Here is a 62,751-nt window from a genome sequence, read left to right on the forward strand (position 1 = left end):
TAGCTGTTTTCTGCTAGGGTTGCCGCAAAAGCCATAATCCGTGTATGATGGAAATTTTCCTCAATCTCTTTTCGACTTATGCCATGAATTGATGCGTGACACTTGGTGGTTAAGACTTGAGTGGTTAGAGGTGATGAAGTGTGCACAGACATTCGAATTAAACGAGTTATGGGACAAAAAAGTAACTTATGGTGCTCCAAATAAGACTTTAGGCCCTGCAGGGCTGCGGCCGTATGGGAAGCCAATTGATCATCTTGGTTTGCCTCATGAATTACCCCTACCCCATTATAGACGATGATGGCAAGGCCTGGTTGTTCATCATACTGCGGTGATATACATCCGACTCAGATCATCTGATCTGCCTGTTCCATGCTGCCTGCAATTTGTAAACACCATCCTCGATGTCGATCGAAATCGACAGAAGCTGTGCCCGTCAAGGCCGGTTATCCGCCAAAATATGTCGATGGCCTAGTCGCAGTCTCGACCTTTAATATTGGCTCTCTGCTCGGGGCCGCAATAATTTAACTTTTGACTATGGGTCTTATGACGATAGCATGATTTGATATGATCCTGGTGCTCTCTCCAACCCACCCAATTAAAATAATGTTATGGCTCTCTTATTAACAAGACCGCGAGGCTCATTTCTACACAATTCCCGACCGTAATTACCGCTCTGAATATTTTCCCTCTATTGGCGCAAAATAAGGTTTTTAATTTGTGTTTGGGATTTTGGGTCGGAAGATAACTGAAGTAATTCGGAGAAAAGGAAAACTAACTTCTCAGCTCATCTCGTACAACAACAAATTGAGATATGCATATTCGGAAGAGATTGAGGGCCCTCTATCAACAAGCCCCTCTTTCAACCAAACATGCGCCGCTACTTCACCTCATCTCAAATTCCGCGCACCAAACAAAACACTTCACCTTCATTGCAGACTACAATGTTATTGGTACCATGATTTCGCCGCGTTATTCCATTACCCCCCGTTACATTCCAGAAGGCCCAGGGAGTTATCTCAGGCGTTATTGCCGTCCTGACACGGACTAATTATACCTGTACCCAGCTGCTGGATGATGACTGATTAGATATCAAGCCGTCCACAGATTTGAGTGCTTCACTTGCAACGTATCGTTGAATGAGAGCACATTCACAATCGCCATGCCCCAAGAGTTGGGATTTTAGTTGGAAAACCTTCTCTTTTAGGTCGTTGCAGCAAGAAGACAGTTGTTGGTGCCGGTCTTGCAGTTCTTCCACCTGGGCGGTCAAGGAATCTTGTTCATCCTGCTTGCGAGCACGACATTTGGCAGCAGCCTGCCGGTTTCGCTCCAAGGCCTTCATGTAGCGGTCGTTCTTAGCCCGGCTCGGCTCGGTTCTCCTCCCTTGCGCATCCTTGGTTTCACAAAGCAGCCGCCTGCTTCTCGTCTTTTTACCTGGCTTAATCCCCTTGGAAGACTCCAATGTTAAGTTAGACAGGCTCGAGTCTAGAAAAATGGCGTCGGTTGGGCTTCTCTGGCTGTTATGATGGTTTTCTGAACCGTCAGGTGTCGTGTCCCAGGTTGAGGGAGCTTGTGCTGTTGAACGATTGTATCCATTATATTGCTGGATAGTAGAGGATATGGACAATGCAGAGGATGGATTTGAAGCGTTCTCTAGACTCGCCTCTGCCAACCCACTACCAATGATATCATCTTTGATGTGGTACCCCGAGGATGGAGTCGAGAGATATAACGCTTCGGAATTGGACGAGTTCATCGTGGAAGAAGCAGTTGATGAAACAATCCAATGCCATGGAATCAGATATTCCGGCATATCTCCCCGAGCGCAATGAAAATAAGACTGGTCTTGAGCGGACCCATCCCAGTCAACAAGGGAAGCCATGTCAAAGTCGGAATATCGAGACTTTTCTGAAGATGTAAAAATAAAGCCTGCCGCGATCTTTTTCACAGATACTTAAGACTTCAGACCAAATCTGAAATCTTAGATGACCAAACCTGTGTCAAAGGCAGTTTCAGAGCGGCGTGGGTTAATTCGCGAGAACGAAGGGTACAAAAAGGTGCAAGTTGACTCAGCCACCAGGAAACGAGAGCAACTTGAAGCAGCTGAGTGCTCACTCCGGGGATAAAACCATCGACCGCTGCATGAAGCCATAGATCCTTTACTCTTTTTATTCTAGGACTGGCAAAGGCCAGGGTCCCCGCTTCGATTTCAGGGGTCGCCTTAACCCCAACGCAACCTTGAGTGAAGGTCTGACCATGCTTTTTATGGTACGTGCGGCGACATGCGATAACTCTCAGCTCTCATATCTTATGAGCTGTTATCTCTATATGCCCAAAGATAATCGCCAAGATACAAGGTGGAGCATCACACATATGGCACCTCTAAATCGTGAAATTCAGTCGTGATCTGCGTCACATCAGATCACCGCAATCCTGAGTTCTTGATGAACTAAAGGACTCATGACAGTGATATGACATCGCATGGTTACCTTAAAAATCTGCAGACTACTGTATGCAGGCTACGATCTATAGGCTTTGATGAAGCCATAAAAACGAGTTATCAGGTAATGATCTGATGCCGGCCGTTAGCCGCCCCCCACACGTGGAAATTATTGCTTCACTTAAATTCTTTGTGACTAAGCTAAAAATAAGGGATAACTAATCAGCTTTTCTTCTAAAGTCCACAGCGAAGTTAATCTCTGAATTGTTGTCCCAGTACTCCTGACCATTCACAGCATATCGCACGCAAAAGAACAGAGGATTCAGGACGAACTCATCCAGATCAGACATGGCAATCCCGAAAACGAATTTGTCATACTCTTGCCCCTCTCTAGTCCTCGCCGCACGGTAATAATACGCCGGCGTCTCTGAGATGGTCTTCCAATAATCCCGCGTAAAACGGCAAACAATGGATTTCTCAAAGGCCAAGTTGGCTACTGCGACGAAGCCAAAGAGAGCCAGATGGCGCCCTGAAAAGTAGAGCCTTTCTACTCTCACAGGCATCGACTTTCGGGTGCTGTCATTTTCGGGAAAGTTGAGTGCGACAGCCTCCCATCGAGGCTGTTTGATAATTTGACTGCTGGCTAGATGTTTATGCACGGTTGAGATTTCGTACGCAGATGATCCAGTCTTCCAAATGTTGGCAGGCTTGTCGGACTTGAAAAAGTAACAGACTTGTTCCAGCTGCGAGTGGAAATCAACAGTCTTGGGTAAAGCTGGCTTTCCCTCGCCACCGCGATGACCACGGTCACTGCACATGCGTAGAGCTGGATGAGACTGCCACCAAGTCTCTTTATTTTTCTTAGGGGTCATTCTTTCATTCATGTGTGATAGCTTCGCTATAGCTGGGACGCTCATACTGTGAGTCTTGCCTCCATAGGTGGAAATGTGGCTCAGTGAAGAATATTAACTCCAACAGAAGGACAATGGTGAAATGCATGAGCTTACGGACAAACTGTTGAGCTGCCCTGTCTGAGAGGAATTTGACTAAGGGTCATGTGCTGAGGATTATATAAAAGTCCGGAGACTGCTTTTTTGCTGGTCCTGTAATATATGACAAACTCCGAAATCCACGAGCAGTTCCTTGGAGGTTGGTAACTCGGCAGACCTTCTGATCGGGAAGCCGGGCTTCGGTGACATAATGAAGCATGGGTAGTGGTCTCATATCGATCTGACAACTTTATTTACTAACTTTGGACGTCTCGCGCTTTCGGGCTATGTGCACTGATTCAATATTAATGTAACCACACAGATTCCCCTCACGATCATCACCGTCAGCGCTAGGATCATCAGATCATGCTGACCAGCCAATCACTACTTTACGTCCTGATCACAGTACTCACACGCAAGATTCCAGTCCGTGCTAGCATTTTGCCGACCCACCACAATCCCTGGACCCTGGAGCATTCACTAAACCCCGCCATTGTATGCACCCAGTGCATCTCAGCCGCAAATTTTTGCGATTGCAACATGCTCTGATCGGCGAGTTGGAAGAGAGAGAATATGATTCTCGACTCTGAGGGTAGGTGAATCTTAGAGGCTGCAATCTCCTGATTTTATATCAACAGAGCATCATGATATGACCGGGTCATCGATACTCAAACGATGAGGCTCGTGATTAAGGTTCTGTATGGATATGGCCTCACTTCATAATGGCACCAGCAGCCACTGGATCATGGGACTCCAGGCTCGATTCTAGCCGGCCGTATTCCTCCAAGTATCTGGCAAATGAGCATAAATTTCATTCATCTCGACTGGAGATTTGTTCAACTCGACTTTTTTCAGTCAACATACCAGATTTCACTACAGTTTAGGTCTGAAATTATTCTCCTACGTTGGGCATTGACTAGCCCCTCCTGAACCCTCTACTGTTACAAACTCTATCAGAACTTAACTGTACTGTGTGGTCAAGGGATTGCTGGTCGCCGGCTGCATTGCGGATCGGTTTGAGTGTCTAGCCTATCCTCCTGCAAAAGCTGCGAACTATCCCATACGCATTTAAGATTTGTCCTGGCCGTTGATCTGACCAATAATCGATGTCCGCACTGAACTATATAACAAGCTTAACCCAATAACGGGCCTGGAGAGGCCTCCCTATGGCGTTGTCTAGGAAGCGGGGGTAGGCGAACCGCATCTCGGGAGTGTCACAATCTCTACAGCCCACCGCCGACACGTTAATGTTCATCGATGAAGAATGTGGGCGGCCCTGTGTGCCAAAATGACTACCTGTTCAGAGGGACACTAAGAAAAAAGGACATGCATTTTCTCCAAAACACGACTCTTATTATAAAACAAGCCAATATCCTCGTTGCTTCCAGGATAACCAAGAAAATAATGCTTTGCATATCTCACGCATCGAAACACAACCCATACAGACCTCACGAATGTAAGAATTCTAGGTCGTTACAGCTAGGATCTTCGTGTCTGGGCGTCATGAAGGAAACCTGGCAGGAGTGACGGCATTACCTACATATACATAAGCGGCGATCAAAAAGTCTCTTTACCAGTGACTAAAACATACTAGCCAGGCACCAGCTCTTATGAGAAGGGGTGAAAAAAAAATAAAAAATAAAAAATAAAAAATAAAAAATAGAATAAGAAGACTTTCGAGGATTATATTGTCACCTTATTGCTGTAAGGATCAGAAGTCGGACTAGAGTGGGGCTGAGGGGCATTTGATCGAGATTACAGAGAACGAGAAAGAAGTCGACATTGACAGACGGTGCTTGAAGCCCGTACCCACGTGAGTACAGTATAAATCATCCCCCTATATCTTCATCTAGCTTGGACTTACTGGATGGTTTCTCTTATTAAAATCTCAAAGCAATCTTGAGAGAAACGATTAAAATGAACAAGTGATTACTAACACTGTAAAAGCGGTACATAGGTGCTTATTAACACAAATCAATGTCAGATCAACAATTAGGGGAGTTGATGGTATTGCTGGAGTCTAGACCATTCTTCTCATCTTTTTCAAAGTTTATTGTACCGTATCAAATCTACGTAGTATTCGACCCCCTTCTGAAAGGGGCACCAGATGACCCTCCAAGACTGTTCACCACCACCCTACCTGAGTCCGATTTATCAGAATGGTGGGAATAGCTCAGCCAACTTGTAGGGCCCATGGCTGAAGGAAAGGGTGAATTAAACGGCGGGGCCCGACGGCCGCAGGGGTGATGGATTTCGCATAAGAAATATGACAAGCAAACCATCAACATCGTCCGTCGAACAGCAATACTACATTGCTCAAGTTCCTTTTTAATTTTATCGTCCGTCTTACGCATATCGCTTGCGTAAACTATTTACAACCAGTTCCTTTATGGCCACCTACGATTATGCGACTGATCTTGGTGGGCTTTACTGGAATAAGGAAGACAGCCTAGTCGAGGTGCGTAGAGGCTGCTACCAACCCGGTTCCACCTCTAGGTGACATTCAATTTGCTTCCATTCTGGCCCTTCTGTTATTGAGACCAAATCATTATTTTGATCTCATAGCATCTAACATTCCTCGTGTCGGTTATCGCTAACAACCCGCAGCCGTCTTTTGACTCTGTCCTCAACCAATCCAGTCAAGGTAGGAAGCCTCCCAACGTTATAATGTCTCATTTGACGCTCATACAGCTTAGACACCCTTTTAGTCGACACTCCATGTGGAACCAAGGCATACGATCTTTCGACAGCTTACACTGATCCAGTATTTGCATCATTTCAAGCCTTGACGGCTTCGCCCTTTGTTGAACCGTGCACATCCGATTTTGCCTTCTCTAATGTCGGCTCATCTGTAGGCATTGACGAAATCGTCGTTCAGTCGGGTTATACGGCAGGATTTGAGACTATGGAAGGAAATTCCACCGGTGCCACGTCTGGCACAGATGAGAAGACAATCTCGGCTCACTTACCCAAGGAAAATAGCATCAGGGACAACTGCGACGACAACTGCCAAAACAGCGAGGGGTCCCTAAACCCGCGCGCAGAGGTCAAATTGCGTGCAGCATCTCGCAAGCCAAAGATATCTCGAAAGAAGCCAGCTATTGACCCAAACACCCAGCAAGCTCGCGAGTGCCACAATAACATCGAGAAACAGTATCGGACCCGTTTGAAGTTGCGCTTCGAAAAGTTGCTCACGGTACTGCAAGCCTCACGGTGGGAAGACGAGAGCTCAAGAGAGGTAAAGTCTTTGGAAATGAACTATTGCGTTAGCAGAGGCGACGTTTTAGATGCTGCGAGCCAGCACATTTTAGATTTGGAGAAAGAAAACAAACGGCTTTCATGCAAAATCAAAGAGCTCAGTCAGGGTTTGATGGTTGGTTAGGAAAAATCAAGTCTGGATAAAAGCCTCCCCGACTTAAGGCTGCGTGGTCGGTGACTTATAGCTCGTATGTGCACTGGACTCGATAATTAGATGGATGACGGTTTAAGGACATTACTTACTGGGGCTTGTATAGGAAAATTAATTGACGCAGCTTTGTAAGCCAGCCATGCCTAAAGAATGCCCTTTATAGCTTGTGTCCCGTAGATAAGCAGTGAGTAGACCGAGGAGGTGTCAGTACCTGGTGTCAGTATCGGTTGCTTGTGACATGGGTCTGGGTCGGCTGATACACCACCAGGGATCAGCTAAAACAAGAGCTTCCGTCTGGAATAGGAGGTGCATACACCCAAGGAGAATTCTGGTCTATAACCGCAAGGGCGCAAGGGCGAACAAGTTGATCACCGGAGCCCAATAAGACCAGTGAGCAAGGCATTTACGACATTTACAGTTCTATCATGCTTCAATAAAAAGTTCGACTTGCACCACCACCAGACCCCGACACTCGACTGCCCTTGTGCTAGCGTGCCGTCTGTATGGTAGTCAAGTCTAAGTTGTCAGGGTCCAGATCTAGAACCTATGAATCAGAAGATTAAATGCGAAACCAATTAAGGCAAGGAAGGATTTACCATGGAACAAGGCGTAGTGAGAAACGACTAGGCTAGGTATGAACAAGAAGTTGCATTTGTGGGCACAAACCTTTTATCTAACGTACCAACCCTGCAACTTCACCACTTCGTGATCCTGGCACGTTCTCTTTTGGGTCCGGATTAACACTTGGCTCGTTATTTACGGTATGAGAGGAACCAGGATATTCGCACCGTCTATGCATGGATGCTGCCGTCACAATATGGACAATGAATATGTATAATACAAACCTACACATGCCCTAATGTAGAAGCATCATCTGCCCGATGATCCGATACATGCGCTTGGCTTGGCCTGTGCAGCACAGGCTTGGATGATGTAAAATTAACTGCGCATATGGGGCATGTATCATGTTTCGTAAGGTACCACGTAGCAATACAATTTGAGTGGAAAGTATGCTCACACACCAGGTGACGAACCATATCAGTATCCTGAATACCCTCTAGGCATATCGCACTAAACAGGGAGGTGAGTGATCAGTCAAGTACTTCTTACAATAAATAAGAAAAGAGGACGTACCACGTCATGTCCGAACTCAGCATCGCCCAAGAGACGTGCGCTCCGTCTATAAGCTCCCGTCTCATGTCTTTGCTTGTCTTTTGGGGAGCAATAGCATCTAGATGAGGCAAATCTCTATCTTCAATGCTGGTGGATTCTGTCGATGCAGATCTCTGGGAGGTGCTAGGCCCTTCTGCGCCTGCAATCCTGCCATATCTCACCAACCCATATAATCTATATTGGTATTAGGCGACTGAATAAGTACGAGTTTCCAATGCTTTAGAAATATATACCTCGGAATACACATGAGAAATAAAATCACCACAAGTAAAAGTGGCATTGCCATGACTGGGAGCCATCCCAGTAGTATATGTTTTGAATCTCGGTTATCAGAGTTCAGAGTGGTAACGGGAGAGGTATTGCTTATCGCAGGCATGACCTCTACGTGTAGGGCGTATCAAAGGAGTCTGTGCCTTCCAAGCAAAGGCACACAGGCAGCCGACAGAGTTTATGTGCTTGGAATAATTCCAAACATGGCAGGTCCTGTATAGCCTGGCCTTACCTTTTAGTTTGGGTCAAGAGCGTCATGTCCCTCTCGGTTGGATCCGCCCTATGATCTGATGGACATAGTCGCCACGTCATCCTCAAAAATTAGTCAAAAAGACTATCTCTTCGAGCGGCACAAGACTGTAACAGGTCACTCGACCCACTTCATCCCAGCTATTCGTATAGCAAACCCAGTTTTCTACTAGCCAAACAAGCAGAAACTGCTGGAATAGCAGCAGTGGCTCTGGGGGTAAAGACTCTATCCGAAATGACCGATCTGGTAGATGAACGGGCCTGAAGTTGTAGCCACGATCAGGAACTGGGTTATTGACTGGTCGGCATGTGATATCAGTCGGCTGATCACGGAGGTTATGATCTACTCGAATGAAGCTATTGTCATCATACACGTTGGCTGCTTGGCTAGAGAGTTGTTCGATATCCATGACAGCTCATTGAATGGATTGTATGACAATTTCAGCGGGGTCGGTTTCGCTAACGCTTGAAGTCACTACCATGTACCCCTGGTTGCGTGGGGGCCGTGTGGGGCTCAGTACGGAGGTGTTGCCTTACACCAGTCAAAGGGATACGTAGATAGGAAAGAAGTATATCTTGAGGTGCTATCCTTAGGGTTTTGCACAGGATCCAGATATTTGAAATAACGTCCGTCACCCAAAGACTGGCCACCCCCACAGACCGGCGACCTCACTTTTAACCCAGCCACCCAATTTATATGTACTTTAAACAGTCATAACTCTACCAATTTAATTCCAATTAATTTCAAACTAACGCCAATCAATTCAAAATGCCTTCTTTTACTGAAAAGGATATGAGCGCCGCTCTTCAGATGGTTGCAGAGGGTATGTCAGTGAATAAAGCAGCCGAAGCTAATGGCATCAACCGTTCAACGCTCCAAGGTCGGATCAAAGAAAGTACAACACCAAGAGAAGCCTAAAAACCTCGCCAAAAGCTCTCTGATATTCAGGAAAAACATCTGCGAGACTGGATTATTATTCAGGCTGATTTAGGATGCCCTGCATCACATCAGCAAGTCAGAGAGTTCGCCAGCAAGATTGCCGTCCGCAACGGCTTCCCAGAAGGCGTCGGAAAGAACTGGTTACAGGGCTTTTTGGGACGAAATCCTGATATCAGGACTTTAAAAGGCAAGAAAATTGACTCTGATCGATATCAGGGAGCTTCTTCTGAACTGATAAAGGCATTCTTTATGCTCCTGATGTGTAACGGTCACACCTAACCACTACGCCATAGGGCAAAAGATTGGGCTATAACTGCTATTGTAGCAATTACAGTGGTGTGTACAGCTGCTTATAGAGCCTTACAACGCTATTACGGGCACGAATCGTAACATGATGATGCCGGCGATACGCCTAGTCAAGCAGGGGAACAGATACAACGTCGACGAAGTTGGAATGATGGAAGGAATAGGAATGAACGGTCTATTCCTTGGTCATCAGTCAAAGAAGTCAGTACTTATTCGTCAGCCTGGTTCTCGTGCCTGGATTACAATTCTCGAGTGTATCTCAGCAACCGGGAAAGTCCTGAGACCTACAGTCATTTTCAAGGGGAAAACGGTCCAACAACAACATTTCCCTGAGGATTTTGACTTCCTAGATGACTGGGAATTCGCCTGTAGTGATAAGTGCTGGACGAGTAATAAATTGGCATTGGTTTGGTTGAGAAAAGTCTTTATTCCATCGACGCAGCCTGAGAATCCAAAAGAACCCCGTCTTCTTATTCTTGACGGCCACGGAAGTCATGTTACAGAAGAGTTCCTTTGGGAATGCTATGATAACAATATATATCTGTTATTTCTTCCTGCTCACGCTTCCCATGTCCTTCAGCCACTAGATGTTGCTGTTTTTGGTCCCCTGAAGAGAGCATATCGTCGACTTCTTTTAGATCTTGTTTCTGTCGCTGATGACAGTCACGTCGGCAAGATTACATTTCTATACACTTACGACAAGGCTCGGAGAGAAGCTATCACGAAGTCTAACGCGATTGCCAGCTTCAAAGCCACTGGGCTGTGGCCTGTCAATCTGGCGAAGGTCCTGATGAACCCGATGGTCACAGAGACACCTTCTCCCGCTGTCACAGCGAATTTGCCGGTTAAAGAGCAGCATTCCAGTCTCCTGAAGACTCCCCAGTCGTCTATACAGCTTCGGCGAGCTCTAGACCTAGTCCCAGCTTCTGCAACGCAAGATCCGACTATCAGGCTGCTGTTCAGGAAGATTGGTAGTCAATTGGACCGTCATAACTTCAATATTGAGCAGCAAAATAGACAAATAAGTGTTCTACAGCGGGAAAATGAAGGAAATCGACCGAAAAGGCGTAAAAAGGTTATCTATAACCCAAATGCTGAGTTCGCAAAGATTCCAGCGATCAAGAAGGCTCGTGAACAGATGTGGAGGACTTTACAGCCAGAAAGAACAGCAAATAGGGTTAAGAAATCAAAACTTGAGGATCTTTGTACTCAGTTTCATTTAAATATTCACTAACTAAATTTCTATTTAATATAAAAAATGTGGTGTTGAGATAATTAGTTAATTGATCATGATATCCGGTTCTTGGTGTTTTGGCCGGGGTGGCCGGTCTGTGGGGGTGGCCAGTCTTTGGGTGACGGACGTTACTACGCCTAGGCGCGCCTCCACTCCTGAACGCGTAGGCGGCCTCTATTTCATACGCAACAAATTCACCCTGCTTTACCTCCAGCAAAGCTGCAGAAGCTCGAAATGCTCAGTCTTTATTACAGTTTGCCGGAAGCAGCTATTATGTGTACTAAATGCGGTTTTGCTTTGAGTGCTAAATGCGAAGCCGGACTCAGGAGCATTTGAGCCGACAGAAAGGATCTACCTATGAACAGGTCTTACCTTCTATTACCCGTCCAACCATTTTTGGCCTGCCTGTAATCAGTTTTTGGTTATTGGCTGTCCGTTTTCGGAGCACCACACCGGAATTTGACTGTACATTAGCTCTCAATGGTAGCATTCCTCCCACCGCCTATGATTTTCCTTTTCAAGATGGGTGGCTTTCACGGATTCGGCATTTTCCCGCTGGTCATCGGTAAGAATCTTGCACCTTACTATATTATGACCATTTCAGTCCACTCAATTACCTCAACGCCAAAACCAACTACACACATCTTGCATGGCCTACCTCGAGCATTCATCACTTGTGCTTTTTCTGTTATTCATTGTTCATATTTAAAGTCTCAGACGAGCATATTATACTAAAGAAATCCCAGAAATCGACCACCAAGCTTTGTTACTAAATTGCGAGTCTTGTCAACAACTAGAATATCAGTATGAACAGATTCTGCGGCCGAAACTTTATCCCAATTCGAGCCCCGTTCATTTGGCGTGGTGTACACAAAGTTATCCTCCATATCGCCGCCATCTTGCTTATGAGTTGGTTGATTTTTAGGCTTCTAGGTAATATTTTATCAGACAAGCAAATCAGAGATGAGAATGGGGCAATATATCATTGGGGACAATACGAGCCAGAATATAAAAGAAATTTGAGGATTGTGGTGTTCGGCTCGCCTGATGTCTATGGCAACATTCGAGACTTTTCCTCCAAGCGCAAGCCATGGACGGAGGAGTTATGTCACAAGGTAAATCATCATCTTCCAGGTTGTTAATTGTTTCTCTAACTCAGGGATAGCTCAAATGCACCACATATCTATCGTTTGTGCCACAGGATCAGCCAAGCAGAGGTGTTGTCAGTAATGACCTCTACGACAAAGGAGTCCAGGATCTTCTCAACATTACGAAGCACACGGACGTGGAAGAGAAGCCTGCTTTAGACTTTAATTACATAGCTAAGCATTATCCAACTCCATTCGAGGTTCCCGACCTAGCCAGTCAAGTAAACCACTTTCTTACGACGCCGGCACAAAAACACATATCACACGCCACGATTTGGATTTTTGGTTTCGGTACATGGGAGATTTGGAACATGGCAGCAATGCCAAGAACTACGTCAAAGGATATCATCACATCCATGGTCAGATCTATAATTGATCAGGCTGAAATACTCTATGAAAAGTCGCTCGACCAAAAGATCATTACCGGCTCTGACTCTTGGAGAGAATCGAATGGGCCTCTGACTGAAGAATCAACAGCATCCAATACTTTGAAAGAAGTTACGAGAAGCAAGGCTGGGTGCTTTCTTCTCTTGGTACCTACGTTATTCGACATTTCCCTAACGCCCGGATGGCAAGGTAGATTAAAGCCACCGATGCCTAATAGCCTGGCCGAACAGACTCGAAATGCTGCAGAACTGACCGATTTCTGGAACCAGGAGATTGGTTCTGCAGTTGCCGAGTGGAACCAAAGGACAACAAAAAAGCCCAAAAGGATTGGTTCAAAGCACTTTCAAACACCAAATAAGGGCAAGAAGACCGACATTACCGGGTCGATTCAGCGTAGTAAAGATGCCAAAGATCCAGCTTCAAAGGAACATCAAGACGAGAGTATCTTCCAGAACCTATCCCCTAGACGTAGCGGGCTAGTGATTGAAGTTGGTAGGGCAGTTCTCGACGCCATGGCTGAGATTGAGATTCAACATGCAAAAGATCTGGACTCAACAGGGCAGGAGAAACTAGCACAGAACGGCTCAATGTTGTACTCTGAAGTCTGGACGCCATGTATTCAAGGTGACATAACTGGTCTTACTGTTGATATGGGGAAGATGAAAGCGAATTGCGATGTTGAGAACAAACATCTATTCTATGACTCTTTCACTATTAACTATCTGGCCTCAAGAAATGTAATAGATAGTATTCTACAAGACGTTGAGGGCCAGTTATTAAATTTAAGCATGAAAGGCAAATGATATACAGAAGATAGTATTCTGCACAAGGAACATCGCTTACTTGACTAATGTTTAATCTGTCTTAAGTATTAATATTAGTTAATACCTAGCATTAAAAACGTATAAAAGTATATAAATTGCTAATTGTAAGAGAATAGGCATAAGGTTATGACTAAGTATTTAATCTCTTCTGCTTATGGATTCTTTTTACTATATATTTATAGACAAAGAAATTAGGAGACAGATGTACACTGAATCATTTAGTCATAATAGTATTTTATGAAAGCTTTTAATAAAATGGCTATTAGTCCTTGCCCCTGATGTAACTGCGTCTTGCGCTATAGAAGCTCCTAAGGCTGGGCTGGTCTTAATCAGGAGAGGAGATCCAGAGGTGCCTAGCAGTCTAGGAACAAAAGAATCCATGACTTTCTAGGAGTTTCTAGAACTCCTAAATAGGCTTGTCGGTTTGTAAGTCAATAAGGCCGCCTGCTCAGACAGAAAGATATTAAATCAAGATTTTAATACACCTGGGTACTTGACGCTTACCTCGTACAGCCTCTATGAGTGTTACAAGGGTTTTACTCGGCTAAATTGTAAGGGATTGCAAATATTTAGTATTGCAGAACTATGAGGTTTTTTCCAAATATATATAATAGCTAGATTAACTCAAGCATATGTATTTGATTTCGCATTATCTCATCCTCTAGGCTTAGTTAGCCGCCAAGCAAAGTACCTAACAGACAGCTATAAGCAAATTTATAAACACCGCTATAAATCAAGGTGTATATAGAGTTATAACCCGGTATATTCTTAGTATAATTAATGTTAAGAAGCCTAGGGCCAGAGGCAAGCTTATATCTGCATAAAATGGCGGGAAATAAATATATACATCAAGATACTAGCCTCTTTCGAGTATTAAAGGAGTAAACAGAGAAGCGTACAAGTCTCAACAGGAAACAACATCATATTAGACCCAATATCCGGCCCTAAGAAAACCAGCACTGTCAAGGCAGAGGCGGGCTTATCTAATCGGAAAAACTATAGGTTCTATCGACAAATGTCAAGTAGAAACGGCCCAGGCCATCACCCAGCGATCTAAATAATCTTTCTGAACCAGGCGTAATCAGGATAACAAGAGATATTAAATGCTATTAAAAAGGAGGCTGGTTTAGCCATACTAGTCCTTGGGACCCACCGGCAAGTGGAAACAGTTTATCTGAGAATTTGAACAATAAAAAGCAACTTATATAGACTTTACGCTGCTAGAACAGTTACTGAAACAGGATGCCACTAAGGAGGAGGATATGTTGGACTTGTTGTATAGAGAGCAGAGTATACTGCAATATATTAGATAGACTCTGTGGAAGTATATAGCCATCAGCAGTAGCTTCACAATTTAACTAGGCTCTACATGAAATAGATAAGAGTTTTTTGACTTTTTTCTTTTTTTAAGGAGTCAACGCAATAAGCCCTAGACTACTTCTTGCATAAAGTTCAGGGATTATCGACAGAAAAATAATATTGGAAAAAGAAGTCAGATTTATCTAGTCGAGACATTATTATATATCTCGACTGTTTTACTTTCCCTACGTGTTCTATTTACTCGGATTTAGAACAATATTTTCTATCTCATCATATATATCTCGACAGAGACACTGCATCAAGATACATAGGATAATACAAAGATAACATGATCTGATGCTGTCATATAGCTTTTCATCAAGTAGCTTGCTAACGATAAAAACTCATATTTAAAGCCGGACTATGAGTGTTTTAGGTCATGATGAGATAAAATGATGTATTACATCGTATATCTTTTGCATGCTGCTAAACGAGACCCTTCTGTCTTGTGTCGATCATAATGTCTGGAATCCAATCGACTAAATTTGCCTTAGCTATGGAATGGAGAGTCTAGGAATGAAATATTTAGAATTTTATAAGTTTAATCGGAGGCAAAAGGCTGCAGGGAAATCTGACGTCTGCACACAGATATAACACTGGCTGTAAAGACTAACTATGTCGATTGTTTCATGGCTTAAACCCAGAACCAGGTCTGCATACTGCTAATTTCCCGAAGTCTATTATGACCATGCATTAACTCTGAAAGATATAGGTCAGCTTTGTTGCTAATTGCGTACAAGATATATAATAGGAATGCAAATAAGCCACAATATTTGGTCTGAGCATGTTAAGCTTGATGCTACGTCATACATCACCAAGCTAAGATCTTAAGGCAAAATTCATTAGAATTAGACAAGGATTTGTAGTACATAAGGGCCATTAACTCCTCAACTGACTCTTTCTCAGCTACTTTTATTACCACTCTCTTCAGCTATTATTTAGAACTACAATATTTGCCTTGTTAGCAATCAGTTATTACACCACTGGGTATTATATCTATAAAAGGCTCAGTATAACAACATGAAGGTACCTCTTCAACTTCTCACTGTATGCCTTGGAGCGCCTGCTGCCGCCTACCCCCCAAACGATAAGAAGCTCAGTAGCACAGTTAATGTCGCTGTTGCTCTACCAACCACTACAGCCCTGTCCTGGATGTCTAAATGGTTCTCTAAAGACTCCAACGCATACAAATGCTTCGAAAACCTGAATAATTGTTTGAACAACAGCTTGATTGACAACTCAACTAACAACGCGGCTTGCGCTTCAAACTACATGGCATGTACTAAGAATACTATCATTTAAGAAGAAGATAGGGTCAGTACTACCGAATGAAGCTTTGTTACAGTAAGATATAATTCTAATGAGTGTATAAATTAAAGGAGTAAAGAAAGAGAAGGAGTCATATAGCATAGGCCGTTTCTTTACATCCGTCTTTCTCTTTCTTAGGACAAACGAGTATTATTAGTTTGATGAAAGATGGCATAAGACATAACACTCAGTGATATAATGTGTTACATCTATTGTTGAATAAATAAATCATTATTTGGTTTTATCTTTTAGGTTAAAATTCTATGCGGAGAGATTATAAGCCCTAGGGTTTCATTCTTCTTGAATATACACTAATTCTCTAAAAGCCATCGAGTAGACAGAATATAACTAAATAAAACCTTTTATAATAGTAAATAGTACTAAAACTAGACAGAAATATTAGTTATATCTTAATATAAGATGGGATATATAGCTGTACTTCTTATGATATATCTTCAAGACTCTGACCTTAATACATTTACTTTTTGTAAATCCCACATACCTGCTCTTTAATCTCTTGCTAACAGTAAAATTCTTTCCCTTTCCTTGCACTTACTCTGAACCATATCCTAATACTTATTAGCGCTGCAGTTACATGAGTACTACTAATAATAATCTATATCTTTATATATACTTGACTTCCTCTTCGTATATTATAGGCAACTGTTCCGCGTCATTGTAATTGCTACAATAGAAGGCATTGTCCAATCTTTTGTATTGTGGCATACTGGCAACGTCACAATTCGAACACGACATTGCTACAAAATCCACCAGACTTTCTCGGGCTTTTTGCTCCTGAGATGGTTTAACACCAATTCCGACTGGCCTGTTCAGGGCTAGGAGTGACGTGCAAGCGAGGTTTGGGTTTTGGACCCAAGCCCAAAGACTCTGGCACTCCCCTATGCCCTGGATGTAACGCGGGACCTCCTTAGTTACAAAGATACATAGTTAATTATCTTGCGTATCTAAAGATCTGAGACCTACTTGATCAGCATAAAGGTCTACAGTCCGTCTTGTAATCAAGTCTGCGCTTATGTCATCACAGTCCATTCCCTATATAAGGAAATGGTGACCAATTCTCTCTCACTTTTTGTCACGTTATCGAGCAGTCAGGCGATCTGACGATGCATTCAAGACAAAGCCTTAGGCAAAGACGATATTAACGGAACCGTCACTTTTGCTGGGCTTGAGGACCCTACAGGTCCTTCACTACTTCATCTTTTTAACCAGGCATGTTTTTGGGGATTCCCCTCTTTCAGACACACACTCTTTTTTATTCAAGCCACTAATCGCTTACATGGACACAAGTCAGCTACCTCAACTTAATCAGGTTAACTAAGGTCACAAGAGGGTAAATCCGAGTCAAATGCTAATTCAAGTGACCTCATAAAATTCCACAACCAACTGCTTCTTCTGCGACTATTTGGGGTAAAAGTCTGGGAACGCGGAGAGCTTGCTTTAAGTATTGGGCTTTACAGCAATCAAAGTAAATAGGAGATATATAGCTAACATCTACGATTTGAAAATTGCGATCAGAAAGAAGAATACGCGGGGGCGCCCACTTTGAACACGCATTACAGCATACGGTCTGCCAGTCAGAAAAGATGACCAATCAGGCTACGCCAGTGACAGGTTCCAGGCAGGAGACTTAGATCCAGTTAAAAACAAGAACATACTCCACGTGCATTTACGGACCAATCTTTGAACACAAGAATTTCCCACTAACCCGCATTCGTACAGTGGGATGCAACAAGTTTGAATACCGGGCGTTTATCTTCTTTCGCCGCTAGCCTCTTTGAGCCAGCTACCACGTGCATATCAGCTTTTGCACAGCTAATAAGTATATAGTGATTGGCTAGATTGAGCTTCTTCTTCAGATTAGAAGCAGGCTGAACTCCAAATAGGCTAGACAGGGGGTTATCAGCACTTCAAAAGGTATTCAAACTTATTACATCCCACTGTATTGAGTGTTTAGATGATCTAGAGTTCTTTGGCTGCCCACCTTGTACATCACACAAAATAAAGATCTAAAAATTGATTCGCAGCTAGCCTTACCCCACCACATAAATCACGTAGTAAAATTCCGTAGGAAACCAATGCCGTTTATGGCCTAGTGAAACCTCTCAATTCCATAGTTGTAGACTAAAGGCATACTTCAACCTAGGCTGGATTACCAAACTTGCACGGCCTACGACACTAAATAGTTGGGCTCCAAGCTAGCCTTATTAATTGTATTGATCTCATAAATATGCCCCATTGGGAGATAGTGCCGATGAAATGCAGAACCATTCCAGTCTGTTAAAGCGAACGCACGGATCAGTAGTAAAGCTCGTTCAATCGGCCTAACCCAGTCAGGTCTTGGCTATCGACGGAAACGCCATTTGCCGGGAATGACGGCGCGACAGAGAGAAGAATGTTGTGTCAGGTGTGGATAAGCATCAGTAGACTAGCTTCTTTACCCCCAGGCACTCCGGATCTCTCGCGTGCGGGCATTCATCTGCTCAGAATCACCACCAGTACCACAAAATAATAGGACAGAGAGTATTCAGGCGCTTCTGGGTGTTGATAGTTCCCTTTCTCTCTTCTCCTGCTGCTTCGATCATCAGCTGAACTTCTCGTATAGAGATGTAACATGCAGTCTCCCACCACGTGGATGATAGAACCCTCAGTATTGCCCACTGATATGGAGGGCTGCTCAAGCTTTGGGGCACCTCACTTTCCAGAAGCCCTTTTATGGAAGCAATGGTGGCCGTCAGGCCAGCTGATACAGTTTGACTTGAGGGAGGCCAAGAGGAGCACGTCAGACAATGTTTATACGCAGACTGGCAATCTTATCGACGGCTATTTACATGACTACAACATTGATTCGACACGCCGTCGGCATTACACCAGCCATGAGATGAGTCATGCAAATTCGTGGAACGGCTTGAATTCTGATGTAGAACGTACAACCCTGTTTACGGTTGCTGAGCCTGAGATTTTCAAGGAATCACCTGGCCAGGGCCACCCGAACTTGCCCTCAATCCAAACGACAACACATCGAAAGACAAATTGTTACTCTGACGACCCGACATTTTGTGACTTTACTGGACGGACCCCTCAGGGTAGTAGATATATCGATCCCCAGCCAAATAAAGAGGAAAAGTCGTCCCCCGTTCGTGGCACAAATAGTAGTAGCAGTTTCCAACACGGGAATGATCGTATGAAGAGAATGCGGAAAGGAAACAAAGCATCAGCCAATAAGCTCTACGCCAAGTTCGCCAAGCGGAGGGAAGAACGGCAAGGGCTTGAGTCCAGCATGCAGAACCTGGAGAAGATCCACCGCGATCTTTCTAACTGTGTGGCCAACCTGACATTCGAGGTATATGAGCTTAAGATGCAACTTTTACATCAGTCAGGGTGTAATTGCACCCTCATGCAGAACTACCTCATTCACGAATCAGGTCGATATATTCAGGCACTAGAAGCAAAGTCACAACAAGAAGCCTCACATTGGCGGTTGTAGAATCTGATGCAACTCAGGCAAAGATGAAAATAGTAGTTAGATGGCTTAAGAATTGCAAACACCATTGCATAGCTTGTGGAAAACTCATTATTAAGAGAGATTCTACCTAATGGTATTATCATTTCACGATATTATTCGTCGTTTGAGGACAGGGATCTAATTGGTTTACTTACCACAGAGTATTCTTGTATCGTTTTCTACTGCTTCTTGTCAAAGTTTGCGCCGCAGAGAGGTTATCATTGTCCTACTTTGTTCAATAGCAGCTTTCCTCACTTCAATGCACAATCTGTTTTGTATTTAATCTGGAAGTCAGGAGGGTTAGGTTCGAAGATAACGTCCATGTGTCTCTGATCTTAGGTTTACGACATATTTTGGAAGGAGTCGAGTAGTGTAATACAGCCTGTCTTGTAAACTGCCAGAAGCAGCCATCATAAGTACGGTATGCGGATTTCTCTAAGCCACAGACGAGCACCGGAGCATTGATGCAAAGTATGACACTTTCAGAGTACAAGAGAGCTGTTGATGTAAGCACTGCAGTCTTGATTTAACTAGCTAGAAATGTCCGACGGATCACCTCAGGGCTTAACACCGTGATAAGTCACAGCTCATAGCCTGAGAACAAACTCGGCAGTGCTTGCTAGAAAATCATAGCAAGCGAGATGTTCTACTCCAGGGCTGAATAGGGAACAACACTTAAAGGTCACGGCATATCAGTGCTCATAATTACTTCAGAGTAAGGTCCATACTAGCAACATCCTTCTGTAAGCCAGTCCTGATCCCGTCAAGCTCCTTGCACGAACTTGTTTCAAAAAGAACATGCCCATTCAAGCAACCAGCATAGTCTAATACAAGAAAGTCTGCGTCTAGGCTAGTTATGCTTCATTGCTGGCCTTATACATACCATATTTCCCATCGTTGTTCCTTTACGCATATAAGCAGCTATTATCGGGCCTTTCAGTAGCGACTAGTCTCCTTCCGAATACTCAGTGATAAGTGGCAACGCTCTCAGTGTTTTGCTAAGAGGTACTTGTCCATAAGGAACAATTGTTGCAGGCTGGACATTGACGGTCAAAGCCTAAGTCGTCTGGTTTATCAATCAGACTGGTGATATTTGAACGCGATCTCGGTGGCATAATATTGGTGTGCATTAGCTAGTTTCGAGATGCAATGCTGCCGCAGAGTCTGGGATAGATTCCCAAAGCAACCCATGTAACTCAAAAATAAGCATGAAAATTAAAAGTCTCTACTCAATAGCCGCGCATAGTCTTGCCTATTAGCATGCAGCTCGTAAGGAACTTCACTTACTTTAACTCAAACGTTAAAGAATTTCAGTTACCAGTCACTTGGGGGCGACATTATATAAATGCCTGTAAGTAAGGCATCATAAAGTTTGCCAACTAGACTCCAACACAATAACCATATCGTTCGGACTTCCATGCATAATCAGGCGCCAAACACCATCACAATCGAACCCTAGTCCTTAGGTTGCAGGTAAATTATACTCCGCTTAAATCTTCCCGGTTGGGTTGCAAACATACATTACCATATACAACCCCCCTTTCGACAGCCCCACCCTTTCGTCAAGCAAAAAAAAAATAGCACCACCAAAATTCGTCAACTTCACTTATACGAAATTTGGCCAGAATAAATAGCTACCTAAAAGAAGCTTCTTTTATTGATTATATAAATGAGTGGAGATAATTATTTTGACCTGTTGAGGATGTGCTGGGCACGCGATATATGCAAGTCATGCTATTGAAATATTTTCAATATGGTCACTAACCTCCTCACCGCTCTTTCTCGTGATTTTTGATCTTTACCCTCGACAACAGCAGAAAAATGCCTAAATCACGACTTAAATGGGAATATACAGAGGACGATATGGCTGACGCCATATTGGACATTACCGATCATGGTTTTTCACCCCCTCAAGCGGCCCAGAGAAGAGGAGTGCCCCGAACGACCCTCATCGATAGACTTAATGGCCGTGGGGCCGCTGAAGACCAGATCCAGCCTCGCCGACGTTTGTCCAAGAGCCAAGAAGATAGGCTCGCTTTCTGGATACTCCGTCAGGAGTCTTTGGGCTATGCTCCGTCCCACAGTCAGATCCGCGCTTGCGTCATGGGCCTGCTGAGACAGCAGGGCGAACATCCCGACTTAGGACGTAACTGGGTGATCAAGTTTATCAATCGCCGCGCAGACCTAAAGACCAAGATGGGTAGACGTCAAGAAGCTAAAAGGTTCGACTCTTTCACACCTAGAGCGGTTCATTGGTACTTTGATATCCGGGATGGCCAGTATGGCTGGATCAAGCCTGAAAACACCGTCAACGTTGATGAAGGCGGTATTATGACTGGTTTCGGCAAGTATTCACCTCTATTACTTGTCGGTGCTTGCATTTTGACCGACTAATTCTCTTCATTCAGGCCTAGATAGCTTAGTTGTTGGAAGCGCGGACCCGAAGCGCAAGGCCTTCCTCAAGGGACCACAGACTCGGAATTGGACTTCATTCATCGAAGCTGTCACTGCTGACGGCCGCGCTTTAGTTCCTGGCATAATCTTCAAGGGGAAGGAACTGCAGAAACAATGGTTCCTTGACGAGTTCAAGCAGATAGCAGACTGGTATTACATAACTTCGCCCAACGGGTGGACTGATGACCACATAGGCATTGAATGGCTTGAAAGAGTTTATCTGCCCCAGACGACACCTGCTGACGACTCAGACGCTAGACTGATCATTTTAGATGGCCACGGAAGCCATGCAACAGTATGTCCTCCATTTTCCCCATCTCACGATCAGTGCTGAGTGGTGGAAGGATGAATGGATGGCCACGTGTTTTTTAAACAATGTTTATTGCTGCTATCTACCAGCACACTGCTCTCATGGACTCCAACCACTAGACAATGGAGTCTTCAACGCGTTAAAGGCTGCATATCGAAGAGAGCTGGAAAGGTTCGCCTCGTTGACTGATTCCGCTCCGATGGACAAGGTCAATTTCATCAGGGCCTACGCCAAGGCTCGCCGAGTTGGAATGACTAAGAAGAACATACTGTCAGGCTGGAGGGTCACTGGCAACTGGCCGATTTCGCGTTCCAAAGCGCTGCGACACCCTGAAATCCAACGAGACAGGCCAAACAGCGACCCAAGAGTGACTCCTGAACCTAGGCCGTATCTTGGCTCGGACGATACTCCACAGACGAGCCGTCAAATTCGAGATCTTGGGCTGAACAAAACACCAAAGACGCGGAGACGGTACAAAGTGATAGCCAAGGGCTTTGAGGCTCAACAACAGACAGTAGCGGCGCATACGCAGAGGATTGCCAGCCTAGAGGAAGAATTGGCTCGGCTGAAGAGAAGGAAGAAGAGGAAGGCGGTACCGAATCCTAACAGGCGTTTTATGACTCTCGGGGAGACTTTAGCTGTTGGAGAAGCCATACCTGAAGGGGAGACTCAAAACGAGTCTGTCGTGGTGGAATCTGTCTGTTCAGACGAGCGAGAGTCAGAATCAGAGGCTAGCTCGGTCATTGAAGTGAGAGAGGAAGCCGTACCTCAGCAACGGACCACGCGGTCAGGACGGCTTATTAAAAGACCTAAATTCTAATAGAGATAGTTGTTCGCTATTGTGAGATGAGATATTTTGCACATGTCCCTCATTTTGGCCGAGTTGTTTATAAGTGAAGTTGTCCATTTTTGGTGGTGCTATTTTTTTTTTTGCTTGACGAAAGGGTGGGGCTGTCGAAAGGGGGGTTGTATATGGTACATAGTAAGCTATAACCTGGCTGCTAATTGTAAGAAGATGCTTGTTTACTTGGGAAGGCTTAGAGGAAAGACAGCGCTGCCCACAAATCAAATCCAATCAAACAAACTGCCAAACAAATCAATCAAATATGCCATAATCTTATTTCAAATCAAACAAATAGAGATACCTCGATTTGACATGACATTTGATATATTTGATACAGGATATGAGGTTGGCGATATGATCTATCGGGCTGGGGGAACGCGTCCTTGCAGCCTACCCGGAACCGGCTTAATGCTAAAAGCTGGCGAGCTGATCTGACCAATCATAGTCGCTACTTAGATCCTCTATTAGTGGTCTACCCTCGGCAGGACCTTATCATCGGCCGAGGAGAAAGTAGCCTCTTAACTTTTCTGTCTGTCACCCCCACAGCATCAAACCGCGTCGGTGCCAGTTTGTTTACTCGCCCATGCGTGCTATTCCTATTGATCGACGCGTAACCTGGTGAAATTTAACGACATCATGCTTCCTTCTCCACCCTCCGCCTTTGCTCTCCTCCGATCACCGAGAAATTTGGCGATCCAATTTGAGCTAGCGACGCAGACGCCATCGCCAGATCACCCTACCGTTGCGGATCTTCCACAAGCAGTATGGAGGAACAAACGATATGTTTTAGACGAGTCCCTTTCTCGGAAAGGCTCGAAGGGCCGGAAGAGCTGGATCAAGCGCCACGGATTTTTTGTCGTTGAGATCGATTAAGCCCTTACTGGGCCTGCCGTTTGTGCGACGCAAAGGGTCAGCCTGAGTTCTTCGCCGCTGCTGCTACGAGTTCGGCAGCTGACCATCTCCGCAGGTATGAGAATGTGACATGGCGAGCTTAAGCATCATTGACCACGCGTAGGTTCCACAGGGTCTTCGAGAGCAGTCAAGGCGCCGACACAGACCCGTCAACCGATGAGACTGAACGGCCTAAGCGACGGCGCTTGCAGTACAGCGCCGTGCCGCGTGCTAGAGTCGCGATTATCCGAGAACTGAGCCTGGGACTTCTGATCAATACCAATGTTCCCTTTTCTTTCTTTAGCGATACGTTCTTTCAGCAGCTCACCTGGCAACTTGACCCTCATCTATCTGATCAGATATCATGGAGCCGGCAATCGATGAGCCGCTTGTTGGATGACATGTACAAGACCAAGAAGGACAGGGTCAAGCAGGAGCTCTCGGATGCCCTTAGCAAAATTCATCTGGGGTTCGACCTCTGGACATTACCGAATCGACACGCTGTCATGGCAGTCAAGGCTCATTTTCTTGACCGCCAGGGGAAGCACCAGTCGCGCCTACTGGCACTCCGACGCCAGCTCGGGTGTCATAGCGGAGAGAATCTCGCGGTGACACTTGGGTAAGTTGTGCGTGAGTGGAAGATAGAGGATCGAGTTGGAACAGTGATCTCGGATAACGCATCTTCCAACGACACCTGACTTCTGAACTTCTACGGAGATCTCGATGCAGAAATGAGCCTGGTGGACATCCGCGCTAGACGTATGCGCTGCTATGGACGCATCTTGAACCTGGTTGCTCGCGCCTTCCTGTACGGCGAAGATCTTGAGGCTTTCGAGGCTGTATTGTTTATATTGCGCAGTGTGTGCTGGGTGAAGTATATTTTATACAACTTGGTTATTTATTATTAAGATGAGAGCTCTTCTCGGCTTTATATCTCTAGATAGTTTCATCTAGGACTTTGAACTTTAAATCTAGGACTTTCAGACTAATAGTCTGAATCCTGAAGATAAGGGGGATTCCCAGATTTTCCAACAGGCTGAATCTCAGGTCTTCAACTTCCTTGGTCGCCACGAGGATGATCTACGACACTGGAGAAAGAAAGGGCTGGTAGGAAAGCTCCACAATGTTGTCAAGTTTATCAGGTCACCTCCTCAGAGGAGCGAGCTCTTTAAGAAGATCTCGCGCGAGAATGACGAAGCACAAGAATATCTCTTGGCGGGCGAGTCGACGGCGGAGCTAGAGGTCGTCATGAACAACGACACGAGATGGAACTCCACTTATCTCATGATCTCTCGAGCGCTCGTCAAGCAGGGAGACATTAGGGCGTTCTTGGTTCATCCAGAGGTGGAGAAATGGCTGCCCGAGGCCGACATGTTGAAGGGAGATGACTGAAGACTCTTGGCAGAGATCAAACATATCCTTGAGCCATTCTATCTGCAGACTATGAGAAAGCAGGGCTGGGGTAGCGAGGGAGGTGATGACAGGCATGGAGTACTTGCTGGAACACCTGGAGGATCGGAAGTTGTTCCATCATGTTGTCCCAGACGACGCAGTGGGAGAGAATACAGATTCTCAAGTCGAACCGGCCCGAGGGCGACCGGATCGAAATCGGCAGCTTCCTGCTAGGTTTAGAGATTGCGAGATGGATATACATCCACGAAAGTCAATGGAAAGCTCCTTGCCAGGTCGTGGGTCGGGACAATGCGATGATGGACCAGGCAAGTCATCAGGATCATCGGGAATCGACGACATGGGGAAGGATCACTGACACTATCTGAGACTGTCCATCATAACCGCCTGGCAGAAACTTAATGAGTACTACACTAAGCTTGGAGAGTCACCGTTGTTCGCCGCATCCATTATCCTCAACCCGTCACTCGGCATGAGCTATCTGGAGGTGAACTGGGCGTCAGAGGAGCAGCTTGTGTGGGTAAGGGATGCCAAGATTGGACTGTCTGACTACCTCGACCGCTGGTACCGCTGCAGTCGGCCGGTGGATGAGTAGCAGAAGGCGATTGTGGAGAGAGCGGCATTCCCAATTGTACCACGAAAGACATCTGAAGCTAGTGTGTTTAGGCAATGGGCTAAAAGCAGGACTGCGAAGACTACGGCGATGAGTAGCGAGCTGGAGCGATATCTGCGGCTAGAGCCACAAGAAACTGAGGATCCAATTGAATGGTGGATGGGTCGGCGGGGGCAGTTTCCCATGGTCAGCCAGCTGGCTCTCGATATACTTGCGATACCGGCGATGGCGACTGATTGTGAGAGGTCATTCAGCCTGGCCAAGCTGACGTTGACGTCGCAGAGGCTTTCAATGGCGACGGAAACATTGGAGAAGTTACAATGCCTCAAGAACTGGGTCAGGCATGGCGTGGTGAAGCTAGGGGCGACAGCGGGTGGGAGGGATGAACTCCAGTGGGAGATTGGAAATAGTAGTATGGAGAGCACAGATGTTGAGATTTGAAATGTTTGAAATATTTGATCAAGTATTTCAAACAACACATCCAGTACCGGAGGCTGCCAAATATCTTAAATATGGCCCCGGATTTGATTTGTTTGATTTGTGGGCAGCGCTGATCAGTGGTGGTGTTTCTTCGTCCGATTCTCCCATTGCGCTACCCTCCCCATTCTGGCCCTCATTTTCGTCATGCTTAAACCTTTCGTCCTCTTCGTCTTCTTTTTCTTCTTCATCCATATCACCGGCTTCAGAATCGCCAGACTTCATCATGACAATGCTCTCAATCGCTCAAGGTGTTGTGCTCACAGTGTTCCCCTTAATTAGCTCTCTCTTCACCAAAGTCAGTTTTAACGTCGACTCCATCGGGTGACTTGATAGATTACCAAAACCCCTCGGTCAAAGCATTAGCCTGTTTCCAAAGCTCATGGCTCCACAATGCTGATATCAAACTAGCAAAACCCCAGATAATACAGTAGGCAGTGGTAATATTGTTTAGTAACCCAGCATATCCGTCTGGCAAGGAGTGTTGATAGCTGTATCAAAAATTAGCACCATCAGCCATGATATCTTGTTACTCACAGTGGACTCGGCGACATATGATAATGATCTGACATAAGGAGTGCCTCGAGCGTGACTTCGGACCCCTGGAAAAAGCTCGTTAGGGTCCCTGATGGAATCCACTGCGGGACATGGCGTACGCTCTGGTGCTTTGTTTATACTTAAAATGATATTCGTTTCTAGTGAAGCTTTCTTCTGAAATCAACCTCGAAGTTGACTCCTGAGTTATCATCCCAATATTCCTGACCATTGACGATATATCGCACACAAAAGAACAAAGGGCTCGAGTCAAGCTCATCCGCATCAAAGAGCCTAATGCCAACAACAAATTTATAGTAATTTTTCCCATTCCTAGAGATTGGAGCACGATAATACTGCGCTGGGGCTTCGGAGACCGTTTTCCAATAATCTCGCGTAAAACGGCAAATGATAGATTTTTCAAAGGCCAAGTTGGCTACCACGATAAGGACATAGAGAGCCATGCGACGACTAGAGAAATAGAGTCTTTGGACTCTGACATCCATCGACTTTCGCGTCGAATCCTCATCGGGGAAGTTAGGTGTAAAGATTTCCCATTGAGGCGACGAGGCTACTTGCTGGTTGGTTATCCTTTCATCCAAGAGTGGATCCTTGCTCACAAATGATGAACTTGTGTCGATTGTCAGTGGTTTGTCGGCGCTCGAAAAGTAGCGTACATGCTCCAAATCTGGGCCAAAATGAACAGTCTTGAACGAAGGCTGCTTTTCGGCACTACGACGATGACCGAATACATGCAGAGCCGGACGTGACTGTTGCTGCATCCTTTCTCCCCCTCTTTGGACGTGACCTCCATCGGTTGTAACAATCGCCGTGTAACTGGGCGTTGTCGCAGAGGAAGCGCAGTTCAGTCCTCCAGTGTGTTGTTGATTCATTGTGACCCTTCCGTTTGCAGTACAATTGGGATGCCCATGTTGAGGGTCGCCCTGGGGCTTCTTTTTCGAAGTGGCTTGTGATGGCAGGGTATTCAATCGCAAAATCCGCCTGGCGCATTCTTGCAAGCCTTTGGAAGTCTTGAAATCCTTGCCAAATGATTGGAAGATACTATTATCATTGGAGTTATGTAAAGTTGAATCTCTTGGAGTGATCGAACAAATGGACGTCACACCACGATATTGTTGGGTTGGACTACGCGATCGTAGTGGCATTGCCGGGGCACTTATGGCTTCTGATCTTGCCTCCATGTGTCTGCATACGAGCGGGGGTCAGGTGTCGACGGAATGCAAGCAGAAACAGCAGGAAAATGATTGGATACTGGTTGAGAGCCCGCGCTTGGGGCGTCCTTTTCGTATGTAATTTGGGAGAAATAGATGTCGAAGAGCTGTATCTTACGTGTGGTATGATATATGAGGCGAACGATTACAATGCGTGATTTCCGCTGGACAACACAGCAAGAGGCTGGCGTAGATAAAAGCATCCTGGCAGGTGGAGGTTTATTTGATTTGGTTATGATGGGGGAGGAGGGATTTGTGTTACATGTTGAAGGTGTGATTGGTGATTCAATGTTGACTTTTGTTTATGACGAATATGGCCGTGGGTTCATGGGTCATCGAAGATATGGTGACACTGCTGCCAGTGCGGGGAGTCACATGTGAGAAAAACCAATGATTCCGAGCATATCGCTCTTCCTATGCCTCAGAGGACCTAAATTGTACCATCATAGTTTTCAAAATCATGATACGACAAGGAAATTGTCTCAAAAGTAACATGTGAAATCACCACACCGCAGGCGGCTCAAATTATGAATACGTCATTGCAGTCAGTATTGTCCAATAGTAATTGAAGTTTCCTAACATATACTCCAGCCAGACATGTGAGATGCCACAAGAAGTTAGAAAGGGTGACGTTGACGTACCATCATCAAAGCCTCAATTCTCGTACTGACAGCGGGGTCGGTCGAATTAAAATGCCTCAAACGAGAGGTACTTTACTGCCTACCTAATTTCTATTTATGATAGGAGTACTAGCAATTCCCGTAGTTACAAAGAGGAACCAAGCACACGCTACACCAATAATCAGTCTGTCCCCTTCTTCCATTGCCGTCACTCTCCCCAAGGGGCCCTCTTTTTGGCTTTTTGACCTCACTTGGCCTTGTCGAAGGCCCTGACATGCAAAGTAGTCCAACCTCATGTGCCGGCAGACAAGGGGCTCTTTTTGCTATATTTTAGGGTCGGATTCGCCCCCCCCGCGATGCCTCTTCCTTGACTGACTTTCTTGATATATGTTGAATCAGGCGTTGTAAATGCACTCTCGCCTCTTCCTATGAATCATATACCCCTTCCCGTTTGGCTGGGGCCTGTGTAGTTAAGCAATATAGCTATTGAAAAGGGCCACATCAAGAAGAAGGTCCAACAAAGTGCCTGCCGAGGGCCGCGGCGGAGGGGATGATCATAGGCATAATATGACCTCAACTGGCCACCTCGATCAACATGGTTCATTTCGTCGTTATAAGCGGCAGCAACTGTCGGAGATTTTATTACCTTCACAGCTTCGTCACCAAAAAAAAGCGCTGTATCGGCTTGGCCTCTGACTTCTTAGAAGACGGCCTCTTCCTCTTTCGATCAACTCGCTCGTCGCCCGTGAACACAGTAGAGTCAAGCGAGAGTTGCATAGAATAGAATCAGGCGAGAAGTATGTGGAATCAGATTCACAACCCCAAAGTATGGTCCACGTTTCATATCCAGTCGCATGAACCTAGTGGTAATATGTGACAGTTCCCCTACTTGTAGTAAATTTTCAGGTGGCCTGACTACGCAAGAAAGCCTTCAAAGTAAGGGTGGTTGCAGGCCTGTTTAGCCGAAATGCGTCTAGCCGGATTGTAGATCAGCGTCATATCGAGAAGTTCGAGGCTTGCTTTGTTGAGGTTATCGCAGAGGGCCTGATCGTAGTTACGTTGCCACTTAGGAAACGAGGACTTGAAATCGCGGTACGAGGTAACTCCAGGCCAAACGTCTTCCGTAGGAGTGCCCAATGTGCTAGGGCATCAAAGTCAGACTTCTCACTCACAGCATATGCGAGGATTATAAACTTACCGGAAGATTTTAAAGATCTCATCAATCTCAGAGTCACCAGGAAACAGCGGCTTTCGAACGCACATCTCTGCAAAGATACAGCCGACAGACCACATATCAACACCCGTCGAGTATTGTTTTCCGTCCAGTAGAAGTTCAGGTGCTCGGTACCAGAGCGTCACGACATCATGAGTGTATGGGCGCAGAGGCACACCAAACGCTCGTGCCAGCCCAAAATCGGCTAACTTGAGATTTCCTTCCTTGTCGATGAGGAGATTAGCGGGCTTCAGATCTCGGTGCAAGATACGGTGGGAGTGACAGTATTTGACGCCAGCACAAAGTTGGTACATGAATTTTCTAACCACCATGTCATCCATGCCTAGTTGCATGAGGTATGCCAATGATCCCTCCGGAAGCACCTTGCCTCGTCCACCGTCACTGGCCGGTAAGGTCTCCATGTACCTTTTCAGGTCGATATCAAGTAATTCGAAAACGAGGTAAAGATTGTGGTAATCAGCGTGAACGATGTTGAGAAGACGCAAGATGTTAGGGTGCTGCAGTTCCTTGAGGAGAGAAATCTCCCGGATGGAAGTGCTCGGTACGCCCTCGCCCTCGGCTTCAAGATGTATTTTTTTCAATGCGACAATTCGTCCCTCATTTGCAAGGTCACGAGCCTTGAAAATAGCACCGCAAGCACCTGGTAGGTTTAGTTAGTCCGGCAATTAAATAGGAATATATTAGAAAATACGATGGCTGCATAAATGGTGGCCAAGGCCCCAGCGCTAGGGTCAGACGTACCTTGGCCAATCTTCTCTAACTTCTGGTAATTATCCATACTGTGGGCTTGTGGGCGAGAGTGTTGAGATCTGGGGGAATAATTGTATGAATGGGATTGCGAATTGTATCGCTGTATGAAAGGATTGGCTTTTGGAGGCTACTGAAAATGATTTTACCGCACGTCATTATTCCGCATCAGGTTGTAAGGTAGGATTTGGTTAGCCAAGGGAAGGCCCTAGAGAGGAAATGGAGACGGGGAGGATAAATGATAGGGAAAAATGAAGGAGAGAATAGAGAATAGAGATGAGAGGTTTCTGCTGGTCAATAAACGGTCGCTGCCATGTGCGGGGCCGGTGATGGCTGCGGGCCATGACCTCGGGGTGGCAGCTGCTACTGCCTAGAACAGGCAACGCTTTCAATTGTGTATAAAGAGCTGCACGACTCAGTGCATCCTGTCATTAAGATTTTGTTCCTCAGATAACGTATATGATAAGCGAGTGAGCCAGACAAGCGAGTGAGCCACTACATTTCTCACCTTAAAAGCCCTTTTTTAAACTTTTCTTAAAAGGTCAATTTAACTTTAAAATAGCTAAAAAAAAATAATATAATATATTTAACTACTATATCTTTATATATTACTTTTATACAAATTATAACTATTTTCTTTATAAAGTTATCTAGTAAAGTCTATTTACACTGTGAAATACACTGTATTTTAAGGTTTTATATAGAAAATAAAATAGATAAAAATCTGTTAAAAATATCAATTCATATAATTAACTATACTAAGTATAAAAATATTCTTTTAAGATTTTTAGCTATTTTATTTATGAGTTAGAACTCTATAGGGTAGGCTGTTTTTTATACTATACAGTATAGTGGCTCACTCGCTTGTCTGGCCCACTCGCTTATCATACACGTTAATCCTCATTAATTTCCTGATGCCATCTCAGATCCCTGTAGAGCCAATTGTCTGACACTAAGCGAGTGAAGTTGGTACGGAATACAGACCGGGTCTCTATAACAATTTTTGTTAAATGGCAGCTAAGGAGGTCGTCGAAATCGTTGTCGTTAGTTATCTGAGTCGATCCGCGATGCTATCTGTCGTGATGTGCTCGATTGTAAGGTTAAAAATTCGATCCGTTAATATCGGGTCCAGACCATTATGTAACGGTAGGGAACTCAAAGTCCCGGCAACATGGTACCTCTGTGTTCTCGTGCCGGTGGTGTGATGCACCCAGTGCGGCGGTCAATTCAAGTTCAAGCCAATTTTCATGAGAAAGTGAATTACGGCGCTTCTAGCCCGTAACTGTTGAACAGGTGCTGGGGTCTCACGTGCAAGCAGGGATACTTTAAGATTACAGCCGAAATGGTAAAACCTCCAAGGGGTAGATTTCAACAGAACACAACATGAATACACCAATTCACATCAATGAACCGAATACACGTAATGTCTGACAATTAAGAGTCTCAATTGCATCTCAGCGACCCGCGCACCCAAATGCATACGACCTTCGGTTCATTCTATCACCATGTCGGCCAAACACGCCGAGAGGATCATTAGCTACGCGTCTCCGGAGGATTGGGACTCCTGGTCCAACGAATTCAAGAAACTGGCGCACGCCTACGACCTGTGGCAGTATATTGATCCGACCGATCGCATCCGATGGCCTCAGCGACCAGAACTTCCAGAAATCCGAGACTACCCCAGACAAGCAGATCCGGACGATCCCGATAGTGGCACAATGACGCCCGGCTCAGATTACGTACCGCCCCGGCGAATCGGAGAGTTGACGTCTGAAGGAAGAGCGGAATACGAGCATGATATCAGGATCTACTCTCTGAAAGAAACGGCGTATAGAGAGACGAAGAAACAGGAGCAGAAGCTGGTCGAGTTTGTCCTCAAGACGGTCTCGGCCACGTATCAGAAAACATCCTGCGTCACGGGAGACCGATTAGACAAGTGGTATCAGGAGCTACGAAGATCTGGAGTGGTATACAACGAACGCCTTCGACCCGAAGCGCGCGACAAGTACCACAAAGCCGTACATACAGCCCCGAAGATCAACAAACTCAACGAGTGGGTCACGGAGTGGGAGACGACGATGGCCGAAGCGATCAGCAAGAAAGTCCCTGATGCCCTCGACGCGCAATGCTGGGCGGAAGACCTGAACCGAGCAATGTACCATGTTCTCCCCAGCTGGGCATCTACTTTCCGACAACACCGACGTCCTCAAATCCTCAATAATTCCCTCAACTATCGAGAGGTCGCTGCCGACATTCGATACGAAGCCAAAATGGCCAACGCTAGCGGAAGGCCGTCAGGAATCAAGAGAGGCGCATTCGCAGCCACATACGGCGCTGCATCCAGGAACGACAGACCTGCAATCACAGACCGCGATAATGACACTATTGAAGTCCAAGGAGACGCCTCAGATTGGGCGACGGACGAAACATCCTATGCACATCGAGATACGCGAGGCCAAGGCCGTGGGCGTAGAGCACGAGGCGGCGGAAGAGGAGTATCAACAAAACGAAAACGAGCAGAGACGACCGTCAATCCGAACCCGGATGGCCCTACTTGTCGAGGATGTTTAGGTTTCCATGACTGGAAAGGCTGCTGGTACTTATTCCCAGCCCAGAAAGCCGAAGGATGGGAGCCCAACCAAGCGATACAACGATTAATAAATGACCGTCTCAAGAACGATACTGGTTTGGTGGAGGAAGTCAAACGATTGTCCAAAAGTAGAGACAGAACCACTCAGGACGAGTGACTTGGGCGGGGTATGGCACACGTCAAGGCAACCTACCTAGTGACGCATAACTTTATCGCAGCCTTCAACTGTGCCCCCTACCCTCTCAGACATTCTGCCATCCTTGACTCTGGATCGACAATCCATATCTTCAATGAAGTGTGCAGGTTCCTCAACTACCGACCGGCACCGTCTGGAGACTTCGTCTACGCAGGGGAGTCACCAGTGGCCATTCACGGGTACGGGAACGTGGATATTCGCGTTCAAGGACCTCAAGGACCCTCTCTTCTCAGATTGCGAGATGTAGCTCATTGCGTAAACTTTGCATGCAATATTGTGTCATACCGCCAGTTGCGGAAAAGGGGCTACTACTGGGATACCAAAGGGAATAACAACCAAATCCGCAGGAAAGATGATTCAATCCTCTGCACATTGACGGATCATTTCGACCAGTACGTACTGGAGTATATCGACAAATCAACAACGGCAGCGGCATTCCTAGCCAAACGGAAACAGTATGATTCGTGGACTAAACGCCCTCCTCGCAGTGGAGACGAAACCTTTTGGCACCTTCGACTTGGACACCCAGGGCCTGAAGCACTCAAGCACCTCGTGGGCCAATGTCGGGGGGTGAAGATCAGAGGGATCTCCACGGCTGAGTGTGATGCTTGTGGAATGGCGAAGGTGAAGCGCCAAGTCCGTCGACAAAGACGAGTTCCACCCGAGAAGGCTGGGATCCGACTCGCTATTGATTTCCACGACATGAGTGGGGATCCAGGCTACACTTCAGCTATGCTGGTCACCGACCGTTACTCTGGCTATATCTGGGACTATTATCTTCCCGATCGAACTGCACCAACGCTTATCGGTGCACTTGAGCATCTACTCAGAACACTAGAGCGACAACTCCAGTGTAGGCCCGAAGTCATCGAGTGTGATAACGAGATCCCGGATAGTCACCAGGTAAGTGACTTCCTCAGTATCAAAAACGGGATGCGCCTAGAGCCCTCCGCGCCATATGCCCAAAGTCAAAATGGCGGCGCAGAGCGCTCGGGGGGTGTGATCAAGGAGAAAGCTCGTGCAATGAGAGCTGGAGCAAAGCTGCCTTCGTTCCTTTGGGTTGAGATCTGGCGCGCTGCCGTATACCTATACAATAGGACACCCAAGTATATCTACAATTGGAAGACGCCATATGAGCGTTTCTACACTTACTTTGCCTTTAGGGACGGCGTGGTTGTCACGGAGCGTAAGCCCGATCAAACACACCTACGCGTGTATGGCTGTAAAGCCTTTGCGATGACGACCGATGCTTTGAAAAAGAAGAATCGGCGACAACGACTCAATCCCCGAGGGTGGATAGGATACCTGGTCGGGTATAACTCGACAAACATCTACAGGGTCTGGAATCCGTTGACCAACAAGGTCATCTCCACTAGAGACGTGATCTTCAACGAGAAGGAGACGTTCTCTGGGGATGTCCAACACCTCAAGGATGATTTAAAAGAACTAAACGAGGAAGAACTTATTCAGCATCTCACTGATGCAGAGGTCCCACAGGGATCTAGCATCAATCTGGATGCTTCTACCCAAGAAGAAGACGAGGAATTAAGCGCCTTGCCTGAAGGACTAGCGTTTGAGCGGGAGGCTGCAAGTTATCCACATAGAGGGTTTGAACGTGATCTCACGATTACGCAGGGTGAGACTGGCAGGACACTAGTCGTAGGAGATCGCAATCGAGAAGAGCCTGACGGGACTGATCACCCCTACACGACCGCTCGATTCACTCCCTACCTGACCCCGGAGACTTGCCCTCTACGGCCTGCTGCCCTTCTGGTCGCTACTATCAGAGAACCTCCCGTGAGGAAGGAGGGGGAAAACCCCCCTCAGTTACGAGCTGCCAAGATGGTGCATGTCCCACCTAGCGCTGGCACTTCCCCGGGACGAGACGGCGCAAATGGAGCCCCTCGAGTCATTTCAACTCCGAGCAGTTACTGGGAGGCCGCATTTAATGCCGGTCGACTCGCATCTGTGAAAGGGACCTGGAATGGCAAGGTGGTGAGTAAGCGGAAGCTCGAGAAGCAGGCGAGCTCGGCCAGCTGCCACCCTGATAGCGGAGAACCTCAGTTTACGGGAAGTCGAGGGGAATCTACTAAGCTGATGGATTCTCCCAATCGCAAAACACAATCTGCAAAGCTGACAGATTTAGGTGACGGCCAACGCCGAATACACCGGCGAGACATGCCAATATTGCCAAAAAGGCATAAAGACCTCAAGAACCATCCACTAGGTGACCTATTCCGCGAGGCAGAAAAGACTCATCTTGAAAGCCATAAAGAAATGCGCTCCTGGCGTGAGGTTCAGAGAGAAGAAGCCGCAGGCAAGGAACTCCTGGACTGCATGTGGGTTTATGTATACAAGTTCGACAAGCACGGATGGTTCACCAAGTGCAAGGCCCGGCTCGTTGTACGAGGCGATCAACAGGCCAAGTCGACACACGAGGATACCTATGCATCCACACTTGCCGGCAGATCTTTCCGAACACTCATGGCTATAGCTGCTCGCTTTGATTTAGAACTTCTCCAGTATGATGTCGTCAACGCCTTTGTCAATGCTGAACTGAAACAGGACGTCTATATGCGGATGCCCGGAGGCTACCGGAAGCCTGGCCTGATCCTCAAACTTCAGAAAGCACTATACGGCTTGCGCCAGTCACCATTACTTTGGCAAAAGGAACTAACCACCACCCTTACGAACATTGGGTTCAAGTCTGTACCTCACGAGCCATGCTGTCTCTCGAAAGGAGGAATATTGATATTCTTCTATGTGGACGACCTCATTGTTGCCTACGAGAAGACCAATCAAAGATCGGTCGAATGGACGATAGGCAAGCTTCGAGAAAAGTACCAACTCTCTGGAGGAGATATGCTACAGTGGTTTCTTGGAATTGAGATTATTCGCGACCGAAACCAACGTCTGATTTGGCTGTCGCAATCGTCATTCGTGGATAAGATCACTAGTCATTTTAGGATTCAAGGGGGAAAGCCTTCCCTCACTCCAATGACCACGAAAGAACTTCTTCCGAACGAAGAGCGCGCATCAACAGCGTCAATACAGCAGTATCAACGCAAGACCGGATCAGTGCTCTACCTGGCAGTAATCACTCGACCCGATATTGCCTTTGCTGTTTCTCGACTTTGTCGATTCAACATGAACCCGAGCGATGATCACCATGAGGCCTTGGACCACCTATTCCGGTATCTGCAAAACACCAGGGCACTTGCACTACAACTCGGCGGAACAGACACTTTTGATGTGTACAGTGACGCTTCCTTTGCCGACAACACAATCGATCGGAAGAGCTCGCAAGCCTACGTGATGAAGCTATTTGGAGGGACTATTGGATGGCGCGCCAACAAGCAGGACACCGTGACTACCTCTACAACAGAGGCGGAGTTGCTGGCACTTGCGCAGGCTGCGAAGGAGTCCATGTTCATCTCCAGATTAATCACCGAGCTCGGCGTGACCCTTGACAACAGAAGCATCATCATTCAGTGCGATAACGCGCAGACCATTCGGCTTATTAATTCCGACGTGGCGCTCCTGCAGACCAAACTTCGACACGTCGACATCCATAACCACTGGCTACGCCAGGAAGCACTCGCTAACCGGATCTCGGTCCGGCATAGTCCCACCACCGAGATGATTGCGGACGGCCTCACGAAGGCATTACCCGCTCAGCAGTTCCAGAAGTTCGTCATGCAGGTTGGCCTAGTGGATATTAACGATAAGATTCAAGAGAGAAGGTTCAAGGAGCTCACTGCGGAGGACTTTGTCAGAGCAGAGGAACAGCTTGATGGATGAGCCGAATAAGGGATCGGAAGGATGGCCAACCTGACAATAGGAATACGGACTGCACAGACTGAGCCACGATGGCCAGTCTGGGGGGGTGTGTTGAACAGGTGCTGGGGTCTCACGTGCAAGCAGGGATACTTTAAGATTACAGCCGAAATGGTAAAACCTCCAAGGGGTAGATTTCAACAGAACACAACATGAATACACCAATTCACATCAATGAACCGAATACACGTAATGTTTGACAGATATTTGCTCAAATTTGTGGCGTGCTCTCGGTAATCAGTGGGCCAGATTTCGTCCTGGGGCCACGGGGTCGCCATGATGCCTGAGTCGCACTGGGCAATGCGACCGACACTGGGCTATCCAATTCACCTTTCGGAGCGGTGTTGCGGCGCTGTAAATAGCTGTTGTTTTCAAAAATTTCGTTCTCGCTGTTGTTGAAGTTTTTCCTTAAGTGATAAATCACTACATTACACTGTGTTACGACCCCAGCGGTTACGTCACGTGTACCCCACAAACGCTCCACCGTAACCAACCAACCAGGCAAGGACCGACAAGTATAGGAACGACGGCGCTCCAGGACCGACAGCGACCTCGTGTCGCGTCGCTCATATACAACCATCACTAGTATATAGAACACATTCATTAGCACTTTCATAGGACTTAGCTCACCAGCTATCAATAAAGCATCTTTACATCAATAAGCCTAAACCGCATTACTTGATCATTAAGAAACGTGACATTTCGCATCGCTCAGCATCACGCCCTACGTTATCTGCCAACATAAACCTAGTACGGACTAGTTTACCTGTTCGGGAACCCAACCGTCACACACTGCTGATATCTCTAAACAGTCTAATGCCTCCTTTTATTGTAACTGACTGGCTTTAATAGCCTTCTTAAGCTTCTTAACTTTAGTTGCTCTAATTGAAGCCCTTAATAAGTGTAGCAGTTTGACTTTTTTTCTCTTTAGATATATTTATATTATATAATATATAACAGTTTTTAGTTTGAAATAGGAAAATTAATCTATATTCAGTTTGTATTTGCAGATTGCATAAGGTGTTATACTGAGCAGTACTTAAAGTTATATCTCTTAATAGTTAATAGTGTGTATTAAGCTTATTAAGGTAAAGAAGTTATATTAATAGTTAATAAGATAAGTTCTATTTAGTGCTAAATGAATGTGTTTATATACTAAATGTAATTATATAGAGGTAATGTTATATAAAGTTATTATTAATCCTAATGTCACAGCGTAAGACCAGACCAGGTTACCCTAGACCGATAGGCCAAGTGGATCTCAGTCACGTGGCGATACGTTATCGCAGAAGATCTTGACCGACCGCCAGATAGCTCCCGAACGTAGCTCCTCGAGCTACGTCTTGTCAATAGAGCCTGACCTGCCGGCAGTGCCTATCCGTAGCAATAGAACCTATCCGCCTAAAGCGTTCCCTGTTCACCTGTATTCCCGAGCCTGACCCGTGACAACTCGCTTATCATATACGTTATTTCATATATTAAGTATAACTGTAAAGAAATAACGTACATGATAAGCAGAACTTATCGTGGGGTCGTTTTGCGGAGTAATTTCGGGAAATCGTATGTGATTACACAACTACCATCTGATAAGTGCCCGGCGCCGCGCACGCGAATATCTCGACGGTTAGGAGCCAAATCGATGCAATTCCAGGGCTGGAGGATTGCTACGCTCTGGCGGTCCGTTTGGTTCAAGAGCGACGCTGTATTGACGAGCGGGCGCTGAGATATTTGCGTGTGCAGCGGCTGGGGGGCCAGGCTTCGCTGCAAGGACTACGACATAGCAATGCGCTGATCCTGCTGCTCCTTAATATTTTTTTTTTTTTTTTTTTTTTTTTTAAAAAGAAAAAAAAAAAAAAAAAAAAAAAGTTTAATAAAAAAATACGCCTTCTAGATAGATAGATAGATACGGACTAGTTACCGCTATAAATATATAAAGATCCTACCTGACGGCCAGCTTACCGTCGACGAGGGGCGGTCCGCCTCCTCCCTAGCCGAGCCCAGCGCCCCCGATGGCCCTGGCCCCGAGTCGGCCTTGGTCCCGGGCCTGGGTCATCGGGCACGGGGGTCCCTACCTGTACCCGTATCCGGCCCTGGCCCTGGCCCCGCTGGCGGCGCTGTTTGAGCTCGTCGACGAGCCGGTTCAAGCTCCGGCCAGCGCGTAAGAGCTCTAGCTCTGCAACTGCCTCCTCCTCGCTCTTGCCGGACGCCGTGCGGGCCAAGAGCTCGTCCCAGATCACCTTCCGGCGACAGAACTGCACCCTGATCCCATTCCCCGGGCGCCAGCGGCTTCCTCACGTCTCTTCTAGCACCCGTACGGCCGGCTGACCTGCAATCCCTTCCTCCCATTCCTTCCAGACATCCCACACTGTAAAGACCTTGGCCAGGGCTGCAACGACGGGCATACCTGGTACTGGAGGCTCTGGAGCCGGAGCCGGAGCCGTATTGAAGTTCAAGGTAGGGGCTGTCGACGGCGCCGGCGCCGGCGCCAGCGACACTGCTGGCCCGGCTCCAAAGTGGCCGGTAAAGGTGACAGGGACCTTGCCTTGGAGGAGGGCATCGAGGCCGCCCTGAATTCCTTCTAGCCGGGCCTCTAGCCGGATGGCCAGCCGCTGGCTATTCTGTAAGACGGCTTCGCGTGTGCTCTCTAACACACCGCTAAGCTCTGGCAACGCGCGTTGTACGAGCAGGCTTAACGGTTCCGTAGCCCCTACCGCGTCAGAGCGAACGGCGACGGCGAACTCATCCCATTCGGGCCCGTTAAAAGGGGCGTAGGCGAAGAAGGGTAGCGACGGATAGCGAGGCTGCAATACAGCCAGGTCCTGTAACAGTACTATACGCAGGCGCCGCATAAGCTTAAGGAAGCCGTCGGCGGCTAGGTCGTCGTCGTCGAGGCCACCTTCTGCCCAGCATTGCCGGCGCGCGCGAGCCTCAAAGCGAGGCTCCCACTCCTCGATCCACGGCCAGAGCTGCTTTTTGTAAGACGTACGGGGGCTCGTGGGCCGCACGCGCGAGGAAGTAGTCCCCGGGTGACGCCGAGAAGCCGGCGACAATACGCATGAACTGGCGCGGTAGATGCGTAAGATAGGCCTGGCAGAGCACGCTCTGGTTCCAGCGGCCGGCCTGCGAGATCTGGGCGAGTGACGTGCCGTGAGTCTCCGCGTCCTGGGCGCCTACCCTGCGCGGGAGGTGCGTCTTCTTTGACGCCATAAGGCCAGCAGCACCGAAGATACGCCAGGTCTCTTGTAGCTGCGTCGGGTACGAGAGCTCCTGCTCGCGGTCCCGTCCGACAAGAACCTTGATCCGATACCAGTCCTGGCGGCGCCGGAAAGACGGGGACGGCTCGCCGGCGACGTGCCAGCGCCAGAAGAAGAGCTGTGCTAAGGCCCCTTGCGTACAGAACAAGGGGTCCTTATGCCGGAGGGCACCCATGAACTCTTTCTTTGCCGTCTTGTTTAGCTTACCGTCTTGCAAAAGGGTAACGAGGCAGCCACAGGGGGTCGGGCCTTCTGAAGACGGATAGTCGAGTAGAGACAGGTCTGCAAGCTCCATCTTACGGCGGTTTTCCCCCCGTAAGAGGTAGTAGTGGCCGAATAGGAGGTCAACTCGCGTACGGAGGTTTTGCGGCATGTATGCGGCCCCGCTGAGAAGGAGATCCTGGACCCGGAGCCATTCGTCGGGTGAATAGCCGGCCTGGATCCCGTCAGTCCCGCGGTCTTTAAAGGAGGCGCGGGTCGTGCTTCCCCCGCTGCCGGCCGCGTTGCTCAAGGAAGCCTCGTACGGCGGCGCCCCGGGGATTTTCCGTGTTTGCGTTGCCGTGGGCTACCTGGAGCCGCCAGAGCTCGATAACGGCCGCGATATAGGCGTCGATAGTGCCCCTCGTAAGCAGAGATCCTTCGGCAAGGTCTGCTGCAGCCGGCGCAAGGGCCGTGGGTGGCACGTAGCCCTCGCGGTCGTCTGCAAGCAGCTCGGCGGCCTCGGCCAGGGGGACCTCTAGGGCTTCGGCTAGGCTTTCGGCCTCTGCCAGGGCCGCGGCCTCGAGCTGCTCCTGTTCGAGCTGCCGCCGTAACTGTACAGCCTTTCCTTTGCCTTTGCCCTTACCCCGTGCCCGTGGTTTCTTTTGCGGCGGGGCAACGCCGTCGTAAGAGGATATCCTCTTTGAGCCACGCTGCTAGCTTGTCTGGGGTTACGAGCTCGCCGTCGGGCCAGCTATAAAGTGAGCCGTCTGCCGCAGCCCGAGGCGTACGGCACCAGGCCTATAAGTTCTCGTCTGTTAGCCGCCCATGGGACTCTACGTAAAAAAAAGAGACAAGGGCAAAGGGGAAAAGAGAGGGCGGCGGCCGGGGGAACGCGCCTTCCACTCCCGCTACTTCGCAGCATAACTCCGTGCCGTGTTCGCCGGCTGTTCGTCCTTCTTCGCCTGAAGGCCCGCCCTCCGGGCGGCACGGGCACGCTCGTCTGCGGCCGTGTACGAGTCGTCTGCGGCCATCTCGGTCGATCAAGGCCTTTCTACGTGGTGTTTGTTTCCTGTCTGGGGCCTGATAAGTATACAATACAAGTCTATTACGCCCGGTAGGCCAACGCCTAATGGGCTCTGAAGCTAAAGGTACATACACTTCGCTAGTTATTGCCTTGCTCTCGCCAAGCCCATACAATTCTCACCTTGTTCCTTCCAGTCTAGTCATTGCTTTTCTTCTTAGTCCTCGTGATTGTTAGTAGTAGCAGGTCAACTTGAAGCCCAATTCCTCCAAGTGTTCAGTTTCCTATCTTCGGCGGCTGAAGCGGTGCCTGCTGTTGACTATTTGAGGGCGTCATAGGTTATCGGTTAGTGTTGATAAAATGTTACTAGGTTAGTAGTGTTCCCGTCATCTCCGTTCCAAGCGACCTGTAGCGATCGCGAACCTGATCGTGGCCCGCACCGCGTCCATGTCTGGCTTCCATTCCTGACCGTCTGATGCTGCCTTACCTCCCAGATGAAAGGAGAGGTTGCCGCGTTTCTCATTTATACTCTGAAACATCTCTTTGCGTTGTGTCGTCCATTTAACGCATCGAAAGAGGAAATGCTCTACCGTTTCCTTTGCCCGCCTACATGGGCACTCATCCGTCGGTGCTGCCCAGATCTGATATAGATAGCCGTTCAGTCGCGCCATTCCGGTTCTAAGCTGCGCCAGCACGCTGGCTTCCTTCCATGATAATTGGTCGTATAGCAGGCGGGTATGTTTACCGGGCAGAGCTGAGTCGACCTTCCTAGAATGCCTGCCAACTCCATCTGGTAGCTTCCTTTCCGTTCGTAGATCTGCCCTCGCTCGATTGAGAATTGTAGTCTTCGCTTTGGTCATTCCTCTCTGCGGCGTCATGTACGGCTCCGTTGCATGACGGGCCGACATCTTGGCTGTCTTTTGAATGTTGAGCTCACTATTAGAGGATAGCCAGATGATATTGACTCTGTTGCCGTTTCCTCGGAGCTTCTCTACAGCATCATATATCTCTCGGATGTGCCCTTGGCCTGACTGCTGGCGTGGGTTACCTATAGCCTGGGCTGCAGATCTGTTACTCGTCAAGATCACAATAACTCGATACTTCATCTCTGGCAGACAGCCGAGGCCATGAGCAATCGCTGCTAGTTCGGCTGTGTAGGGGTTGTGTTCTTCCCTCGTACCCAGGGTGGCCGAAAAGGTTTCGCTGATCTTGCCGGTTCTTGTTACGGATATAGGGATTCTGGTAGTTCCTCCCATGCCGACCAGATCATTTCGCGCGGAGCTGCTTGTCGCTATCCTGACCGCCCATCCTGCTTTGGCTAACTCTTTGATCTTGTTTTCTTCTTCCTCTCCTTGACTATCCAGTATGGCTTGTAGGCGTGCCTCCCACGGAGCGAGGGTGAATGGCTGAATGACTTCCATGGTATCCTTCGGTAACTCTCTGCATATATCCGCGATACGCCTGAGTGGAGATATGAAGCGTCTGAAGGCTTTGATTCCTCGTAGGAGATTCCGGATCGGGTTGGTCCGCGGCAGCGTGTGTATGTCTACCCATAGCTTGCTTGCTCGTCTCCAGAACCTTTCTTGGATGGGCGCTATGTGGGCTTCAGCTTCGGCCACTCCTGTCGCCACACTTGTAAAGGATCCTATGGTTGCTTGTGCTCCTATCCTTTGTACTCGATGGATCGCATACGCCGATGCTGTTTTGCACGCATGCATCCAGACGTTGGAGGCATAGTCCACCACAGGGGCTACCATGGCTGTAAAAAGCTGCCTCGTTGTCGAGGGAGCCATTCCCTTCAGCCGTTTCAGTTCCATCGCAGCTCCTAAACCCTTCGTTGCTGCCCTTGCGATGTGTTGCTTGTAGTGAAGCCGTGAGTCCATGATGACCCCCAAGATCTTGACCTGATCCTTCGGAAAGACTCTCTCACCCTTAATAGTAAATGGTTCTGAGTCTACTCTGCCTGTGTACCTGGTGAAATGTATGATCGCCGTCTTTTCCGCCTCAAATGTCGCGCCGCTGCGTCTCTCCCAGTCGAGAGCTTTGTCAATTATTGCTTGTATTCCTCTCCGGTTGCTCTGGGCTGTCGGTCCCGATACCCACGCAGTGTAGTCATCGACAAATGCAATAGCCCCACCATTCTTATCGATCTGAGTTTGCACTAGATCTGCATTGAAGAATAGAAACAGTATCGGCGATAGGGGCGAACCCTGCGGAAGTCCTGCTTGTGGTAGAGGTCGGCTTTCAGAACTTTGGCCATTAATTACAATGGTTGCAGTCCGCTCTGAACAAAAGGCATCGATCCAGCGCAAGAGACCCTCGGGGATCCCTCTCGCCTTCATCCGCTGCAGCAACCTCTCTTTGCACACACCATTGTATGCGCCTTTCACGTCGAAACTGACGAGGCTCACGACATGGCGTGAACGCCAAGCCGAGAAGATGTGCTCTTGTAGAAGTACGAGGGCTTGCTCCGCTGATCGTTGCTTCCGTGCACCGAAATGGTTGGTCGGGAGAAGTCCGTAAGTCTCTACCGCGTGGGAGATCCTCTCAGCAACTACCGACTCTAACACCTTACCCAGCGTAGCGAGAAGCGAGATTGGTCTCCACGCTTTCGCAATCGTGTAATCATCTTTACCTGGCTTCTTGAGTGGGATGATTCGAGCATGTCTCCACTGGTCTGGTATCACGCCTTCCTCCAGTGATGCCTGAAAGATGGCGAGGACGTCGTGTTTCACTGACGGCCAGACTTGCTTCCAGACGATCGCTGGTAGTCCATCTTCTCCTGGTGCCTTCCATGATTTTGTCGCCCACAGTTGACGTTCCACTTCTTCCAAAGTCAGGTCGGGCATCGTTACTGGGGCTCTCTGTTGTCGCGGTCCTTCGTCTTCGATAGTGTCTGGCAATGGCGGGAAGAACTTGGCTAGCAGTTCTTCGGCTTGCTCTTTATGGCTCGTTGTTGCTGTTCCGTCTGCTTTGACGAGCTGCGGTACTTCCCAAAAGCTGCCTCATCCCCAGACTTCATGTACTTGGCTGCTTTCCAGATATTATCGTTATCCGCCAGAAACTCCTTCCAATGATTGTTCTTGCGTTGTCGGATGGCATCGTGATACTGCTTCGCCGCAGCCTTTGCCGTATTTTCCAGACCTTTAGCATCCTGCCCCGCACGCCTTACGGCTCGAGCTCGATTTCTCCAGTATGTGTATATATGCCGCAGCTGTGTGAGGTCATGGGTCCACCACCGCTTTGCGTATGGCGACGGTTTGGCTCTGGGTGTCAGTGCTCGGACTGCTTCTAGCACAGCCGACATCAACCTGTCCGTTTTCTGCTGCACCGTGCTTCCCACTGGCCTAACTCTCAGCGTCTCCACAATCCTACTATTGATCTCCTTCCAGGATGCATTCTTGAACAGAAGTCTTTCTTCCTGTTTCGGTACCGGGACTGAAATGTCGAACACCGTCTCTATCGTGCGATGGTCCGACCCGTGCTCCGTACCATGTATCGCGCATTTGATGTTTGTGTCCGCAAGCTCCTCGGACGCCAGAACCAAGTCAATGGTTGTTTCGTAGTCTCCGCTTTGCCATGTCTTTGTGCCCCGGCGAAGGAGGTTCCTAAGCATGAAATCGTTCATCAAGTCAATGATCGGATCCGCCTCGCCCTGTCTCTCCACTGATATATCGTCTCCGCCCCACATCTGGTCGTGGCGGTTAAAGTCGCCAGCAATGACCAGATCTACCGCTCTCCCCGATCTCTGTCTCACCTCTTTAATAGCTTTACGAAGCTTAGCGCATATGTCTTGTAGAGCTTGGCCGTCCCCCCCCGGCACGTAGATAGACGCCGTGAAGACCAGACGATCTGGCAGCCGAACAACCGCTGCCGTCACGTCTGGGGAGTCTATCGGCACCTGCTCGGCTTCCACCTCCTTGTTCACCCAAAGCATACTCCGAATCACCCATCTACCTTCCCTCTCTGTCGTAGGCACCATCTTGACCCATTTGTGGTGCCCCATCGGTATTGTTAATAGCCTACCCTGAATCCTCCGTGCTTGGGGTTCTTGGATGGCTAATACGGTTGCATCCTTAATGTCCTTGTCGTTCATTAAACTATCATGTACCGGTCCTTGCTTTCTGACATTCAGTTGAAACAATCGGAATATGCTATTCATGCTGCGATGGATAGAGCTTCCGACAGTTTCTGCTGTATGACTCGTGGGGGCCGCCGCATGGGATACATTTCGGAAGCGTTTCTGTGCATGCACTGTGGTGATGGCCTTCTTGCGCGCATCTGCCACAGACTTGTGGTCTGTCGCATTGGTAGGCCTTATGGCTCGTGATCTGTTGGCAATTGTAACATTGCTTGGGGCGGTCACGACGTTCAAACGCCTTTGTAGTACCGGATTCTCCTCCAGCCACAAAGAATCCTTCGTTAATAAATCGCCTAGCTTCTGAACGTTTTTTAAGGTATACAACCATCGAGCCGTACGCCTTGGGGACGTCTCTCTTGCTGAGCCATGCTACCTTTGCGACATCGGTGTCATTTTCTCGGCCGAGCATCTCGGTGATCTCAGTTCGGACTTCGTTCCTCTCGTTCAGCACCGCAATACGGCTGACATTATCCACTCTGATAGGGTACAGGTCGTCTCGTAGGATACGGGCTCCTGTGGCCAGTTTTGTTTCCGCTGCGCGTTTCACAATCTCATGCTCGCTCTCGTCCCTGCAGGTGATCCTGACACGGTGGGGATTCTTTGGGTCCTTAGTCACCGCTCGGCATCGCCACGTGGGATTGTCTAGTTCGGATCGGACTTGGTTCTCCACTGTCGCTCGGATCGTCCCGGCTGAGAGCCTAGCCTCATCTTCTCCTAGGCTCGAAACGTCAATCGTGCAGTAGAGCACGTCTGTGGGGTTCGGAGGAGCGGCTAAGGTCCTCGAATCGTTGTGGGGTAAGAACGGTGTCAGTCGTGTGACGTCAGCATATGATCGTTGAGGCCCGTCCACTGCATTTGTAGCGATAGTTTCGAGCTGCTCGCGGACGCGCTGCAGCTCCTCGGTCATCTGATCCTTGATCTCTACCATCTGCTTGCCCATCTCGTGCACTGTCTCTTCCTGCTTTGCAACAGCTTCCTTGAGTTCCTTGGTCATCTCCATCTGTTCCCTCAGCGCTTCCTGCAGCCTCTTGGTCTCCCTGCGCGACTCCGCCAAGAGATCCAGCGCCTTCTGCAGCATTGCCCTTCCATCGCTGCTGCTGCCACTGCCGCTACTCTTTCGGGTTTCGGTCGGTCGGTCGATCTGTTCTTCGGCCGGTACATTTCGCGTCGTCTGCCGGGTAGTTTTTCGCGATTCTTTGGCCGTGTCTTCCAATTGTCGCGCGGTGTCTCGGACCTTGCTCGTTGGCCTCACCATTCGACTTGGTCTCTTTGGCGTCGAAAAGGGGGCGTCATCCTGCTCCACTACGATCTCGGCCCCTATTGGGTCCGCCATGACGGGCAGTCTCCACCACGAATTTTCTCCCAAACAACGATGATTCTTCTGATCCCTTCGCGTGTAGTTAAAAATGCAGTCGTCCCCGTTTTCCACTTTTTTCCCCATTTTAGAAGGACGGGTACCTGTCCGCCTATTGACCGCCCGGACGACCCGGCAACGTGCACGGGCCAGATTTGTTGTATTTCGTCGAAATACCACAGTAGGCTCAGCTGCCTTCTTCACTTTTTCACTTTTTCATAAGGCGTTATCGAGGGCTGACTAGGCTCGGCTCTAGGCTCAGCTATGTTCCCTAGCCTAGTCCTATGTTTCATACTACGGTGTTCCGGCCTTTTCAACATCCTCAGTTGTGGCTGAGACAGATATTCAGCTCCCGCTCATAGCGCGAAAACCCCAAGGCTTTCTCCGAATCCCACGATATTTGTAGCCCCCAGCCGCACGCTAACATCCGCGCGATATATTCGGTTAATTGTGCTTCAACCAGCTCTCTCATGTACCCACCCAATTCACTGTTCTCTTATTAATATTCACACGTGGTTGCGGAGGTGGATACACTTGCCGCGGCACTGAAAACAGAGCATCAACGCAGTCGACACAGACCCTGTCGGATTCATTATGCCAACGGTTGGGCTCATAATTATTCAAGAATTCGTCAGTTAATAATAACGAGGCACTTGCGGGATACCAGGCATATAGATAGAGAACAGCATGACCCCGCGTCCATCTAGTTTGAGCCAACGCTTCCTGCCTGAGCCCTTCTGTCGTGTTTGACTAATCCTTGCACAGGAGGGCAGATGTGCCACTATCACATCGATATCACACTAATCCATTACTACCACCCAGCTGCCTACTCCGTACTGTCGCCTGCGATTGCTATGGGAATAAGGCCACTCTTTATCATATAGATAGAGCACCCAAAGCGCTTCAACTAGTCACTCCGTAGATACACAGTTTATAGTCAATCCAGTAAATATTTCCCATCATCATAGCCTTCTCCCAACAATTATGATATGCACTATCCCACAAACGGCAGCTGTCCAGATGCCAGGTCGGGCCAGTTCCATCGCCAGCTTAGGGCAACTAGCCGGCTGAATATCTCATGTGGTTAGTGTACATTATGCGACACAATTTTGTTGCTTCTGATGGGCTGAAGGGGCTTTTGAGGCTTCTCACCGTGGAGATTAGATGCCTGTGCAGACCAGCAAAAAGAGACCGTGCATAGCTCAAAACGGCAAGCCTTAGGCCTGATTTGGGAGCTGCTGGCCAGCGGCTGACGGGCTGCTCAAACGCTCTGGTGGTGATTGATTCCGGCGGCTTAAAAAGAGGCGCCCTCTCGCCTTAACAAAGGGTCTCTGCCTTATCATAGCCTCCGGCCCGCAGGGCCTGAGGGATGAGGCTAGGACTGGTCTTTCCCTGTCGATTAGTCGCTTCATCTGGTTCATAGGTAACCTAAAGCTCATGGGCGTCCACACCAGCTCCCTTCCCGCCCCCCACCAAACCAAGACCGGAGGCGTCCCGGCCATCGCCATAAATCCTCCGTCCTCGTCCAAATAGTCTTCCTCGCCGATAAACTTCCTGCGTTGCTTCATCGCGTTCATAGAAAACATAAAGCTCATGGACGTCTACACTAACCCCCCCTCAAACACCTACAGCCTCGGCACCCTCTTCACTCTACCCACGAAAGCCGGCGGCGTCCCGGCCATCTCCATAAAATCCTCCAACTTCCCCATCCTCATCGCCGCCTACTCCATCCTCATCCAAATCATCTTCGCGAGCCTATGGCAGTTCTTGGCCAACCTTGTTCTCCTCTTCCACGCGCTCCGGGACGCTGATGCGGGTCGCGCACGCTATGTCGCTTTAGTCGCCTTCTGGAACTCGAGCAACCCCTGGACAGCCATAACCACGATGGGGGCCTTCCTCTGTCAGGCCACCATTAACGGCGGAAACGGGCGAGTGTCCCGACCAGAGAAATTCCACGGCATCATCCTCTTCCTCCTCTCCGTGATCATCGCTTTCGGCGGAATTGCCGCATCGATATTCATTCCCAACGCCATGTCCCTTGGCCCTGCTGCGCCAGTCCACCCAAAATCCGTCTTCCTCCCCGAGCTCGAAGACATCGCATCGTCATCAAGCATCCGCATCGATCGGCTGAACGCCCCCGCCATATTGCGTGCACTAGGGAGCACAGAGGCGTTTAAGGACGTGACTGCGAGGAAGAACGTCGATACAGTGAAGACGACATTGCCGGGTAGCAATGCGACCCACCCACGGCAGCGGTACGATTACCGGTACACCATCACTGCAAGGGAGTTCGGGTTGCAAGCCCCTTTGGAGTTCTCGCATAAAGTCCAGGGATCCTGCATTACCGAATATAATTGGCTCCGTCCTGTCCCAGACATTGCAGACCCAGCGCGGTTTAACGGATACGTTCCATTCGACCTCGACCCCGTGGAGCCAATCCTGTTAGACCCAACCGACAACATGACCGCGTTGTGGACCCAGCCAAGCATGGGAATTGAATACCACCCCTCGGACGAGGACCTGACGATCACGAACCGCTCATTTGCCCTGATCCCCCAACTCGCACACGCCGGGAGTATCACGGCCAGTACAGATCCATGGTACCTTACCGAGCCGTTCAATTCAGAAACTGAGGGGTTCTTGGGATACCGCGTCAAATCCGGTCGCCCAGCCATGTCCTGCTGGGAAGAATCCCTCCTCTGCCTACACAAAACCTGTACATCTGTAGACGGCATCAAAAAAACGCCTCTCCCCAAGGGCCTGCGCATAATTGTCATGGGCAAATTCTCCATTCCCGTACTTACTAAAATAATCCTATCAGCTGGACCTGCGGCCCTTAAATCTGTCGCTGGTATTGGGTGGACAGGACTCCTGGACTGTGCGTCCTCGACGCTAAAAGACGACCTTGACAGGCTGGTCCTCGCAGCTTATCTTAACTCCCGTGAAGTATTCCGCGAGACTGCACTTTTGGGCCCACAAGCAGGAATGAGCAACATCCTCGAATCCGCGAACGGTGACCTCTTTCCCGGGTCTGCGGACTTTGTCATGTTGACGGGTGATGTCACAGCGATATCTTATTCCTCCCTCATTGCTATACCCGTGACATGTCTTGCTGTCACATTCCTTGCTGCAATGCTCCCACTGGTGAGGAAAATGGTTTTAAAAGCGCCTACCACTAATCGAAGACGCGCGTCCGTGACGTATGCTGCCCTCTGCGCAGGGTTGAGGGCCACTCAGTTGTATAGGATGGTGGACGAGAAAATACTCTGCACGCCAGATTGGATTAATAGGAAGAACATTATTCCGTTGCCCCCACCTGTTGAGACAATGCCGAGGGTGTTGATTCCTTCTTTTGTTGGAAACGCAGTGGAGTTTCAAGAAGACGGGGAAGACGGGGATGGCGGAGATGGCGGGGATCGTTGTCGTCTGACAGGCGCAGACGATGGGGGGAGAAGAGACAGTTCTTCTATTGAGATTGCGAGTGAGGATGGAGTTAGCCTCGATATTTTGGCACCTCCTTGAGCTATCGGGTCGAGTTTAAGTCGAGGTTTGGATAAAGATAGGCTCCCATACTCTCAGCGCTCATCGTATCTCAACTCAATCAATCAATCACCCCAATCAAATCAATCAAATCATCGAATTCTTCCTTTCAATCAAATCAAATCACACATTTCTAAAGTTGAAATAATTGACATATGCATCATGTGATCGCCTAATCTCGAGGGAAAATCCAGATCTTCCCGAACCACTACCCTACACTAGATATTTGCAGATGGAAGTCTACTCTCAACAACTCTCCCCTGTAAAAATTCTTTCTTGGCACGCACTGTTAGTGCACTGTTAGGAGCGGGATTTTCTACGGGCTACTCGGCCACACAATACTGCGGGGACGCCATCGGCTCCCTAACAGCAGTTTTCAGAGAAGGAATTTTGGAGAGTTCACCTTCTCTGACAACACCTTTGTCGGATCTAATGGCGGCACCTCAGAACCAGAACGCCTTAGATATCGGAGGACGGTGCCCGTGGCATCGGTAGCGACATCCTCCCGATCAACGACGCCGATTGCGATGGGTTTTTCCCCTTTGAAGGCAAGCCGCACCGCCGGCCTCTGATTCCTTCCCAAGGTTTTTCCCTGCCGCCACGACAGTCGACTACGAGCTACAACTTGGTTACTGGAGATTGTGGACTGCGTCAGCAGATGTAGTGATGCGTGAGAGAATTCTGGTCGGTGGAAAAAGCTCGACAGTAGATTGCCCCCGAACCCGCTGACGGGTGACGGGCTTGAGAAATACAGCACCTTTTGTGCCATTGGTATGCTGGATGGTGAAGGAAGCGGGGTTTCCCTGTACCTAGCTAGCTCAGCACGTCTTTTGCTCCAGTAGGAGATCTGGCTTCGTTACAGCCACCCAGACGAAAAATATACAAACAAACAAAAAAAACAAACAAACAGTCTACTCTCAAACCGACGCCGCGGCTGCTTTTCGAGCCATCAGAAGAAGCTACCTGCTCGGCTTCAACCAGGATGTTCAGATCGCCAAAAGAGGCTTTCATCGTGTGGTCCGTCGGGCCAAGAGGCGCTATTGGCGTAACCTCATCGATGGCTTCTCCAGCAGTAGCGATGTTTTCAAAGCTGTCCGGTGGCTAAAGTTCCCAGGAGCCTTCCAGCCGCCACCTCTACAGGTCGATAACGTCGTGTACGAAAGCCAGATGGGTAAAGCCAACGCACTCCGACAGGCTACCCTTGAACGAAGAACTGCGGAGGACGACATCGCAAACGCATGGACGCCAGTATTCCCACCTAGATCGATCCCATTCTCTCCAGAAATCTCTCTGGAGGAGGCGCAATATGCGACTTGTTACACAGGCAATACATCCCCAGGGTCAGACAACATCACAGTCAAACTTCTTGAAGCAGTATGGCATATTATCGGTACACACGTCCGTCGTCTCTTCGAAAGATGCCTTACCATAGGCCATCATCCAAAACCATTCAAGGAGGCGGAGGTGGTCATGATCGCGAAACCGGGACGGAGAGACCTTACCGAACCACGAGCATGGCGACCCATCTCACTGCTCTCCTGTCTTGGTAAGGGACTAGAACGACTGATCGCGCGCCGCCTAGCCTACTGTACCAATTACCACTGGTAATGACATTCATTACAAGTTTTTGTGGCCCGTGCACCACTCTTTTCCAACCTCTTGTGCCTGGGTTCGAATACAAGAAATCCTGGTCCGTGCACTCTCCTCACTCCACCAATCATTGTGATACAAAAGCTGAGTTCCCTGTCTTCTATGCTGTAGGGGGTGCGCCTGAAAACTTAATTGTAATGACTGTAATAAGGATGATCTGGTGGCATGTCCCCCTTTCCAACTTTCCCTATCACAGGAGGAAACCCCAAGCTGATAATCACTCGCGCAACTCGCCTGACAGTCCTTGGCCACTTCGATACCGCGATTCTGCAATACTGTACTGGTTGTGCACTTGACATAGAAGCCATAATGGCTGATGATACGCTGCTCTCTCGACTGAAGCTATCCATCGAATCTCGTGCTCGAGTTCTCATATGCTGCCACGATACTTGTCGCTTCGCTCTCGCTTCTGATCCGGCTCAAGTTAGCGAGCATCTTCGGAGAAAACACAAAGTGACTGCTGCGGACCGCCGTCAATTAACCCGTTTCTTGAGCGCCAGCACCCAAGAATTACGGGATCCATCTGAAGCTCGTGTTCGAAAGGACGGCTTACCCTACGATCCGGACTTGTGTCTCGTTCATGGATATATATGCAAATTCTGTACTGAGCGCGCGGCGAGCTCCCAAGTGATCTCTCGTCATGTGGCCTCAAACCATGAGGAGGAGAGGCTTCGACTAGGGGTCCGAAGAAAAGCCATGTACGAGCCTGCGTTCTTGCAAGCGTGGACCAAGAGTCCTCCTGGAGGACGTTACTGGATTGTTGAATACGGCGGGTCCTCAGTCAGACCAGTCGGTGGTAAGGAAGCTCACGACCATCTCAAGGACATCTTTGAGCGAGAGCAGGGAAGACAGAGACTCTTAAAAGAAATGGACCTACCGGATGGAACTGGCATGAACAGCGGTCCCCAAAACACAACATTCCCTGGCTTGAGAGGACCGGCTGGGAGCAAACATTCCGTGGGTTTGACCGAAACCTACTTAAAAATCTAACTGTTGTGCCATCGTCTACGACTTCACGCCAAGGACTGGTATTGGCAGCAAACATGGGCCTGTCTAGTTATATCGGATCCGAACGGCAGATAATCAGTTCTGCTGGTGATGAAAGCAGAATCGCTAATCTCATCGCTGCGGTAGACGCCGTGATGGACCGCTGCGAGCAGACGGCGCGGACAACAAGCAGGAGCCTGTTATGTTGGCTACGTAGCGTACGACCCCACGTCTGCTACGCCAAGCCCTTCACTTTTGTGGGGAAGGCCGCTAGCAGGAAGCAGTACATTCGAGTGCTTAAAAGGTTTATTGCCATGGTCTTTCGAGCCTTCAACCTACCTGCAGACATCCGACGGCGTCAAGCCGGCATACGGCTCAAGAAAGCACATATTCGTCTAATATCGGCATTGTGGAACCACGAGATTTGGAAGCAGTGTAACACCTCGGTTGAGGGCTTCTGGACATTAATCAAGTCATCTACCACGACTGACATTGAAGATGAGTTAGATGAAGAGAGCAATGATGAAGAGAGGCACAATGACGACAAAATCTCGAGTGGATATGAAAGTGATGCCACATTGGGGTTTGAGGGCTCGGAAAACGACGACGTGGATGATGGAAATAGTGAATACGAAGATGACGAAACACTTGAGCAAGACGACATTGACGATCACAAAGTGGAGACTCGTACGCTAGGAGAATCGGATGGGATGACATAACCATTGGTCGAAGAAGTGTTGGAACTGCTATTCGGACTGATTATGGAGTTCAGTACCGAAGAAGTCATAGATGGGCGACCGGCGTCGACCCTGTTGGTATATTTTAGTGGGATTCTTGGATTCACAGCCGATCTCAACAGCTTTCTCCCGGCCAGGTCGTATACGTCTAACCTTGCGGCATTGATATACATTCAACGACTTCTGTTCCTTGAGTATGCCTTACCAGCACGAGGTTATGCTACCCTTGGAATCACACGACGTCCTCGGACAGGCCAGGTTCTACTGCTACAGAAAACAAGGCTGGAATACCTAGTTCTCGGATCACAGTCGCCATTCGAAGAACTCTTCTCGCTCCTCGCATACGGAAGGGCAATAGCTGGCTCAGAGACGCCCGCGTTCCTTCTCAGATGGAGCGATGATAGCCAGACTGTGTCATACAAAGACGAAATCTCGGTCCATATGGAACAGTTCCGACGTCTCCCAATGACGCTTTTAGAGCGGGCGGAAACTCTTTCTGGGCAATTGATGTATGGATGGAAACCTCCCTGTGACCTTTCTTATGTGAAAGACGACATCTCGAATACGACACACGGATTCTCATTCGTTAGTCATCCGAAGAACGATCTGACAGAAGCGTATTTGGAGCTATCGTTGAAAGCTTGCACCAGTCAAGCAAGCCCACTCTCGCGCAAAGGAAAATGGCATCATGGTGCTATCCTTGCATTTTTGAAAAAGGAAGAAGCATTGCGCGAGATCTTAGCCGATCTTATGCTCATGACATGCGGTGGTCAGCCTCGCTCACCAGACTTACTGGAAGTCCGGGTTCGCAATCATGGAACTGCTGAGCGAAGTTTCTACGTATACAATGGCTTCATGATCTATGTCACTCGCAGTCACAAGGCAAAGCGTTCAACAAACAGAGAGTTCATCGTTGCCCGATTCTTTCCCTTTCAGGTCGGACAGTTACTATATACATATCTTGTGTATATCCGTCCTTTCGTGGACATGCTTGCCCGAGAGCACGAACCCTACACGAACGAATGCTCGCCATATTTTTTCAGGACTAGACCAAATAGTGACAGCCAATGTTGGTCCACCGAGCGCCTCACCAGAATAGTCAAGCGATTCACGCACGAGGTCTGGGACCAAGGCGTCAACCTGCGACTCTTGCGACAGCTTTGTATCGGTATCACTGATAGGCATGTTCGGGAGGTAAGCCAGCCTTTCAACCGATTCGACGACCGGACGGATAAGGCGGATCGCGGGGTTACTTTTGCTTGGTCGAGCGGCCATCGCCCACTACAACGAGCAAGAACATATGGGCTCGATGGAGCTTTCCCGACGCATTTGCAACCCCAATTGCTCGAACGCTACGAATGGGTGTCGGTTCGTTGGCATGAGTTCTTGCATATGCCTAGCAGATGTGTATCTCCGTCGATGCGCGTCGGAACAAGTTCAGGCAGACAAGAACATACCACACCAGATGCAGTGGATTTCGACGACCAATCTCACGACAATCCGTTTCAGTCACCGCCTCAGTCTTCTCCGACGGTATCGTTATCTAGTGCCATGCCCTCGAAGAGGGACCGGCAGGTTCAGAGCTCACTCAAACGCCGTGCCACAACCACATTATACCAAACCCCGGTGAAGAGAAGACCTAATCGATTCGCGGAGCTATTGTCTTCCATGGCAAATTTGACAGATAGCTCACAGAAGGAGTCTACAACTCACATGTTCGGTCATATGTGTGACTTTGGAAACTCCATGGCAGCCCAGGAATATGAGATGATAGTCTCCTATCTTGAAAGTAAACAAGTCGAGATCCGGCCGCTGGACAAAAATGAAGTGGAGATCGTTGTGTCGGGCGATTCCGACAGGGTCGTTAGCAATCAACCCTTCACGGCAGCTCCATTTCTGGACCTCAACGATCGGCTTAGCTGGATCCATAAAACTACCGAAGATTGGAAATTCGTCGGTTGTGAGCTTTGTTTCATAAACAAGGGTGAACGCGAACCCGATCATGGACTAGAAAACTGCGAGGAATGGCCTGCTAGTAAGCACGCTAAGCGTATCTTGAGCTGGTTAATTACTTTGAAGATCCCGCGGTACTACGACACACGGGGAGCGTGCAGTATGTGTGGGCACGGCTGGCTGGTTTGTGGCGAGATGAGACATGGAGAGCTGATCAGGCGAAAGGTGTACGAGGAAGATGCTGGTAGCCAGGAAGCAGATTTAATGGAAAGTCGTGATGCCACATCTAACTACGACGGCTATTGTGAGAACACACCAGTTGTCCGCAGAATGATCGCAGCTCTATGCGCATATGATAATCAGATACTGGGGAAAGTCTTGACAAAAACGACTCTTGATCACGAAAATCTCGACCTAACATTGGAAAGTCAGGCCAGGCAATGGTTGGAACAGCGTATACTGTCTCCCGATGATTACTGGATGTCGAGACTCGTCTATGTGCTAGATCAGCTAGTCGTGGCGTATGACTTCCGACGGTCAAAGGGGCGAGTGGCAGAGCATAACGATCGGACAATCGACTTGAAATGTCAAAGACAACAGAGTGACGATCTGGAGGTACGTAATTGGAGGGCTGCTCTTGACTGGTTGAAAGGGCGATGTTCTTTCTGTGCGGGACGTGGCTTGCGCGGCGCGCATATTTGTCACACACTCAGGCAGTGCAATAGGGGAGGGGCCATCGAGCTCGTCAAAGGATTAGGCGAAATGTTCTATGACGAGGGCTTCACTCCATCAACTGGCTGCGAGCTTTGCAATTTACCATACTTATTTTGCGCCAGGTGGAGGATGAGTAGCCAGGGAGAATGGACACTGGAGCCAGGGGGAAGATGCACTTATGAGAGGCATCTATTATGCGACAGCATCATTGGTTTTATTAGTTGTGGAGCCCGGTATTATGAGGAAGATCTGTTGCAAGAGGTAAGTGAGCATTGCGGGGATGATGATGAGGGCCTTCCATATTCCTACGATGAGGAGGATGTAGCTTTATGGTTGAGTCGGCCATTGGAACTAGGCGGTGTTGTTGCTTCGGAAATGTTAAGAAGGCTATGTATATGGACTCTAGGCTTGGCGGAGTTTGAATATCCAGAAAGGCAGGATGATCTCGAAGATATCTGAGGGCACTGTGGATTAGGGCGTTATCAGAGATAGACAATACCCGAGATATGTAACTTTCTCATCCATGAAGGCTACAAAGCAGCCGTTCGGCCCGGCGCTGGCATCGAGTCACACTTTCGATTTGTCCATCAGCTAAAGGCCCAAGTGCTCAAGGACATCAAGGACTACTTTAGCACATTAGAACTAGCTGACCCAAATATCGATTTTTTACCCACTCAGACTGGACACTAAATGTAGTATAAATCTTATTACCATTATATAAATACATACACTATAGCCTTTAGACTCAACTTATTTATATTTTTATAAGACCTTCTAGCTTGTTGTTGGTATATTCGTCTTGGAAGTTGCTGAACTCGTCGTCGGCCCCAAGCTTTGCAGCCAATCAGAATTTAGCGGTCAAGCTGTGGCCGTTTTTGGATATGTGGGGCCGTCACTCAGCCAATCATGAATTTCGTGGTCAAGATCCATCCATTTTCAGAAGCGTATCACCGCTAATTCATATAGGGCCTAGCGCAGCATTCCAAAAAGCTAAGCCGAAAAGGAGGGAGACCTGTTAATTGTCATTCAATGTCTGTGGGTTTTCTTGTTATTGCATGAGTTAGAACATCAAAATACGAATCCGCCCAGACTAATACTCTACTCCCTGCGTTATAAGAGAGTAGATATCTATATTGCTGGTATACTAACTGTAGCTAATCTGGCCCGCCATATCTCTTTGAGCGTCATAAGCCTACACTTGCGTACCGGACAGGGGGTCTAGCCAACCAGAGGACATCAAATGAAAGGTACATTCAGCCCCACCTAATTTATGCGGTGATAGAAGTCCCAACAATTCCCGGATCTACATAGGGGTACTTTGCACTCCTGACAGCCGTACTGTTTTTAACTAGCAGAATCACTAGCGATTCAATTTAACCTAAGCGGAGTTGGTGTGTCGAGCATTCTTCTCAAGAATGTAGATACATAAATTAAAAACGCACTGCGCCTCCTGTTTCTGAGCAATCATCGTCTAGTGCTTTTGCTCCATATTTTCCCCTCTCGAAACGCCACACAAGACACGGCTCATACGAGTGAATGACGTCTCCACTGACCAATCACTGACATTACCGTTGCATGTCATCAACTACGGGAAGCCGACCAAATCGTCCTCGACGCTATCTTCGCCTCTTATACAACTCAGGCCCGAGATGACCATTAAGTATTCATGCTTGTCTCTGGTATAACTTTCTTTTAAATTGAATGAGAGTTTATACGTGTAATCATGCTCCACCCCACTCCCTCGAACTCCAGCCTGTTCCTTGCCATACCGGAAGAAATTCGCCGGCAAATCTATGAATTGTGCATTCCACTCAACTTTCGTGCTGTTGTACGCCAAGATATGTGCTCTTTGGTCTGTGGAGAAGGTGACGGTTTTCAATCCGAGCAAGAGACTCATGGCACTGAAGAGGTTCCTGAAGAGGCTCCTGAAGACCACTCATCAGACATAGTGGATGCTGATGACGGGGGCTTGCCTGGGTCACCAATGTTGCACGATATCGAGGCGTCTTCAAGTCGTCCGGATGCCTTACCTGGACTCCTTCTTGTGTGCCGCCAGATCACAGATGAAATCAAGCCAATGCTATACAGGAGCATTACTTTTACGGTGGACATTTGCGACGACGGCGAAGCTTATCTGGCAAGCCTGTTCAGTCTCGAGACAAGGGAGCACTTCCGTAAAATGATCCTGGTCTTGAGATCCGAGGGGCTTTGTTATCGCGACGACTTCCATATGAATCCGAAAATCTGGGACAAGCTTTTCAGTAACCTCTCGATACTGGGAATAATTGTCGAGCAGCCGGAACCTTCAACTCCATACGAATTAGGTATGGTCGATTCGGATGGCGTGAAAGAGAAGTGGATAGCGTGGCTGACACCTATTTTGGAGTACATAAGCCAAGCTATCCCCAACGACATCAAGGTCGTCGCGGATACCAATCAAATGACCGAGGCAACTCGAATTGTTGAGAGAGCGATTCCGGGGCGGTGCAATTTCCAGAATTTGCGAGACGGCGACAAGATATTTAGGAGGGCGGAGTATTCTTACGAAAGGGGCTATTGGGATGACGACGATGGGCCGACTAGCTGCAGAGACATTATTAATGATTGTGACTATGACTATTATTACTCGGACTGACTTTCTTTCGTTTCCCTACAATCCTGGGAAGGCTGGCAGATATCTGGCGTTATGGAAAGAGGACTTCTCTGATGATAGTCAAGACATTTCAAGTCACTTCTTACCCTACTGTACCGTACCAATGTTGATGTATATTACGCCACATTGTTCAATTTTATAATACTAAGGGTTTAATTATAGAGAAATAGAGAGAGTAACTATCTTTATATATATCTTTATATTATACTATTATACTATACAGTATAAAGATTTATATATTTTTATTAAGCTATTAATAAAATTGTAATAATTAAGGCTTGAGTCTATAAGAATAAAAAGGAATTAAAAAAAAGTATAACGTACATGATAAGCGAGCGTCGCAGACAAGCGAGCGTCGCACTTTTCCCACCTACATCTTACTTATCATTTAATCAATTGATTCTCAACCATAAACTATGCCACAGTCTGATACTGAGGCAAATACTCTTCTTGCCCTTCAAGCCCTTCAAATAACCCAAAACTAAGCACCCGACGAGCTGCAAATATCTATCAGGTTAATGAGCATAGGCTACGTCGCCGCCAGCAAGGGATTCAATCTCGACGCGATACCATGCCCAACTCACGAAAGCTATCGAATCTAGAAGAAGATACTCTTCTTGAGTTCATCGTCGACCTAGACTCACGAGGATATCCCCCGCGATTGAGTGGTGTTGAACAAATGGCCAATCGACTGCTTGATGCCCGCGACGCGCCACGCGTCGGCACGCGCTGGGCTATGAACTTCGTCAAGCGACAACCATTGCTCAAGATACGTTTTCAGCGGAGATATGACTATAAGAGGGCCAAATGTGAAGATCCGACCGTTATTCGTGATTGGTTTAAGCTCGTACAGAACACAATTGCGAAATATGGTATCCAATCAGATGATATCTGGAACTTTGACGAGACTGGCTTTATGATGGGTGTTATCTCAAGCGGCATGGTTGTTACATGTGCTGAAAGGCATGGACGACCTAAATCAGTACAGCCTGGAAACCGGGAATGGGTTACAGTAATCCAGGCGATTAATACGGCAGGCTGGGCGATCGAGCCGTTTATCGTGGTTGCGGGCCAAAATCATCTTAGCAACTGGTATCAAGAATGCAACCTCCCGCGCGATTGGGCTATTATAACGACCCAAAATGGCTGGACGTATAACGACACGGGCCTCAAGTGGCTAAAGCACTTTGAACGATGTACAACTAACCGATTAGTTGGTACCCATCGTCTTCTAATTCTCGACGGCCACGAAAGTCACCACTCCGTTGACTTCGAGCTATATTGCCAGGAGAAGAAAATTATCACGCTCTGTATGCCGCCTCATTCGTCTCATCTACTGCAGCCACTTGATGTTGGGTGCTTTGGGCCGCTTAAAAAGGCCTATGGTCGAGAAATCGAGCAATTTATCAGAAAGTCTGTAACCTATATTTCCAAGACCGAGTTCTTTCTGGCCTTTCACGCCGCATTCCAAGCCACTATGACAGAGAGTAACATCAAAGGCGGTTTTAGAGGAGCCGGGCTTGTTCCTCTTAACCCCGAAAGTGTGATATCAAAGCTTGATGTGCAGCTACGGACTTCAACACCTGTTGAGGAGGAGGCTAGCGCATCCACCTTGTGGGTTTCAAAGACACCAAAGACAGTCCGCGAGGTGGAATCTCAGTCTGAATTCCTCGAAAGACGAATTAGACGGCATAAGAGTAGCTCCCCAGAGTCAATTATAGGAGCATCAAAGTCTCTTGCAAAGGCAGCAACTAAAATATATCATAAGGTTACCTTATTGACTGCTGAGAACCAAGAACTTCGACGGGAAATTGAGGCACTAAGCCGACGCCGCAGGGCAAAAAGAACCCGATTACAGAAAGGAGGGGTACTGACAGTAGGGGAAGGTCAGGAACTAATTGATCAGATGGATGTTGATACGCAGGTAGTGGCCGAATCGTCGAGAAGCGGTGGTCGGGGAAGTTCGGCGTGACCGAGGGAAAGGCGCTGTGGAAGATGCGGCAAGACTGGACATAACGCAAGGACCTGTCAGGTAGTGGTTGAGGCATCTGGGGAAGAGTATAATAAGTAGTTTTAATTCATTGAATAGTTTGTTATATTTTTATAATGGTTTCTATCTAGAATGTTAAGAAAAGTGCGACGCTCGCTTGTCTGGCCAACTTGCTTATCGATGGTGCCCGCAATTACGTCGTAATTCGCTCAGACCACGTGACGACTTATCCCCTGCAAAAAGCGGCCCGTGAAATCGTGTGCGCGGCGCCTGATAAGTGCATTTGATAAGTTCCCCGCAACTTATCAGGCCCCAGACAGGAAACAAACACCACGTAGAACGGCCTTGATCGACCGAGATGGCCGCAGACGACTCGTACACGGCCGCAGACGAGCGTGCCCGTGCCGCCCGGAGGGCGGGCCTTCAGGCGAAGAAGGACGAACAGCCGGCGAACACGGCACGGAGTTATGCTGCGAAGTAGCGGGAGTGGAAGGCGCGTTCCCCCGGCCGCCGCCCTCTCTTTTCCCCTTTGCCCTTGTCTCTTTTTTTTACGTAGAGTCCCATGGGCGGCTAACAGACGAGAACTTATAGGCCTGGTGCCGTACGCCTCGGGCTGCGGCAGACGGCTCACTTTATAGCTGGCCCGACGGCGAGCTCGTAACCCCAGACAAGCTAGCAGCGTGGCTCAAAGAGGATATCCTCTTACGACGCGTTGCCCCGCCGCAAAAGAAACCACGGGCACGGGGTAAGGGCAAGGGCAAAGGAAAGGCTGTACAGTTACGGCGGCAGCTCGAACAGGAGCAGCTCGAGGCCGCGGCCCTGGCAGAGGCCGAAAGCCTAGCCGAAGCCCTAGAGGTCCCCCTGGCCGAGGCCGCCGAGCTGCTTGCAGACGACCGCGAGGGCTACGTGCCACCCACGGCCCTTGCGCCGGCTGCAGCAGACCTTGCCGAAGGATCTCTGCTTACGAGGGGCACTATCGACGCCTATATCGCGGCCGTTATCGAGCTCTGG

The 62,751-nt window shown here is 48.2% G+C and overlaps 11 protein-coding genes across 11 annotated transcripts; 6 read left to right on the forward strand and 5 right to left on the reverse strand.

Moving 5' to 3' along the window:
• Positions 1 to 1,048: 1,048 nt before the first annotated feature.
• FOXG_19369 (uncharacterized protein) lies at positions 1,049 to 1,879 on the reverse strand (the record flags this gene model as incomplete). Its single annotated transcript, XM_018399582.1, has 1 exon — positions 1,049 to 1,879. One exon carries the CDS (start codon positions 1,877 to 1,879, stop codon positions 1,049 to 1,051), a length of 831 nt encoding a protein of 276 aa, XP_018242726.1.
• A 776-nt stretch (positions 1,880 to 2,655) lies between these two features.
• Positions 2,656 to 3,354, reverse strand: FOXG_06727 (uncharacterized protein; the record flags this gene model as incomplete). Its single annotated transcript, XM_018385391.1, has 1 exon — positions 2,656 to 3,354. The coding sequence occupies one exon, from the start codon at positions 3,352 to 3,354 to the stop codon at positions 2,656 to 2,658; it is 699 nt and encodes a 232-aa protein (XP_018242727.1).
• Positions 3,355 to 5,815: 2,461 nt separating this feature from the next.
• Positions 5,816 to 6,808, forward strand: FOXG_06728 (uncharacterized protein; the record flags this gene model as incomplete). The annotated part of the gene is made up of 3 exons (XM_018385392.1): positions 5,816 to 5,884; positions 6,034 to 6,070; positions 6,123 to 6,808. The coding sequence occupies 3 exons, from the start codon at positions 5,816 to 5,818 to the stop codon at positions 6,806 to 6,808; spliced, it is 792 nt and encodes a 263-aa protein (XP_018242728.1).
• An 11,908-nt stretch (positions 6,809 to 18,716) lies between these two features.
• FOXG_06730 (uncharacterized protein) lies at positions 18,717 to 19,538 on the forward strand (the record flags this gene model as incomplete). Its single annotated transcript, XM_018385393.1, has 1 exon — positions 18,717 to 19,538. One exon carries the CDS (start codon positions 18,717 to 18,719, stop codon positions 19,536 to 19,538), a length of 822 nt encoding a protein of 273 aa, XP_018242729.1.
• Positions 19,539 to 27,250: 7,712 nt separating this feature from the next.
• On the reverse strand, positions 27,251 to 27,982 carry FOXG_19370 (uncharacterized protein; the record flags this gene model as incomplete). The annotated part of the gene is made up of 1 exon (XM_018399583.1): positions 27,251 to 27,982. One exon carries the CDS (start codon positions 27,980 to 27,982, stop codon positions 27,251 to 27,253), a length of 732 nt encoding a protein of 243 aa, XP_018242730.1.
• A 1,874-nt stretch (positions 27,983 to 29,856) lies between these two features.
• Positions 29,857 to 30,953, reverse strand: FOXG_06733 (CMGC/CDK/CDC2 protein kinase; the record flags this gene model as incomplete). The annotated part of the gene is made up of 3 exons (XM_018385394.1): positions 29,857 to 30,082; positions 30,140 to 30,815; positions 30,917 to 30,953. 3 exons carry the CDS (start codon positions 30,951 to 30,953, stop codon positions 29,857 to 29,859), a joined length of 939 nt encoding a protein of 312 aa, XP_018242731.1.
• An 8,883-nt stretch (positions 30,954 to 39,836) lies between these two features.
• On the reverse strand, positions 39,837 to 42,031 carry FOXG_06734 (uncharacterized protein; the record flags this gene model as incomplete). The annotated part of the gene is made up of 5 exons (XM_018385395.1): positions 39,837 to 40,511; positions 40,594 to 41,235; positions 41,324 to 41,713; positions 41,789 to 41,798; positions 41,913 to 42,031. 5 exons carry the CDS (start codon positions 42,029 to 42,031, stop codon positions 39,837 to 39,839), a joined length of 1,836 nt encoding a protein of 611 aa, XP_018242732.1.
• Positions 42,032 to 49,109: 7,078 nt separating this feature from the next.
• FOXG_06735 (uncharacterized protein) lies at positions 49,110 to 52,664 on the forward strand (the record flags this gene model as incomplete). Its single annotated transcript, XM_018385396.1, has 2 exons — positions 49,110 to 50,997; positions 51,967 to 52,664. 2 exons carry the CDS (start codon positions 49,110 to 49,112, stop codon positions 52,662 to 52,664), a joined length of 2,586 nt encoding a protein of 861 aa, XP_018242733.1.
• A 351-nt stretch (positions 52,665 to 53,015) lies between these two features.
• FOXG_06736 (uncharacterized protein) lies at positions 53,016 to 53,696 on the forward strand (the record flags this gene model as incomplete). The annotated part of the gene is made up of 1 exon (XM_018385397.1): positions 53,016 to 53,696. The coding sequence occupies one exon, from the start codon at positions 53,016 to 53,018 to the stop codon at positions 53,694 to 53,696; it is 681 nt and encodes a 226-aa protein (XP_018242734.1).
• Positions 53,697 to 53,749: 53 nt separating this feature from the next.
• Positions 53,750 to 57,556, forward strand: FOXG_06737 (uncharacterized protein; the record flags this gene model as incomplete). The annotated part of the gene is made up of 2 exons (XM_018385398.1): positions 53,750 to 54,380; positions 54,426 to 57,556. 2 exons carry the CDS (start codon positions 53,750 to 53,752, stop codon positions 57,554 to 57,556), a joined length of 3,762 nt encoding a protein of 1,253 aa, XP_018242735.1.
• Positions 57,557 to 58,820: 1,264 nt separating this feature from the next.
• On the forward strand, positions 58,821 to 59,732 carry FOXG_19371 (uncharacterized protein; the record flags this gene model as incomplete). Its single annotated transcript, XM_018399584.1, has 1 exon — positions 58,821 to 59,732. One exon carries the CDS (start codon positions 58,821 to 58,823, stop codon positions 59,730 to 59,732), a length of 912 nt encoding a protein of 303 aa, XP_018242736.1.
• Positions 59,733 to 62,751: the final 3,019 nt, after the last annotated feature.

This window comes from Fusarium oxysporum, chromosome 3 (genome assembly GCF_000149955.1).
Source record: "Fusarium oxysporum f. sp. lycopersici 4287 chromosome 3, whole genome shotgun sequence".
Taxonomy (NCBI): Eukaryota; Fungi; Ascomycota; class Sordariomycetes; order Hypocreales; family Nectriaceae; genus Fusarium; species Fusarium oxysporum.